The sequence below is a fragment of the Haemaphysalis longicornis genome, unplaced genomic scaffold (genome assembly GCF_048455015.1).
Source record: "Haemaphysalis longicornis isolate Haplotype H1 unplaced genomic scaffold, Haemaphysalis longicornis Haplotype H1 scaffold_3, whole genome shotgun sequence".
Lineage (NCBI taxonomy): Eukaryota > Metazoa > Arthropoda > Arachnida > Ixodida > Ixodidae > Haemaphysalis > Haemaphysalis longicornis.
The window spans coordinates 166,019,518-166,073,285 of NW_027526335.1; the positions used below are offsets into that span (position 1 = coordinate 166,019,518).

The window sequence follows — 53,768 nt, forward strand, 5'->3', positions numbered from 1 at the left end:
ACCTACGGGGCAGAAACTTGGAGGCTCACTAAGAGGGTTCAACTTAAATTGAGAACGACTCAGCGGGCAATGGAGCGGAAAATGATAGGTGTAACATTAAGGGACAAGAAGAGAGCTTAGTGGGTCAGGGAGCAAACTGGTGTTAAAGACATATTAGTAGAAATTAAGAAGAAGAAATGGACATGGGCAGGGCATGTAATGCGAAGGCAAGATAACCGTTGGTCATTAAGGGTAACAGAGTGGATCCCTAGAGAAGGCAAGCGTTGCAGAGGGCGGCAGAAAGTTAGATGGGCAGATGAGATCAAGATGTTTGCGGGGATAAATTGGTCACAGTTCGCACAGTACCGAGGTAATTGGAGAATAATGGGAGAGGCCTTTGCCCTGCAGTGGGCGTAGATAGGCTGGTGATGATGATGATGATGATGTTATCGGGACTAAGCAGTATTTCTAATAAACTGAACTTGTATTTTGTCTTCATGGCTCCTTTAAGACCAGTGTCCCCCTTAATATCCAATCGCAAGCATACACACAGGATTAAGGTCTCCTCAAGTTCCAATCATACGAGCTTCAGTGCCTCTGAACACCTTGCAGCAAGCATGCTGTTAGTGCTTGCCAAGAACTGCACTCCTCACCCAGCTTGAGAATTCAGACCCAAACAACAATATCCAGGACGTGATAATAAAAGAACGCCAGATACAATGTATTTTCAGGTTTTATTAACTTCAAAACCATCTAAAAGTTTCAGCATCTTTAAATTATCTGACCACAAGCCAGCTTTTTTCTCAGATTTGGACAATAACAAATACTGATTACGTGCATTCGCTAAGACAGTAGCAAAAAAACTCACCATACACGTTTCATTCTCGTTCGGTATAACAGTGCCCTTATAAACCCTTGTGACTAAAGTAAAATAAACTGTCATTTGCTTCGGCATAACAATATCACTACGACAACACAGCTGAAAGGTGTTTGGTGCGATCTCACTCACTTTCCTGACACAAAGTGCATGAACCTTTGGTTTGCTCAGTAAAACCGACGAGAACATGCGTACCACCAACCAAGCGCAACACTACTGCTAATCGGCAGCTTTAAAAATGCATTCGCTCTTTCCCACCACATTCCCGCGGTCTGATTCTTCTTCACAATGCCAACAACTCGATAGTGAGAGCTGCACATCGATGACTGCACACACACACACAGGCCTCTTCGCTTGCACGGACTGCAAAATAAAACCCGACACAAATCTGTCGATGCAACTGTCAAACATTCTTAAAACAAGCTAAAGAAAAACAGGGGAACACATAGACTCGGACAATAAGAGAGCATTTTCGAGTGGGATCAAAAAATAATGTCGCGACGGGGAGGGTTTCCAGATGTAGTACCGACCCGCCCGGAAGAATCACCAGTCTCGCTTGGAATGCATCAATTCAATCAGCTTCCTTGGGCCCCCTCGAAAGGGGGATAACCAAATATTTACGCGGTGGTACAGCAACGCAGTCACATCACTAAAACATGATGCACCGTAAAACACGCAGACAACAGGCGCCAAGCAGTACCCGCACAGTGCTTGGCGGCCCCCACAGGGGCAACAGAAGTGAGGAAAAGCAGCGGCAGCGTGGAAGAACTGCTCGGCAAATCGTCCTGAACAACAGGGCAGTTGGAGCTGCCGCTTTTTTTTCGCTTTGGGCTGTCTTGTAGGAGGGCAGGCGTTGTGTCAAACAGTGCCTTTGCCCAGTTCACGTCCCTGACAGTCGAAATTCCTTCGCTTGCTTATCACAGAATGTTAAAAGAACGACTCACAAAACACACACTGGTCTACACGCACGGGTACACGACACCCTCTTCTCTTTCGAAGGGCCGGCGTGTTCCCACAACTCCTGCCTTGTCTCGCAGCGAAGTTCGGAAAGCTGCTGGGCGCTGCAGAGTTGAAGTGACTTCTTGGGAAGAATTTGCACTGCGTACTTTGGAATGGCCCAGAATGCAGCTCTCATTGTTCTTTCTTACGTTGCACTCCTTGAATGTCGCCCGGCCAGCATCAAGTCGACTTTTCTGAACCAAGCTCACCGGCGGCCTATAAAATCAAAGCTTAGGGGACGCAAAGCACAAGCCACAATCAATAGCCACATTTCATTCGATGTCCACTGAAATGAAGCATGTAGCAAAAAGAGTGGACTACTGGCTATCTGAACTGACAATTTAGTTGCACCGAGTACGAATAATAAAAAGAGTGGTGCCGTTCCGAACGGGAACTGTGCAAAAGAAAACTAAAGCAACCAATTGGGCACTCGCCTCACGGTGGAAGATAAGCTACAGCTATCGAGACGGCTTGCGTCAACTGCGATTTTGCTGCTCTGTGTCAGAGAACTGGCTGAGCTTGCGTTGGGCCTGGAGTGCAGATTTCGCAGAGATGCACAGTAGTTATTCTAGAAGAAGTCGAGCAGGCTGATTCCAAAGCAGTGCACGCTCCGAAAGACGCAGGAGGAGGAGGAGGAGGAAGAATTGCGACAGGTAAAACAGGGAAGAAGAAAAGAAGTCCAAAACGACAGCCGTGCGCGACCTGCTTTGCTTCTGCACAGTCAGCAAGCAGGACACAGCGTGTGGCACAAAGGTCTGTCGATTTGCTTTTTGTCCGATGGGCAACGTCTGCTCCTCTTCAAGTTTGGGCGAGATTGGTTCCTCGGCGCGCGTCCTCGGACACCGTAGCAGATGCAACGCACTGCCGCTGACAGCATGGGTTGGCTTGGCTCGGCTCAGCTCCAAGCCGGTGCCAATCCAGGGCAGTTCCTTGGCTGTTAGATGGCCAGCGAAGCAGCCACAGCGCCAGCCAGCGGGCTGGCCTGTGCCCGAACTCCTGGGGTGTTCTGCTTCCCTTTGGGAACAGTTGGCAACTCATTTCCATCGTTCGAGGGCTTCGTTTAACTGCAGTCGGAACCATGTGGACAGTTCCTGCCACTGCTTGACTGCAGAACAGATGGCCAGGATCAGGAGAGCTGTGGTGATGATTCGTAACCTGCGTACCAGAAAGTGCAAGGAGGAAGAGAGAATGCAGATTAATCTGAGAACTGAAGCACTACCCAGGGTAATTTCAACCTACATAGTTCACAGAGGCTATAGGAGCAGGGAGGATTTACTCGTTGTATAATGTCACTCGTAAGCCAACTTATTTTCTTTTTTAAAAAAAGCCAGCCATTTTGCCCAGCCATGTTTGTCCCAGGAATGGCCGAAAACCAGCCGCTCGGTAGCCTGAAGGTTGCGAACTCGGCTCAGTGCTGTTCATTTTGCATGACCTTATACTCGGGCTGCAGGACGGGCATGGCAGAATTACGACAGAACTGAAGCATTACCCAATGTAAGTTCAATCTAAATCATTCAAACAGGCTATAGGCCCAGGGATCATTTATTCATTGCATAATGTCACTCATAACCTGACTTATTTTCTTTTTTTAAAATTACCGTCCCCGTCGAATCACGTTTGTCACAGGATTGGCCCAAAGTGAGCCATTCACTGTTACTGAAGGCTGTGAATGTGAACTAGCCCCACTGTTTTTCATTTCACTGTGTGACTCCCACTGGCTGCTGAAAGTGAGCCACTCGGTGTTCCTCAAGGCTGCGAACTAGCCCCACTGTTTTTCGTTTCACGGTGTGACTCATGCTGGCTGCTGAAAGTGGGCCACTTGGTGTTCCTCAAGGTCGCAAACTAGGCTTGCTGCTGTTCATTCCTCACCTGGACTGCAGGAAGGGCATGGCGATGTTGGCGATGGTGGAGACGAGCAGCAGGGCGAGCTGGAGCAGCATGAGGAGCACGTTGACGAGCTTGAGGCCCAGCGCCCTGGCCTGTGAGTTGTCGAGGGCATCGAGGGAGACGAGCTGCTGCAGCTGCTGGTGCTGCTGGTGTTCCATGCGGCTGATGCGTGTCTGGCAGCTCTCGAGCAGCTCCTGCACGTCGCGCAGCCGCTCCTCGCTCTGGTACTGCACCTTCTCCTCCATGTCGGCCATGCCCTGCTTCAAGTTCTCCATCTCGTTCTGGTGGAGCTCAATCAGGTCGTTCATCTGCTCCTCCAGCCTCTGGTTAGGGAACAAGGAGGGATAGGGTCAGGTGGCACAATCATGCCACTTCGTTCCTTTACATCCGATCAAATATTTGGAACAATCGAATGTTCTGCTCGAATATTCGGTTGTTCCAAATATTTGATCGGATAGTAGGCTTGTTCAGAATTCCCTTCAATTTGAATATGAATATTTAAAAATTTCAGAGTATATGGTAAACACATATAAAGTCGCTCAAGGTGAACTTATTTATTATTACATTTTTATGCCTGCAGGCCCCGAAGCTGCCCCACATAAAACATTATCATATTGTCAGAATGCACTACACACAGCAAATGCAGGACTTGCCAATGCTAGCATCCTACAGCAGCCATATCGAGGTGTCATCAATGTTGCCTAAAAACCATCAATCCAGCCAAGTGATACCAATTTCCACTGTGAAACAAGCACCACTGAGATAGAAAAGTGTAGTTGTAACTTTTCTCTCTTTGGCGCTGTAGCAGATAACGTGGCATCATCATCATCAGCCTCATCAGCACCGACGAAGCGGTGGCACGCGTTCGCGCTGCACACGCAACCAATTTTATTAACTTTTTCGTTACCACGGGAAATTGACCAATTTTTAGGCGTCTAAGAAAACATTTCTTTTGTGCTAAGCATACTGATTAGGCACATATTGCAGTGACATAAAATGCAGACGATTCAATGGCCTTTCCAGTTTTTAATAATGTTTTCATAAATAATGGCTGCAAAAAAATTTGTCAAATTTAGAATTTTCGTCCTGACGTCTAAGAAAACGAAAAACAAGAAGTTGGGTACAAGAAACTATCAGTAACAGAAAAATTTAAAACATACAATTTTGTAAGTAAACATTTCAAAAACCCGTCCTAGAAAAAAAAACTGAGTTGTGCGGAAAAATGTGTCATAAAAAAAAACACTTTAGCACGCATGCTGCCCGCACCTTTGGTGAAGCCCAACCTCTATTTCAAAATGCACAATTATGGATTTTTCAATGGAAAAAATCTGGTGGTTTGACATTATTAGAGGCACAAATTATTCCCCATATGATTTAAAAACACCTTGTCAATTACTATGGCCAGCACAAGGTTCAGGGCAAGCAAGCGATGCACAGAAATCTGCTTGGAGTTGAAAACCAAACTCGTCAGTGGATGCTTGTTGACATTCGGATTATCACTTATCTGTCAGAACTTCCACATGCGGTTTATTATCACCTTCTGACTCACTATGGTAGACCTTCTTGCAGGAATAAGGTGCGACGCACTAGAATTGTGCCCAGCAAGCTTTCACCAACCTGCTGTCGCTTGACGAAAAAAGTTCAGCACTATAAGCCCCCTACATCGCAGCATCACCACACATTTTCGAAAAGAAACAATATCACAGCATCTTGGAGACTTTGTAAGAATAGACAGTTCAACTAAGAAGCGACACTAGACCTCCGGAAATACTACCCTCGTATGATAACGAAACTGGCCGGTGAAAAGCTGGCAGTGTTCAAGGCTGATGGGAAGAACTTTCCTCATTTGAACTGATATCCGACGACTCGGTGTTTCTTTCGACTTTCAGCTGGAGCTGCTATCGCAGAAGTGTGGTTGAAGTGAAATCACGAGCGGTGTGCTTTTTTCGAGGAACCGTAGTGGGCGACAGAGGCGCCACAGAAAGTTGGCTTGAAGTTGGGTAACTGCATAGCAGCGCCAAATATGAATTTTGCAACACAAAAATGAAAACAGAACTGCTCGAAACTGGCTGAAAAGGCCAGGTCCACTTGTTAGACATGCAGGGGACCTTCAGAAATATTCAAGAGGAGCTGCCCGCAAAAGCCAATAAAACTAATTTGATTTCTTAAAAAACTAAACCTACACCTTCTCACATTTCCTGAGACGAATAAATGCTACTCATGCATGTTTCAACACCTCTGAATCTTCACCATCTATCAAGCCACAGACCAAACACTATGACACCCATGTTGCATCCTCTGGAAGGGGTAGGTTGCAGTCAAAAATGGAAACACACATCCAGCATTTCTTATTGGCACACAAGTACTAAAATTCGTGCTTATAGCTAACCAAATGCTCTTGAAGGCACCGAATGTCCACAGCATGAAGGAATAGAGGCACGGCACTGCTGACAGTGATGGGCGTAGTGTCTTTTTATCCTCCATTTGCCCCAGAAGTGCTCATCAGCAAGTGGCAACTGGGGCACTGCTGTACTCTCTTTCACTCCGATTAGACAACAGAGCTGCACGACAGCCATATCAGCACCTGGTTAGACCAAGAAGGGGATGTTACTGCACAGAGAAAGGCACTGGCGCGACTTGGGCCCAAGATCGACACGGTGCCGCTCTTGCATTCTCAGTTCTCTGAGCCTCAAGTGTCTTCACGCCTTTTTGACTGCCACCCAACTTTTAGGTGTCTTGTTTCTCCCCTTTTAGATTGATCGGAATCTTTTGGCCCAAAGCATCTTGCACAATAGAATCTTTTTTTTTTAATTTGCGAGAGAATCAAAAGGAACATTGACACACTGAAGGGACAACCGCCCCCCCAAAACAAACTGCTGCCTTCACATTTGCTCAGTTGCACCTTACTTTTATTATACGCTACTATACAGTGGAATCTCGATGATACGATTCTGGGTGATACGAATTTCTGAAAAGTCCCGGTGAAATTGCATTGTTAGCAATTGGAAAAATTTCGGGTGTTCCGAACGGACCTGCGTGGCCTGGCGGATGATACGAACGAGCCGGCGAAAGGCCCGACTGCCGAACGAGCAAGCGACGGCTCTCTCTCCCCTCTTTGTCGCTCTTTCTGTAGAAGCGGCCGGGCTGTTGTCTTCTGCTTGCTGACACCGCCGTGAAACCCCGCACGTTTCTCGCGGCGTGGCCGGCTGCGGCCGCGCAGTGGCGTGGCCGCTCGAGCGACCGCTCCTAACCGCTCTTTAAAATGCCGCTCAAGGCAGACGCTAAGTTGCTTGTGCGGTAAAGGAGCTCATTATGCATGCGAAAACGGTACTATAAAGCATCATCCACGGCGCTAGTGAAAGCGCCCATGAAATATCTGCCGGGGTGCTAAGCCTAACCATCTCCGGCGGAGCCAAGCCGGCTGTCTCGAGCGCTTCGCAAGTCGTCAGGCTCCTCCATCCTGCCGCGCGCGTCATGTGCCATTTTCTGGTTGAGGTAGGAGCTACCGCGGGTGCAAAATCGTCGATACAAGCGTGAAAATACAGTGCACGCAAAGCCGAGGTGCGCGAATCGCGTGCAAAAACGCACCATGCGGTTCACGCTTGACTTGCGGCGTGTAGCGAGCTTGGGCACCGCGAGTGAGGCGACGAGCGCGAAGCGTTACGCGCTCCAGAAAGGACTGCTTTGCGACGTGGGGGTAAAAAAACGCAGAAGAAAATCACGAATTTCTTCAGGCGAAAGTAAAAAAAAGAAATGCACGAAAACTTTTTTCAGCGCTACATTTTTTGGTCTGTATTGGTTCATACGAATTTCGGATGATACGAATATTTTTCGCGGTCCCGCGAGATTCGTATCATCGAGATTTTACTATAATAGCCTCGCACAACGTCAGTTAACTGCAGCAGATGCGGTTAAGCTCGCGTTGATCTAAGGTTAGCCTGCACTTCCTTTATTTCATTCATCCTCATTCTGAATGCCACTGCTTTATGCCTGTCTTTCATTGGAGCTAAACAAACTACAGCGCACTAAAACAAAACGGTTTCCTCCATTTTATGACTTCCCAGCCCACTAATCCTTCCCCCATTTGCAAGCGCGTGAACTGACTCGGTCAGACGTGCGAGCAGAAATTGCCTCCTCCCTTCCCCCTGCTGTTGGGACACCAAGGAGAAAGTGGGCGCAGAAAGTGAAACATAACGCACCAAACAGTGGTGTCTGGTGTTCTGGCCTTTAGACACGATTCCAGGACGGTCAAATTTGCATTTGCATGTGTTTCACCAACTATGCAGACCACTCTTCACCTCAAGAATTTATGAACGATTTTGAGTGAGGTGTTCCCAGCAGAACAAGCATACTTGCAAGAGCACTCTGAGCAAGGCAGTGCCATTTTCTTCAATGCTCATCATCATCATCATCATAATCAGCCTCAGCCTATATATGCCCACTGCAGGGCAAAGGCCTCTTCCATGGATTTTCAATTATTCCGGTCCTGTGCTAACTGTGACCAATGTACCCCGCAAACTTCTTGATCTCATTGGCCCATCTACCGTATTTACTCAAATCTAGGCCGATACTTTTTTTTAAAAAGTCGTTCACGAAAGTCGGGGTTTGGCTTAGATTCGAGGATGTGGCTTTCCTGACACCACTAGACACTCAACGCCATCTTGCAGCCACAGGCTTGTAGCTTGCGGTATGTGTGCAGTATTGTGTACTAGAAGCAGCTTCTTCTAGTGCACTCTTTGCTCCTTTGAACGTTGTGAACCCAGCTCTCGGCGTTCCGTGCTTGTTTGCTTACGTCGCCGCGTGACCTCAAGAAGCTCCCGTGTTTGCGCCACAATGGCACCCACCAAGCGGTGCCACCACACCGCGGCGTTTAAGGGGAAGGTAGTCTTCAAGGCCGAGAGAACTTCAAACCTCCAAGCACAGCACGACGACGGCATGGGTGAGGAGAACATGCGCTGATGGCAGAAGCAGCTGAACGAACTTTTCAACTTCACTCCCAAGCGAATGGCCTTCACAGGACCCAAGAAAGGTCGAGACCACGAGGTGGAGAAGGAGGTCGCTGACTCTCCGGCAGCAAAGAGAAGGTTGGATGCCATTGATGACGGAAACGATACATGCGAAGGCGAGGGAGATCACAAATGTGCGAGGCGTCGTGCGGACTGAGTTCAAGGCTAGCAGGGCTGGTTCAGTCGCTTTATGAAACGGCTCGGGTTCAGCCTGCGACGGTGGACGTCTATGTGCCAACAGCTGCCCACTGACTTCGAGGAGAAGCTAGTCACATTCCAGTACTTTGTTATCAAGGAGCAACCGGAACAGGAGTACAGACAAGGCCAGATCGCTAACACTGATGATACCCCAGTGTATTTTGACATGCCAGTGGCATACACCGTGAATGAGAAGGGCGCGACACTAGTGAAGGTCAAAACTGCAGGGCTACGAGAAGCCGCACACCACTGTGATGTGTTGCACGACCGACTGGCAAAAGCTGCCGCCGTACATTATTTTAAGAGGAACGCTCTTCCAGCCGCGGAAGTTTTCTCTAAGAACGTCATCGTACGTTGCCACAAGAATCGTTCGATGAGCGGTACCTTCAATGTCGACAATGACGAGTGAGCATTGAACATGCTGCGACAAGCGCCGCAAGCATAATAAAGTGCATGTTCTAGTCTCAGTCCAGTGCCTTTTTTTCATTCGGCTTACATTGGACGTAAACTTTTTTTTTATTTTCTGACCTTCCGAATTTCGGGGGTCAGCCTAGAATCGAGGGCAGCCCAGATTCGAGTACGTAAATACAATAACTTTCTGCTGCCCCCTGCCACGCTTGCCTCCTCTAGGGATCCACTCTGTTTTCTTCAATGTTATCTAACGCCTTCTTTTGTGCCATGTATTGCCATCTTTTGTGCACTTGGGAACTGAACTAACAGAAATTGGCGTTCATCAATGTTATCCAATGCCAATTTCTGTTAGTTCACAAGTGCACAAAAGATGCACTGCATCCCTCTACCAGTCTGCACGCATTTTGCATCATACAAGTTCCTTCACAGGCGGTTTTTATTTTTCTCAGGACAATGCCAACCTGCAACGACACCGTACCTCACGGCCATCCAATATTGCCTTTCTGTCCTTGCCTAAGATGTCGAATCAGGAGCGATCAAAGTGGAAATATGCACAACAACAACTACGCACAACAACAGATGTGCACAACAACAGTTCAGGCACACATTTTTATAGATCAGTGGCCAAGTTTTCGCCAAAGCATGGTGCCACAGGAAATGCGATTTTCATGCACCAATCAGGCACTCTGTTCATTGCCGGGAAATGAGTGACGTGCTCGTGTCAGTGGCTACTCACCTCATACCTGTAGCGCTCTTCTTGCAACGCTTGGCTGAAGTAGGAACACTCGTGGTGAAGCTGATTCTGCAAGGTGGAATAGCAGAGCAGGATTTCAGAACTTCGCACTTCCCTACCTCACAATCACTGACGATAGCTGAACTCGCTGAGGGTGTAATTAATGATGTATCCTGTCAACGTGATTTCCTTTTCTCACAGCGTAATTTTTTCGGGGGGGCCAAGTAAGTTCCAAGAACTTGTAGGTAGAAGTCCTCATGCCAGCCTCACCGCATGTCAACATCAATTTACCGTATTTACTCGCATAATCCTCGCACTTTTTTTTCGGAAAAGTCAATGCAAAGTTAGGGGTGCGAGAATTATGCGGGGAAAAAAAAAATCCGGTGCACAGTGTTGCCAATTTGCCTTATGCCAATCCCGCTAAATGTAGCAGTCATTTTTTGTATAAGTAAGCTCAGTGTTGCCAACAGCAGCTATTTCTTTTTATTTTATTATTTGCAGCGTAAACAGGCTCCCGTCGATCAGCGATCATGCAATTGCCGCCTTTGCTTTCTGGCGCGCGCACTATCTCGTCGGATGTGCGTGCCCTACTCCAGTAACGCACGTTGAAGTCGGTGACGCCGAAGTGCCTGCCTGCGGCACGGTTGCCGTGTTCGATCGCGTACTCTATCGCTTTCAAGTTGAAAGCGGCAGTGTAGCTGGCGTTCGTCCCCATGGCGAAGCGGCACCAAGCACAAAACAAAGAGATCAAAAAGTTCTCAAAATGGCAGCGAGCTACCCACCATTGACGCGAGTGACTCGCTAACTGCTGCCGCTCAACGGCGGGACCACGACGACGACACGACAGCGGGCTGCGCGAACACCGCCGCACCGCACGCGAACCCCGCACGCGAAACATGCGCGAAACCGGCTCAAGGACAGTGTGAGTAGCGTGTTAGGGCGCCTGTTAGGGAGTAGCCATGCAGGTTGTTAGGGCGCCTGGATGGCCTTGGATACACAGCGCTCTCCGCCGAACGGAGAGGCGGCGGGGGAGGGCGCGCGTTGGAGAGCGCGTGCACCATGCGGGTTTCGCGAGCAGGCAACTTTCGCCGCTGCAAAGTTGGGGGTGCGAGGATTATGCGAGGAACCAAAAAATTCAAGTTTTGGTGGCTCACATTAGGGGTGCGAGGATTACGCGAGTGCGAGGATTAGGCGAGTAAATACGGTAATAACAGGCAGTTACGATGAGCAACGCTTGCTGGAAACACGAGATGCAGCATCACTGTGTGAGTTGGGGTCATATTTGGCATGTAAGGGAATAAATTTTCAGACATCACACTTGTGGCCCAGCCTTTGACCTTTCATACAATTTTACAATTCCTTGACTGCAACCTGAACTATGAGGAAAAGCTTGTACAGTGAAACCTCGCGATAATGAAACCCCAGGACTACAAAATTCCCAAAGCGACAAATTATTTCCAGATCTCCAGCAAACATCTATAGAAGCCCGTCTATTTCCTATCTCTTGGCAACAAAATGTTTTTGGACAGCGATACCGAATTAATGAAATTTGCTGTAAGTCCAGTTGGTATTTTATCTACCCATTTGAGGCTAACAGAGTCCAGAAAGAGCTCAAGTGCGTTTTTGTGAACTGAAATTGCGTAAACTCCTGCCATAGCATGCTTACATGGCCAGTCCCATATCTGTTTACAAATAAGACAAACAGTGCAGCAGGTGGCCCGCGGAGGCAGCCCTAAAGGAGCCATGAAGACAAAATACAAGTTGGGTTTACTAGAAAGACTGCTTAGTCCAGATAACAATGATACCAATATCATCACAATCTTCGAACAAATAGCGGAGATATTAAAGAAAACGTGTGAAGCAGTCGCGACCCCCTAGCCAATTTCCCGCAACTTTTCTATGACGTCACGGAACCTTGTTTGTGCGATTGGCGGCCGCCTAACTGACCTGTCGTGATGACACATGACTGGACGTCTGTAATGGGGCCTCTAGTTCCATTTGACCTCATCACTTGAATGCTAACGTGCAGTTAACGCACTAAAAATTATGTTTTATTGTTGGCCCGTATGACGTCATTCTTGCTCATAATACGTCACTGTGGCGCAAAATTTGAAAGTATTTAAATACGTCTTGCTTTTTTTTTCGTTAAAAAAACACCTTTTGCGGCTGTAATGGAGCTGAGTGAGATACTGAATCCTAGTTCCTTCAAATTGAACGAAGTTGTATTTTCTCTTCATGGCTCCTTTAAAGTGACAAAATCAGGGCGCAACAATTTTGGTCGGACTGGTGACTCAAGGCACGGCTTGGGCCTGGGCTAGGCTAACTGGCTACTGCAGAACAGCATGCATGTGTGCGTTGTGCGTGCGGCAATCGACTCGTTTGGTCTCAGTGAGGTGCCTATGCGCCCAAAAGCGGAAGTTTTTATCCCTACAAGATAAGACAGCCATCATTGCCCAAGAGAGTGTCAAGTGGAGGAAAGAAGGATAGCGCCGACAAGTTTTGAACTGCGTGCGGCTCACATTCTACAACTTTAAAAATCAAGAAGCACGAGCGCAAACCAAAACAGTGACAGCTGCGGCCTTTTCTGACATCGGCAAAGCGGCGCGCACTTGGTTTTGTGAACAGCATTGAAATAACGAGGTGCCACTGTCCGGCAAAGTTTGTCAACAGAAGAAAATGGACTTCGCTTGCATTATCGGTGCCGAGGACCAAAAAGAAAAACGTGCAGAGAAGGCAAACCCACGTGCAGGATGTTTCGGGTGCGTTTGACACGATTCGGTCGTTTGTAGGCACACACAACGACTAGCAATGAACCACTCGTGCGACAGCCGAGCTGTGAGGTTGCTGCAAGGCAAGGCTCACAAAGAAATATAACCGACTTTCAGAAATAAATACTTGGTTTGAGGGGGATTTTCCAGTCAATATGTTTCGCTCTCGCAGCAACGAATTCTCACAAAAGCAAATTTTTTGGCTTTCCCTGGTGGTTTCATTATTGCGGGGTTCGACTGTACTCAATTTTGCCAGTCACCCATGATGCCATACCAAAGTAGGAAACTTAAACCTCTAGGGTACTCCCGTAATGCTCGGAAAGGCCACCTAGAAAAACCGTAACAAGTTCCATGGCAGCACTGCCTCAACCGTTCCCTCCCCTAATGCTACAACGCATGCCTCTGGTCGTTGCTTAAAAAAAAAAAGAAGAAGAAGAAGAAGAAGAAGAAGAACAGAACTTATAGGGGCGCTTCACAAGTATATCCCATAAAAAGGAAACATCATTTTCTTTGCAGGCTGACACACTTACTTAAAAAAAAGAACACAAAAGCACTGCAAAAATGATAATTCCAGACCACCATTATGGTATGTCATCTTACCATTCTAAATGATTACAAAAATAAAAATGTACAGTCTGGAAGTTCCACTGCTGTGGCATTGACACCACAATGCATGAGTCCTGCTTCAAACAGCAGCTCATTATTCAGGTTAGCATTGGTACACACGGCCTGACAATGGCAATGCTAATCTAAAATTTCCTCACCTTTTCCAGAAATTTTTAGAATAAAATAAAGGAACTAGAATTCTGCCAAAACATAGGAAGTACTGATATTACGCAGTACCAAAAGCATGCGAGGAAGGGCACCAAAAAAAGTGGAAAGAAAATCTCTGTGCAAGGATGGAATCTGAACGTCACAGTTTGCTTAGGGTGAGAACTATATATAACTCAGTAGACGGAAGTGGTTGGTAACATGCCAAAAAAAATCTTGGGCTCACCAGGTTCGTTTATAAACTGCTCTATCCCTGGGATACATGTGCTGATTCAGAAACAAGGCTTCAGTGCGAATAAATGTTACATGTGTTAGAAGTCAAGATTTCTATTTCGATTAAAATTCTGTGGCTAAATGAACAGGCAGAAACTAAAAGACAGGTCTCTAAGTGGAATAGCAAAGGTGGCCGCAGAAAATGCACGCCTTCGATCCACAACCGAGGAAATCAAAGAGGAGGGGAAGCGCCAAGACAACGAGCACACTACTGAAGAAAAGAAGGAGAAGAAGAAGAGATTGGCGTGGACAAGTACCGCAGTTTCCAGCTTGCAGGGAGAGCCGAAAATGAACACCTGCACAGCGGGAGGGGAGAGGCGGAAGAGAGAGAGAAAGGGGGGAAAGAGAGAGGGGAGAGAAGAGAAGGGAACTTTGGCACAGATGGCAGCAACAACAAGGCAAGAACACAGAGACTTGTAACACACCTGCACCAAGATGTGTTGAACCTTCACCTATTTTAAAGAACCATGCCAAGTAGGTAATTTTTTACGTGAAACTCCGAGCAAGACGCACAAAAGCTAAACTTAGGATACATCTGGCCCACCTTGGGTTTTTAAACGTACCCTACTCGCTGCGTACAGGATCGTTTTGCACATTACGTCAAAGAGAGAGATTCGCATTGTAAGTGGGAATCCAAGTTCAAGTCCGCCGTCTTAATTCTGAGCAGAGAGGTGCACGGCAGCAGTGGGCGCTAGATTTTTATTACACCACGTAGAGATTTTTACTGAAAACCACATGCGCAGGCGTTTCCTGTGAATTAAAAAAGGAAAATGGCCGCTGATGCCTCTTTTTGTGCCAATGACTACATTTCTTCCAAAGAATCTTTTTTTGTTTTTTGACATTCAGATGTACTCTGAACAATCCATGTCAACGACTTTCAGTGCTGCTAGTTAAAGCAATAAGTTTCTTGTCATGTTCTGGTCCAAACAGAGGCAATTTAGTTATTAAGTGCGATGCACTTCTTCAGCGACCCTGAACCTGCGTCCACCGGCGATGTCCGCATAGCATACCCACGTGGGGGATTGGCCAGGAATCTCCTCGTCATCCTTGGCAACGGGGGGAGATGGGCGCGCGCTGCCTGGCCGCTGACATGGCACATACCCACATGGGGGATTGGCCGGGAATCGGGCGTGAGAAGGGCTAATGCACCCGCTAAAAGGAGTACTGACACGAAATTTCAAAGCTGAGATCCGCTCTAGCAATCAAGTACAACGACAACACAAATAGGTGTCTGTGAATAAATGCGTCTTTCTTTCTTTGTAGTTGTGTGTGTGTGTGTGATCTCTCTTTCGCGAACATTACCGAACCGCGCAAATTCAACTCGTGCATTCGCACTTTCACATTCTTCCCCTTGGGGAAATGCGGGGAATTTTTTACGCGATGTTGAGAAAGAAGCCAGACAGTCCAACACGAACGTTGTGCTGTGTGCCACGCGTTCGAGCAGAAGTGCTGCACAAAGATATACAGGAGGAGTGGCCCAGCTCCCTCAGGAATGGCTGCACGCCAACGCTTGCCTCAGATGTGCTGAACCTCCAGTGTACAGTTAGAATGTAATAGTCGCTGTTCTTTCATGCCCTTACTGGGTACAGTGAAGCCCTGCCCACTGCCGCATACTTTTGAGTGAAAATAAAATATACTAGGACCGGGATGCCACCTTTCAGGATCAAATTTTCATTGTGAAATACGACCCTAGTCTTCTCATTTAATTTTCACGCAGTAGTTGAAAACATTTCCCACATCTGCTCTCCTTTTATTACCATATTTTCCAGTGTATAAGTCGCGTTTTTTTTCTGAAATTTCCGTTGGTGCATCTCATCCACCAAGTGTGACTTGTGAAAGAAATAAAACCGGTATGTGGCGGTCGCGCGTGGTCCGCGCTTGAAAAGGTGCCTGTGTGCTGCGTGATGTCAGCACACGTTAAGAGAGAAAGCTCTATGGTCTAAATGAATTAATTATATTTGTTAGCGAGTCGGAGGAAGAATGCTTCGATGGTTTTGCTTAAACGCCGTCTGTAAGTACATGCCATCTGTGTGTATCAATATACCATTTTTGAGAAGCTAGTACTGTCTAGACTTTGGACGGTAGATGCACGTGTCTAGCACTGCCTACCGGGGGATGCGTTCAGAGGCGGCAACCGCCGCAACCATGTACTTTCGCTGCACTTTCTAATGAATTGATCCTCTTGAGTTTACCCGACTAACAACTGCGTTTCGTGCATCAATGTGACTTATGTACGTTTTTTTTTTTTTCAGAAAAACTGTCTTTTTGAGGGTGGTGCCACTTATACAAAAGTGCGACTTATAGACTGGGAAATACGGTAGATGTTTGTGAGACTCACGCATTTACTAACACAACTGATACTTGACACAATGTGACAAACATGATGGGTTGGCAAGGCATCAAGAAATGATCCCCACACACATTCAATGTGAGAAAGGTCCAGGTGCTAGAAACAAGTGAAAAGTGCAAAGAAAGACAGAGCGGCTGCCTTAGCTTATGACTGATGCGGGACTGACACAGTCCTTCTCCTAACAACTGGCGCACGAAAAGATGGTTGAACACAGCGGCAAAGTTGCGACGCAGACATTGAACTCATTCTACGATGCCACCAGTAATGCTTTCTTTCCCCTTTTCAGAAGCAGGTATCTCCACTTGGGAAAGGTCAAATTACAAGTGGACTCAATCAATAGGAAGCAATACGATTGCAATATCAAATTTTAATCCTGCCCCTGCCTGATGCAAGATTGCTGGCAAGCCATAGGCAGGCAAGTGCCGTGCTTCATATTAAGTAATTGGTTGCTCCACAGTGCGTTGTAAAAGCAAAAAATGAAAAAAATCAAGTTTGCTGTTTTTATATGTTGGAGGTACTGTTACTGCCCCTTTCTTCATTTCCTCTTCTGTGCCTCCTTGCGACTAAAATAAGCACAACTATGCCCAAAATGTGCCACGCAGACTTTGAAAGCAGTGTGTGGGGATCCTTCAGATCCCCTTTTCCTCTTCCCGCGAGCGTGGCCTTCAAACGGGCGCGCTTTCCCGCGCACGTGACGTCTCCTCGCGGGCCGATGCGCCGGCGAGCACCAACCACCCTGCCGCCACCGCCATTCCTCCTCGCCCAGCAACCTGCCCCCTTTCCCCCTGCCCCTTATAAGCGGGGCTGGCGCACTTTGCTGGTCTCTGCTCTTGGATAGGGGAGACTGGGCTTGAAAAGATCGGAGCCGGATAACCAAGACGCGGCTCGTCCTAGCATTGGCTCCTCTCCTCTCCAAAAGGCCAGAGCAGTCCAAAAAGGCGAATAAGACAGGCCCCAGGGTCACTCCCTGGGACACCCCGCACCTTGAGGGCCTCAATCTCCTCGGCCAGGCGCTGGCACTCCTCCCGCCGCTCAGCCAATTCAGCAAGCAGGGGCTCGAGCTCCGCCTCGGGGACCAGGGCCCCGCCCACGGTGGCGGACAGAGGGGGCGGGGCCACTGAGGGGCTGGCCACGCCCATCATTAGTGATGATTGGTCGGCCCCTGAGGAAGGCGGGGCCAGGGCCGGGTGCCTGGGGCTGGCCGTGGCTCCGCCCCCTCCCATCACCGCCGCCCCCGGGTGGTGCGACAGGGAGGCAAGCTGGCTTGACTCGGAGGTCAGGCTCGAGCTGTCCTCGTCCGAGGCGTACTTGTTGCTGGACGCAGCGAGGAGAAGCGCACTGTGAAAGTGTTTGGGAGACACAGCAACAACACCGTGGGCGTCAAATGTGGAGGTCCTGCTCGATTCGGTAATGGTGTAATTGCTTAGCTTGCTTCAACTTGCTTGGCTGCTGGCATTACTTCGTCTATGTAACTCTTCGCTGATGATAGCGTTCTGTACAGGGCTGTTAGAAATCAAGATGACTGTGAATTCTTGCAACATGACCTAAATAAGTTTTCGGAATGGTGCACGAAGTGGGGTATGGGCATTAATTCGGACAAAACTGTTTGTGTGTGTTTTACAAATAAGAAAAATGCTCATACCTATAACTAGGGTATTAATGAAAAAGATATTACCTTTGTAAATGAGCATAAATATTTCGGTGTTTTCTTTACTTCTAACCTTTCATGGAGTCGTCAAATTAGTCATGTCTGCTCTAAAGCATCACGCGGTTTAGGTTTTTGCGATGCAATATTAAACATTCTCTGTTAGACACAAATGCACTGTTATACAAGATTTACATCCACCCTATACTCGAATGCACAAGCACAGTCTGGGACCCTTGGATGGTCACCGATATAGGGAGGATAGAAAGGATTCAAAATTGGTCAGTTCGTTTTGTTTGCCATGACTATACTAAGAATTTCAGTGTGTCCCATGCCAAAGTTTCTCTGGGGTAGCAATCTTTGCATGACTGCAGAAAAACGCTCTGACTAAAGCTTTTTCACAGTATATTTCACTCAAAAATGGGAATCAACCACGGTCATTACTTACAAAAGCCAGATTACACGAACGGGATCATTCACTAAAAGCAAAAAAAATTTTATGTCGAACAAATCTGTTTAAAATGCCCTTTTTTCTGAGGTCCATATCGGACTGGAATAATCTACCTAACTCAGCGGGGGGCAGGGGGTCTTTTACGACGAGCGAAACTTTTGCCGCATGCCTGCAGACGATGTGATTTCATTTTAATATTGTATGCTGTCATTGCTTGCCATTGTATAACAGTTCATGTTACTTTGGTTGTTACTGTTTGATTTTGTTTCGTACAAACCTGTACTCAGTGTTTTTTTGTTGTATGTTTCCCCCACACTGCACAGCAACTAAGCGCTGTGGGTATCGTGATAAATAAATGAATAAAAATAAATAACTGAACAGATCAGCTTGCTTACGGAGCTATTTCACCTGTCCATGGTTGAGAGCATAGAGTTTCACAAGAATATATACTAGAGGGAAATCCTTCACTTCAATCCCGTGCCGTCGTAGGTGCTGCCATAGCTGCTAAAAGTATTCCTCTTTTACTTGGCTTGGCTTGCCACATGGTTTCTTTTGCTCCTGAAGCCAAAATCAACAAAAGGGGGTAAAAGCTTTTCTTATTTGTCTTGCAAGAAGCTTCCAAATAATTCCTGACAAATAAATCTTTGGCACTGCACTTTTCTATAGGTAAAACAACTTTAAATAACCTTTTAGAATAATGTTTTTTGCAGCCGCAGGCAACTTTTGAGCATGTTCATGAGCCATGCCAAGTAATAATTGAATGTTTCTCTGCAGTACGTGACGGCTCGCCTAGACAGTGGCACCACGAGATGTCCCTCTAGTATATGTATATTTGAATGAAACATTGGTTGACGGGACACTGAATGCTAAAGGCTGAATGCCCTCTGTTCGCTTTTCCTTTTGACAACCAGCAACGCTTTGATTATTTAGAAACAAATCATTTTGGCTGGCATCTTGCCCCTCATCTCCCTCATTCTTGGCTTTCCTGCTGTTTTGCCAAAGCTCAGAGCAATGTTTTGCTATTCACATGCTTCTGAAACAACTTGGTGCAGCGAAATTCCCGAATGGCGCAGCCATGCCAAACCCCCAATAGTTTCAGTTATTATCCATTCTTGATACGGTACGAATGTTTCATAAGCAATTAGGAGCGTCTCAAGGTAATTTGGCAGGCATGTTTCACAGCAACGCTTGCTCCCTGCCTGTCTGAACTTGTGGTTTAACAAAAGATTTCTGGCCTACAGACAAAGAAAGATACCCAAGAAGTCAAATGCACATGAGTGGCATAGCTTACTCGGTTGAAGAGTGCGCCACCGACGCCAAGCCAGACAGGCCGCCCTTGATGTTCCCGACGACGCCACTAATAGGGAAAGAAAAGGACGCAGGCTTTAAAATACCCCACACTACAAGGCACGGTTGATACACACAGCGCATACCAGCCTCCGATGTCCCAACTTTCACATCTGTTATTTGCTAAAGTTATGCAAGGTCTTGGTGAAGAAGGCTGTACCAACTTCTTGTCTTTGCAGGCTGCCAGCCAAGAATGACCCAGCCTCCCATTTAAGGGAGGACATGGCTCTTAAAACAATTTCTTTTAATTTTCAAGTAAACTCTGTGAAACTTGACAGTCTTGCTGCTTTTTTCCCACTGATTTCAAATATACCGTTATTTTTTTGGTAAGTCAATTATCTCCCAAGTTAATTGGAGATAATCAGCCATTTTTGGAGGAACAATAGACAAAACGGTGCTGGTCAGTCATAAAACTGTAATCTTTATATTTTCCAATGCTACGAAGAATGGTGAGTGCAATAAGAGAATCAGTTTTTTGATGCCTTGCTTGGAACTAATTTTGGAGCTCACTGAACTTTGGTGTTTGAAAAGGGCATTCGAAATGGTTCCTTGCCACCAGTGCCACCAAAGTTTAATGGGCTGCAAAATTAGTTCCAAGCGGTGCATCAAAAAACCGATTCTCTAATAGCACTCACCATTCTTCATAGCATTGGAAAATATAACGATTACAGTTTTATGACTAGCACTGTTTTGTCTATTATTTGTCCAAAAATGACTGATTATCTGTAATTATCTTGGTAATTAATTGAGTGACCCAAAAAATAATGCCATATTTGAAATCAGTGGGAAAAAAGTAGCAAGACTGGCAAGTTTCACAGAGTTTACTTCAAAATTAAACGAAGCTGTTTTAAGAGCAGTGTTCCCCCTTAAACTGAAACCTTAGGAAATGCGTAGAAAACAATGACAGCAAGAAATACAATGGGAACTTCCCTTAGCTTCGGGGCGTTCACAAAAATTTTCAAACAGTCATGCGAGTTTAAAAAGAAGTTTCTGTCACATTGAATGTTTCTTATAATTTTGTTTTAAGACAAATTCAGCGTGATTGACTAACCCTGCCTTACAACCCTGTTTAAGGGGGGACGTGACAAGTAAAATGACTTTTCTATTTATGAACCAAATGTAATCAAATTAGGAGCGTTTATGTAACTAACCATCCCAACAACAAAACTGAAAACGGTTTCAGGATATTTTCTATACTTTTTCAGTTACAAGACTAATTACCTGAAAGCTTCATTAAGCATAATCAACTAATTAGGCAGGAACTCAACCAGATTTTTATGTCAGTGTAATCAGGAAGGTCTATTCTGTGCCGAGAAGCTATTAGATTATTGCATTAAAAAGTGAAACTTCTCTTTTTTTTTTTGGATACCTGAAGAAAACAAAGCACAAATCTAATAGCTTCTAAGCACAATATAGACCTTTCTGATCACGTTCACATAAAAATCTTGTTGAGTTCTTGCGTAATTAATTAATCTTGGGGCGACTTTGTGAAAGTAATCAGTCTTGTAACTCAAAATGTATAGAAGATATTTCTAGGCTGATTTCAGTTTTGTTATTAGGATAGTTAACTATATAAATGCTCCAGATATGATTACATTTGGTCCATTAATAACAAAAATAGTTTTACTTGCACTTTCCTCCCTTAATTTTTTTTTTATGTATGGCTTTGTCCACGATTACCTCCCTGAAGAGCATCACTGGGAGGTCAGAGATACAGTGATAAGGTTCACATGAAGGTCATAAGTCTGACTTTGCCCCTATTCAACCTTACAGCGGGCAGAGTAAAAGGGTTCACTGAGATTTCGAAATGCATTGTGATATGGCAGTACTTAACCTTATAATGGTAACAGTGCAATAAAATCAATCTAGACGAATTCGCATATAGAAAACCTCGACCCACAATAGAACGCAGTGACAAATTTTGACTTTAGGCTCTAACATAAAATAAAACTCTTCCTAAAAAGAGCTCCCTGATTTCAAAAGACATTTACAATGGGTGTAACTAGCCACTGGCGCACACATTTGTGGCTAAGTTTAGTTGCTACGGCACAAGTTCTGCAAGAATGGTCATAACAGAGCTCTGAAGTGCCAAAAAAAAAGTGCATGAAGACTTACTCATATAAGGAATGCACCTTCAAATTGGATGATTGTCTCATAAACAATGTAAAGTAAAACCTCATTTATTCGACCTCTGTTAATTGGCGTTCCTACTCCCTCCCTTCAAAAATGAACATTGTCTTGTGGCCGCAGACCTTTGTTATTTTGGCACAAATTTGAGTATTTGATTTTTATTTCTCGGCAAAGCCAAGGGGAGGCTGAGACTAAAAGCGGACGTGGCCTGACAGGGGCCTCAGCCACCCGATGTGTGCATTGCTCAATTCATATCAATGCCTCTTCAAAACGTGATAAGTAACGCGCCGTATCACTCGCTCTTTCATTCTCGTGTATCGCGGCCGGAAAGTCATACTGCATAAGAAGCTGTGGATGCCCTCCCTGTTCTGGAAGAATTCTGCTATGATGCTGCACACAGAACTCTTGACCTGCGCGGATGGTCGCACGTCCAAAGAACTTGTTTCTTCTGCCCAGCTATTCTCCAAAAGACAAACTAGCAACCCCGCCTTCTTCGAAAAGTAAAAGTACGCATAAATGAATTGTAAATGTGCTGTTTTTGTCGCTCGTTCGATAACACAATATTAGCACAAGTCGTACAAGTCGTACTCCCCAGAAATCTGAATTAACGAGCTTTTACCATACTTTCATTTCGCGCGTGACAAAGTAAAAAAAAAAAAAAAAAAAAGAAAATTAATGAAAGATATATCAGTGGATCCTTACGAAAGAAAACCATTTTATTCCTCTTCCTCGCGAAATTGAGGCTCGGCCTCATAAGCCTGCCTTGCTTAGTCTTTAGAAGCCTGCGACACAGTGTTTCTCCCACACCCCTCACATGCCGTGCCAACAGTGCTTTGCACCCTAACCGTCCCAGTGGTAGCGTTTTCTCAGATTCGCAGCGCCACCGGCTGCTTGTCGCTCCTTTCATTGTCCACCGGTACCTCCTTGTTGTCATCGACATTCCCACCCCACCCTTCTTAGCTGCCTACTTTGCCGTGCACTCTTTGTACACTCCATTTCACAATTCACATGAACAGCAACGGGGCAGATCGAGACCCTGTGCAACAGGTGCATCAGCAGCTGTTCCGACTATATGCCCTTCTAGCATAGGGGTTGACAGTGATGCGAATGGAGTGCCAGCGCAGCTAATGCTGCCGTCGTTGGGTCGGCCAACATCACCCATCTTTGTCTACCCCTTTCAGTCACCGTGTCTTCTAATGGAGACGCGACTTTCTTCGTCGTTTTCCTCGTGAAAACGAAAAGAGTTCATGCTGCAGAGCGGTGCGGCTGATGTTCGAAACCTACGGAAGTGAAAGGTAGCACCATGTGATGTGGAATGGCGGAACCGCACTCATAAACATCGTTTCAAAATGTACGCCACCAAGTTCTGTGGGAGCTCCGGTGTGTTGCCGTCCTAAGTTCTCTTTTACTGTGGCGTAAATCATTTATAAAGGCTAGAAACACCTCTTTCATGTGCAGAAATTATTATTTCACCTCCTTGTTTGTAAACTGCCTACGGATATTTATTATTTTTATAGGGAAAAGCAGGATTGACTAATGGTGTCTCCGTATGAGGACACGACGCCATTTGCGTAATAAGTATTCTAGAGAAACTGAACCTTTTTTTATTACCTCTAGACACTTGACATTTTCTGCAGTGAATATAATAATTCATGACTGAAAGGGCTACACTCCTTCATTCTCTGTTCTTCTGCAGCTCTGTGTCCGCTTGTCCACAAGATTTGTCAAAATACCGTATAATGCGGAATATAGGTCGAGGCGGAATATAGGTCGACCCCCTTACCTTGTAGCCGAAAAATGCAAAAAAAAATAATTAGGTACCAACCATTGTTTTATTGAGACTATAACTTGTTTCGTCTCAGATTACTCATTTAAAACTGTCTGAAGTATCGTCGGACAACTGCTTCTGGCTCGCTGCTGCCCACACAGCAGGTCGTTCTCGGTGCAGTCCAGGGAATTGCTTATGCAGCACTTAAACACTCGCAAGACGATGTCATCGTGAAGCGAGCGCAAAGCATGGGACACTCGTGTGCAGACCGGAGCGACCGCCAGTCTGTGCAGGTGGTCAGCAAACGTCTTGGGGTATCTATTCGTAGAGACATCGCACGACGCTAGCGGACAAAATTTGCCCATTTGTACAGCAGCACAGGTGCACAGAGCAGCGCCCATGAAACGAGGCCTTCCGAGCGGTGCATACTGAGAGCTGCCCCTTCAGCTAACGCCGCTAGCAACACTTCTTTTGGTGGTACCGAACTGGCGCAAGGCGGACACGTCATTGGCCTTGGAAAACCCCCAACTTTTCTTTTAAATGCTGCTGTAAACTGGCACCAAGTGCCTAAAGTCACTTTGAGCAAGAAGAAAATTGCACGCACACATTCGCCGACAGCGAGAGAAGCAACAAAACAAAGATGGCGTCGCGTCCGATTGATGGTGGTGGAGATGGTGCCTTTGGGGTTTGGGTGAGCTCGATGGGCTGCCCGGTCGCCAGATGACAACTGCCAGTGACTGCAATATAGGTCGAGGGGTGACTTTTCGGCAAATTTTTTTGTAAAAAATCTCGACCTATATTCCGCATTATACGGTAATTTATCTATTGCCCACGTAATAATAAAATCCCGGGCCATCTCCAATGACGTGAAACCTGGGGGAGGGGTGAAGCAGGCAGTTTACATGTCTATTCTTGGCGCCTTGGCGTTTTTGCCAATGGCAATAAAACTGTTGGGGGGTACAGGTATACAGCTTTGCTGTAGAAGTCTCTTGTCTTTGAAGCACGAGGCTCTCTAGCGTGAGGCATTAACGAGTGTCCCGGTGTTTTTTTAGTACGCGTTACGTTCTAGCGTGAGGCGTAAACGAGTTTCTCGGTGTTTTAGTACCGTAACTACATGAGACGACGATTACGACGGTGACAGGAGACGCCAACAGCCCCAGCCCCTAAGGGGCTCCACCCCTAAGAAGCCCCCAGCTACTGCCCCCCTCCTCCTTCCTTGCCCTCGCCTCACCTGATCCCCTGGCCGACATTCTGGAGCACGTCCCGGGGCTGCCACGATGAGGACGCAGTGGCGCCGTGCGTCTCCAGCTCCCGCTTGCGCCGGATGTAGCCCTCCAGCTTCCTCTGGAGCTGCGCGATAGACTGGGCGCACTTCTGGTTCTTCTTCTCAAACACGCTCTTGATTCGCTGCATTTGTTGCCGGTCCGCGTTGGCCGCCAGCTTCAGGTACTCATTCACGTTGTCTGCACAAGGGGGGGGGGGGGGTTGCAGAATTGGTACGCCTGCACCTGACGCACTAAAATCCCTTCGACAACGTGACAGATGCTGATTTGAAGGAAGCATGACAGTTTGAAACTGGGGGCCTTTTTTCAACGACACTGGGGTTGAAAGCCTGCCATAGCTAAAGTGACCAGACGTCCCGATTTAGGCGGGACACGTCCCGGTTTTGCGGCTGTGGTCCCGCTGTCCCGCGGCCTGCTTGTGGGACGGTGTTTTGTCTCGCTTTCGGCAGGAAATCTGGAAAACGGGTATCAAGCCCAGTGTCACTAATGAAGAGCTGGAGAAATGAAAGGGTCAAAGAACCCGTTTGAGGAACTTCAGCAAAGGAGCGCACATGACAGGACTAAGCAAAAAACTGTTGCGTGTTTCTTGCTTAGTCCCGATGTCTGAGCTGTTTTCTTGAAGTTACAGTGTACCAACAAACCGTTGAGTACACCCATCTGTATTTGATGAATGGTGCGTGGACGTGCTTCAGTACTTGTTTACTTCTTCAGCAAATAACGCAGCATTGCTCATCGAACAAAGGCCGAAAGAACTACGACACGAATAATCTTTCAGTTAAAACAAAATTGCATTAAGCCTTAAGGTCCCTTCAAGCTAGGTGCCACGTTCTTCCTTCAACCTCCCCCCCGGTTCCGCTTTGGGGTCCGAGGAAGATGGTCACTTTAGCCGTAGCCTTCACAATGACCACCGCCACTAGGCTACTGGTGGCCCCTGCAGGATGAAAGCCCCGTCCACTGGCTCCTAAACCCTTCCGTAAAGTTTCAAAAGAACGCCCACCCAAATTTCAGAGATATTAAGTGAAAAATATGGGGTGGGCGATGTTACGGGTAAGGTGCGAAAAACTACAAAAAAAGTGCCGGCACCGCCAAACAAAACTGCAGAGATATCAAGGAAAAAACGCGAGATTGGCGAACTTTTGGGTGAAGTGCGGAAAGGACAAATTAGTGACCACATCAACCCATGAATAGATGGTTCGCGTTTATTTTGTTCACTCCTCAACGCTAAAGCAGTAGATTTTAGAGGGTGGGTGATCTTTGGGTTGTCTTAGAAAATTGAATATTTCACTCCTAAAAGGGGATGGGTGATGTTTTGGGGGAGGGTTTGCACTGCTTGCACCCAAGTTTCCTTATGTTACTCTTATGCCAGGCTTTCTGTCTGCCCCTGCTTGTGATCACATCCCTCGGTATTCAGACTGTTCTCCAACATTTCAACCTCCATTTTCTACCACAACATACGATGCATGCTTCCACAACCTGTGCCTGTTTTCTAGGTTTTTTCAAAATTCCTTAAAAATGAATGGTTGGCTCCCAACTTTTTGCTTCTCTCAATTTGAGAAAACAAAGCATTGTCATGGCTCACTCCGAAGAAATGCTACAGTAAAAATTAACCATCCAATCAAAGTTAAGAGCGACCAAAGCATTCCTCGAAATCTTTTCTTAACACACGTTCAGATGCTTTCTTTCTTTCTTTCTTTCTTCTTCTTTTTTTTTTTTTTTTTGAGATAAGCCATTTTTCCACTTCCACTTTTGTTTTATAACGGGAGTTCCACTTCCGTTTAAACAATTTCCTAAGCCTAGTTTATGATGAAATCAGCAACACATCGAAGCCAAATTGCCTGAAAGGGCTAATGAAGCTGCCGGTAGTAAGGGGCACGATGAAGCAGCAGTTGGAGTGAGACTAAAAAGACACTGACAGCAAGAAAAAAGAAAGGGGAAACAAACTGGCATTCACATCCACGCAAGAGCTCAACGACTTAAAAAATTTAGGAGGTGATATGACAAAGTCACGTCAACAGCGCTTTGTCACGTTTTGTATAATACTAGCCCATCAAACGTCAGCACTTTTCCGGGCAAAGGTCGAAGCACAGAAAATAAACTAGCAGTACTGGAATTTGTTGCTCCAGCGTTGTCACAGCAGCCACGGCATTTTTGCCAGCTTCGAATTGTATTTGTTCGTATGTATAAACATGTGAACGCTATACTTTGTACAGATAAAAACCGAAACTGGAGCGTGTCAGGACTAATTTCATTTTTGTTTCGCAGTAGTGGAACAAAAAAAAAACTGAACCAGCAGGAAAATCGGTGCTCAGTACATTATCATGCTTGCTTTACTACTTTACTCTTGATGGTCTAAGGCAACCATGTTTCTTTCCCATTTTAAATGTAATATGGTAGCCACAAGCAAATCCTGAATGGCACTAGAGAGAGCAATGAGACTCTGCCTGGAAAAAGCAGTGAACAACACAATGTCACCAAGTTCACTCAAGTGTCTAATGAGGGAGGCCAAACTTGGAATGGTTGCAGAGTCACCTGAGTTGGTGGGCATGTTACAACATGCTTTAATAATTGCCTATTTGGGCTTGAGTTACCGCAACTTCTTGGGACCACATCCCCCACTTAGAAGACTATGAATTTGACAGTGGTAACTGATTGAGGAATACCAAATATTTTGGCAGCCTCACCATGAAACATGGATTTTATAACCATGTTTCTGATGCCTCCCTTGCTGACCTTGCCCCCCCCCCCCCTCACCCCCACCTTTCTGCAATACCCCGAAATGGGTGCTTAATGAAAGAATAAATGATGATGATGACAATGATGATGCACCACTACTCATGGGAAAGACATGTAACTCAGTCCAGTTACAATTTTTTTTTTTACAGAAGTCCATTAGAACACAAGTTAAGGACAGTTTTGAGGCCCAGACTCCCATTCACTTAGATGTAACCCAAATTAATTTTAGAACTGCAATTTATAACTACCTATGGCAAAAATTAGGTTGATTGTAGAAGCAGTTATAAATATTTTATGCACAATAAATGCAGCATAATTTGTTTTAACGTGTGAACATTACGGCATAAGCCAGGGATCATGTACTACTACTAGAGTGTGAAGACGGGCTAGCTGGTTCACACATTTCGCCTCCACAGCTTACAGTGAAAGCCGTTCTGAGTGAGAGCCGTTCTGAGAGCCCTTTGTCGTGCAACATAATAAATGTGCAACGGTGACAATGACCACATCATCAAAATAACAGCGCGCACACAACAACAACGGCCACCACCCACCGTCGCGCGTGGTCTGCTCGGCCTTGATGAGCTCGCGTGTGCGGGCAATCTTGTGGCTGACATGCTCCAGGGCCGCCCTGGTGCGGTGCAGGTCGGGCGTGTGGGCCAGCAGGGTGTCCGTCTCGTCTGCGCCGGGCGCCACTCCCCCTGCCCCTGCACCCCCCGGCCCCTCCCCCATGGCTCCCCCGCCATTGGCCAGCAGCGAGGAGCTGCCCACCAGCGCTGCAGGACCCGGACCCGCACCCTCCTGGAACAAAGAGGAGGAGGAGGAGGAGAGAGAAGAGCACGGGCACTTTTAAGCAAGGCCTACATCCCTTTCAGCCCTGAATTTTTCCCTTCTATCGAAGATTTTTTCTGTGCATTTTCTTTAATATTCGAACCCTATAAACTTAGAAACGAACAATTGAGTTTGTGATGCAACTAATTAGTGATTTACAAGCACGACATATAATTAGGTCGTAAGGCAATTAAAATTTAAAATTACAGGATAAAAATGGTTAAAAAATTACAGCATAAAATAGGTTTTAATTAATTTTGCAAAGCACTGAGCCCACGTACAAAAAATAAAGCTGGTAGTGGAAGTATTTTCAGATTTACAGCCATATAAGACTTCCGTCCTTGGGGTCACCCTTACATCAGTTTGGTGTTCACAGCAATGCCTTCCTCTTTCTAGAATTCAGTTTTAGCAAAAAACAAACAATGGTGGCATTCATCGAAAGAGCCATCCTTGGACAACTATTTCCCCGAAAATTAGCCATTTTGGTTTTGTTCGCAAATTGCCAGAAAACTTTCGGTTCATGTCCTAAATACACGACACCAGGGCCGAAAGCGATATGGATAGGGCTGCATGTATTTTGTATGTCTCCAAACAAAAAGTCACGCATCTTTGAAGCGCAAGGCACTCTATAATGCCACGTTGGTCGCTGTGTGGTTAGGCATACAAATGCCTACACGGGATGCAGGAAAGGTGTTGTGTACAACGTCCCTCTGTCCTGTGACAAGTCGTACGTAGGGCAGACGGGGCGTTGTATTAATGACCGCCTGCGCGAGCATGCAAACTCACTGAAGAAGTTTCAGGGGAGCAATCTGGCAATCCATTGAGGGAAGCATAAATGCTCACCGAAGCTCGACCACACCTCGATAGTGAGCAGATACCCGGACCAGCGCTCACGTGAAATTTCGGAGGCGTTTACTATCTACAAAATGGGGGACTTTTGCGTCAGCATGCCATCAATCGCTCTGCATGCTAAAGAGATTAACTATTTAGGTGGTGTGACTGCCGTGGGTGATACCACGGAACAGCAATCTTAGTTTTTCATGATGTTGTCATTCTTGTTTTCCACATGCATTGTATTTCCCTTTATATGTCTCTGTTTTAGATGCGACTGCATCTCATTCCCTCGCCTTGTCCCTCCATACGGCGTTGTTGTTGTCCATCCACACCCCTCCCCCATTCTCCTCGCCGCGCGAGCTGCGCTCTCCGCCGCTCACCCCCTCTCCTCTCCGATAGCAAACACTCTCTCACGAGGGGCATTGGATTGGATTGGATTCGATTGGGTTGGCTTGGATTGGATTTGGATTGGATTAAAGTGGATTGTGTTGGATTGTGTTGCGTCATAGCCGCGGTCATTCCAGCATCAGCGTTCCGATTTCCATCGATGCGTTGAATGGAGCCTAACAATTCTGCTATCGCATTACGCCGCATGTTAAATAAAGAATACATCATACGCGTTCCTCATGCGTTTTACGCAATTAGAGAATCAACCCAACGGAAACACCAAGCGAACCCCCAAGATGCGTCGCATCTCCACAGGCAAGGTTCGTACGGACTTCAAAAGCAGAAATTCAAGGGTTTTCAAGGACTTTTAAGGACCAGAAAGCACATTTTCAAGGTCCCCATCTAACGTTTTATCTGGGGTTATTTATAACTTTTTCAACACAATGCAAAATTTTATTGCCCAATGCCTAAGCATATTAGTGCACATTTAGATAGGTGCTAACGGGTTCGTGAATGCTCCCCCAGCTTTATTTTTCATTTCATAGTCGGTACTTAGAGGTTTATCTTTTTTCTTAGTGTTTTGCTGAGGCTGTTTCATTTAAAAACTTTGTTAATGTTGCCTGCATCTCCTGCTTTGTCAGAAAGAGTATCAGCTGAAATTAAATAAGTGTTGCTGCAAGGCAGGATGAACTCTGTACACGTCCACCATTTGCACGTAAAAGCAAACACAGATGGAGCGTATAAGGCACAGCAAACATGCAATGAGCGGCCGTCCACAGACTAGATGGAACATGCAAGATAGAGAACAGAAGCCGGCTTTCATTGGAATGTATGTGACATGGATTCTATTGAGTGCTGCTCCCAATGTTGCCTCATAATAATGAGAATCCACCAAAGTCGTAATTTCACACAATACACTGAAACTTGATTGTTAGAATGTTTTTTTTTTACATTTTAACACCTAAAATCTACGACAAACACTTCAAATTTTTGTGAAAAGACAGGACCATTGGTTCTCTCCAGAAAATTCAAGGGTTTTCAAGGACCATTTTAAAATTCCAGGACTTTCCAGGCCTTGAAATTGACACTTCTAAATTCAAGGGTTTTCAAGAATTTCAAGGACCTGTGCGAACCCTGACAGGGTTCCCCTCGCGGGAAGGTGGGGTAATTTCTTTCATTAAACTTCAGTCGTCAGTCAGCGCCCGTCCCTGTCTGTTTTCACTCATGTCCCGTCCTTTGTGCTGTTTTTATTAATGGATTCCTACCGACTCGCCCAGCTTTGCACTCTCGTTCAGTGTGCTGAGAAACAGCGACATCGTGTGAGTGCTATTAGCGCATGGTCACCACCAAAGTCGCATGCCGTTCAAAACAATGATTTTCACCTCAACCCTATATGTTTCACCGTTTGGATATGCATCTCGAGTGGATCAGTTAATAATGGACACCATTTTCAAATCAGTTATCAGTAGGCTCAATTTTCGACGTCAGTGGGGTCTCAGGTGAAATAAAGGTTCCTCAGAGCTTTGCCACTTTGCAACCTGCGACAGCCATGTCTTAGTTCACACCACCCTCTCTTTGTTGGCGCTCAAAGTGTCCGCTTGTCTAGTTTCCGCCAGCTCCCCAAGGTAGCCGTCCTGTTGTCAAGACAAGTCGCCGTCCTCCATTTTCAATTTCCCTTTTCTTCGGTACTCGTAATGGGGACGCTGTGTATAGTTCAGACTCAAGCTTCGCTGCTCGCCCATCTTCACAGGGTGGCATGGCTGGTAAATTTTTTGTTGTATCATGCAGTGGAAAAACAAAAAACAAAACAAATAAAATAAAATAAAAACAAAGAGGACGCCTCACCACTCCTCATGATGCATTCATTCCAAAAGTACAAGTGTCCAAACGCCAACATACCCTCTCATTACCATCAACCTTTACCTTTTTGCGTCTCTTTCTTCTTAACTCAGTTACTACGACCTGCCTCACACCCACGCCCACATCGCCAAGCAAGGACAACATTTAGCACACGTATACCTTCACGCTCCCTTAACAGCAACAGTTGTAATTGGTATGCTCAAATTACTCATGTAGGCCCCAGTACATGTCTCTAACACACGTTTTTAATACCTGCGCTACACAGCCGTTTAAAAGGCCTTCCGAAGGCTCTTGAACCAATTGTCTGTCAAGTGCCCCATTACAAATGCACACAGTTCACTTCCAGGTGAGAGTTCAGTTGTCAATTGAAAGTTGCTGTGTAGCACAGGCATAAGTCAAACGCCCAACGTATTCCCTGAGTCTTCCTTTAGACAGCTGACTCTCATCAAGCTGTGGTGGTCTTGGGGACGCGCACTTGTCTTGCATTCTGAAGGTCCCTGGCTCAAACTTCCCCCCCGACCGAGTTTACTTTATTTTATTTTCAACACGATTACCCAGTTTTTCATTCCTCGAACCGGATTGAACATAAGGGGCGAGGAGTAGGAAGAATACACAATACCAGGTGCAACTTGGACGCTGACTCACAGGCAGACGCACAACAAAAAATTCTGACAAGTGGCCCGTAATGCTTCGAGCATCAAAATGTAATGGTGAAGTGGCATTCAATATTTTGTAATACTAAATCAAATCACTTCCAACTTACCATTTGCTTTGTATCAGATACTGACATCAGGAAATGCTGTCAAGCAGTAAAATCAAGCTAACAACCCGGTTGACCTGCTTATGATGAAATTAGGACACTGTCCACTAACGAACTTTGAGGAATAAAATGCCCGCATTTGATCAAAACGCGATGAAAAAAAAAATCCCGGAACTTCACTCCTCACACGTACAACCTTTGCCAAAATTTTCTAGGCCAAGCCAGAGATTTCGGGCCACAAAGAAGTCAAAGCACAAGCTTAACGTTTAACTGTGACCAAATTATTTGATGACAGTAAGAAAGGAATGTCCTTTTTGGCATAAAATGTTTCGGCCCCACTCGAAGAGAAACCTTGTGCTTCGATGCTTTTGTGGCCTACGCACTTTCGGCATGGCCCAGAAAATTTTGACAAAGACTGTACCAGACATTCTACACAAATGACGATAGTAGCACCGAAAGAATGCAACCCAAGCCCTAATATCTTCCCCACAAGACCTGCCAGACTGGATGATATGTAAAGAAGGAATGTTTGGTCACAGCCGCCTGTGAACCTTGCAATGGCAGCCAAGCAAAGCGCTTTTTTCAGTTGGGAGTATGAAGATTATCACATGGTGGGCACTTCCTTCTTCTCGAAAGAAATTTTCGCCGTCAATGCTTCCCGTAAATAGTTTGTAAACTACGCCAAACTACACTGACAGTCAAACGAATCCAGTCACTACTCTGCATTTATATGAGGACTAATCATTTCAAAATCATTTCAGGCAAATTATTACGTGCATAAAAAGTATTGCGAAAGAAAGAATGAATAACCATTCCTGTACCCACAGCAAAGAGAACTGAGTATTTGACTCACTGAGCCAATATCTGTTATTCCCGTGCTGTGACTGCAACGGAAAGCATTATTGTCGGCCAAGGAGCTGTTGCAGATAGCTAAAGGGATTCTTAAAGACTTTGCAGTCAAAGAAAAATCCACCGCATGGGCATAATATGAAAGCATGCGCAACAATACCCAAGGCACTACGTGCAACACTGCCGTCCACTTGGAAAGCCCAGAAAATGTCTGGTACCCCAAAAAGAGATGTCTCCCGTCGTATTTTCGCACGTAAAACCCGCACCAAAAATGCAAAAATTTCAGTGGCAAAGTAGCGGTGCGGATAATACGCAGGGTTTTAGCTTCACGGCAATGCGCGTTGTGCTGTGAAGATGACCTTGTGTACAACAGTGAGGACTCCTGCTCAAGTGATAGCTCTAGCGAGAGCAAAGACACTGAGTGGGTTGTGACTTTTGCCATGCAATCAGTGTATTCTACTTGCTAAATATACGCTTTTTCTGTCTGCATAGTATGTGATGTTTTGCTTGAGCAGTAGCTTTGGTGCAGCCTTTCCTGTATCAAATGTGCGGGCAATTCGCGAGGATTTTTTTTTTTCTTTTCCGGCGGATGAAAGTAGAGGTGCGGCTTACATGCAGGGGTGGGTTATGCATGCGAAAAAACAGTATTTCAACTCTTCAGCTATTTTTTTTCTGCGTTATGCCCTTCGTCAGATGGTACTTCAGTAATTAACTGGCTGCCTGCATGTTCCACCTATTGTGAGTGCTTTTGCATATCGCTGACGAACACTCTTTTGTGTGAGAGCACAACACGAGGGGGTCAACCAGCAGGGGAAAAAAAAAACACCGACAGATGGAACACGTGTGTCAATATGAGCGCCAGCTAACAACTGCTTGTTTTGGTGAAGTGGCACGCTGTACAGGGGGAAGCCACATGAGTGCACACGCACCCGAAGACACTGTGCGCGTCAAACAAACCCCCCTTCCTCTCTCGACGGAGCTTATCAGTCAGGACTGACTCAAACAGCGATAACCTGACGACCAGCGAAACAGCAGCAGACTAAGCTACGCACAAACCCCTGTGTTCGTTGATCCGTTGATAATAGTAAAAAAAAACAAGCTTCCGCAAACTCTTTGCAATTGAGGACGCTTGCACCTGAATGTTGTCAATGCCCACGGAGTGTCGGCACCATTAGCAGAGCAACCGTCTGCTTGAAAGCAAACGTTATTTTCATGAAGTTTTGTGCTGCCTTAAAGGCACTGTGAAGATGACATATGCCGTTGTCTCATTTTAAGGGGCTATCCTTTGATAACTTATTCAACTCCACACCAGTACTGATGCACTCATGCACACTGTTCCCGCCAAAAAAACATCACTAATATTAACAAACTTTCAAATTTCCCACCATTCACCATCATTGGTGAGGTGGCCAAGCCCAGAGTGGTCAGTGCGCTACCAGCGTGATCAAATGGAAACCAAAGGCACAAATACAACTGCACAGTCTTGCTTCTTGGCCGGACTGTGCAGTTTTTCACTGGCCGCTAATCGCATAAACTAGCCTTCGTGACATCACAGCGGGAGTGCAGTAAAGTGGCTCGTGAGTCATGACCTTTTTCATTCGTTTTCTTCATTTGCTGGCTTCATTGTTTAAAGTTTGCGTTAAAATTGGCAGAGCTGTTTTCCTTACTTGGCTACCTTCCCAAAGTCTAAAAAATGTATTCTGTCTTCATGGTCCTTTAATTAATGAATCGGAAAGATCCCCCTCCCCCCCCATACAGGCATTTTGGCCACACACAGGCACAATATGAAACACCGCCTTTTCACCACCCCCTAGCCTCTTTATTACCCTTAGTAACGGTGCACAAAATCAGTTCAAAATGGATTGTTGTACTATTGATTGCTTCAGAGGACATGGGAACTTTATTCTCATCCATGGTGTGAGGAAATAGATTTATTAATATTATAAAGTGCCCCTCATATAAGGCACCACCTTTTCGTAACGTACGCTACACTGATATTAGTACAGGTGTGTGCTGCTGACTTGGCAGTGTCGTTGCGTGCCATCGTCACTGCCAGGACTAGTAACCTATTGCAGCACCTCTCTTCATTAAGACATGTGCATAGCTCAGTTTTTGCGTCATTACTCATAACACCGTCCCAAGGGAGCGGTCTATTTGGTGCGCGTGTTGTTCTCAAATGTAAGTGCAATAGTAGCTGACAAGTTGGTTGAACTTTCTGGCGCTCTTACAAAACGTAAAAATCTAAGTGTACGGCTGTTTCAAGCAATTTTCCAAACCCCGATTGGCGACGCCATCACAAGCTGGAGAAAGCAAACCGGCGAAACACTTAAAACAAAACAAAGCAAAAAAAGCGGCATGTTTTTTGTTGATGTTGTTATAAGCAAAGGTTAGAATTTCCCGAAAGCACACGAAAAGTGTTTTACCCAAATTGAATCCCTGCGGAACCTGCTGCAATCAGTTTTCTTCAGACACTCTACGACCCTCATCTAGAAATCTTTGGCTATATTCTTTTCTTAAACGATAAATATCAAAGCATACTCATTACAGTGAAATAACTCATTTGACGCAGTAAAATAATCGTTTATGATTTCGTTGCTGGAAAATTCAACATTCCTGGTTTTAGTGGCTGGCTCAAGTTAGGTATACCGCTGATTGGTGTTGTCCATGCCAAAGTGCACAGTAAATTTGGGTTATCAGGTGCATCGTAATGGAGGGCTGCAAATTGATTTAGATCCCTTCTGGTTCTTTAGCATGCCCAAAGTTCTCATGTAACAGCCTTTTTTTTTTCATCTCCACCTCAAACATAGCAGCTGCGACAAGGAATAGAACACACTACTAAAAGAAAAAAAAAAAAAAGAAAATAAGAGGCTCTACATCTGGGACCTTTTTGGTGAGTGAGTAGCAACATCATTTGCATTTGCCGCTAGAATGCCGGTTAGCTTTCGATTTGTCATGTCTCTGCAGAGGATTTTTGTAGCTAAATGAGAGTAATACCCTGTTTTCCTTATTAATCTCTTTACGGGGGTTCCCTTTGTTGCTAAACCAACGCTGAATAGGCTATAGAACCTCTAAACATTTTGCAGGAACATGAACTCAAAAAACATATTTTATCTCTAGAGCGCTAAAATAACAAGCAATCATTCGATGCGTTTTTTTTTATCGTTTCGCTGGTATTATTGATGCTACGAAACCAGTACATTTTTACGGATACCGCTATTTTTACATCTGAGACCTGATGAAACAATACTGCTGCAGTCTAATTAGAAGACTGCAGTTTAACAGTACTAGTAAGACAAAAGAAGAGGGGGAGGAGAGTTGTAGAAGATCTTATGGCTATTTACAATAAAGTGTATTGTTTACCACTGACCTAAAATGATATACAGACTAAGAGTAAAGATCAAAGTCATCACAGCATGCTTTCATTCACTACTTTTTAGCTAATTACAACAGCCTTGCTCTAATGTCCACTTCTGCCACATCAAATGACCCAAAATATGTACCACAATTGCAACAATGATTTATGACAGCCATAAATTCCTGCCGTTGCTAACACCGTAAATGTAAATTAGCATGGTGTTCAACACTCTGTCAACAGTAAGAGGAGTACTTGAGAAATAAAGCTCCGAACCAGCTCAACTTTGCAGAATCCTGTTGAGTTCTGTGGGAGTTATGCTTACAAATATACAAGCTCAGCTGTCAGAAACACAACGGTGATGTTATGCTTGAAGTTGCAAGTTAGATTCCAGACCGTGGAATGCTCTAGATTTTTATTCTTGATGGAGGTGAAATACAGGAATGCCTACATGTACAACATACCATCCTGCATTGTGGAAAAACCTCTAGGCAATCAATCTTACGCAAAGGAAACATTACTTAACCCGTAACAGTGTTGTTGGAAATGCACTGCTTTAGATTTTTTTTTACGTTAACACCAAGCCAGAGCTCTAGAGCGTGAAGCCCACAACTAGTAAGGGCTCTTCAACAGAACCTCCAACACAATTGGAAAACATTCTCCTTACCAGAAAGGAATTTGCCCTCACGAAGCCCAGAAATGCTGGTTTGAAGGACGCAAAAGCTGAAACAGCCGCGTGAGGTGTGCGCAACAGTCAGAGTTGGCCCTTAGTCCAAGGCCCAATATCCTGTTTTCCGGCTAACAGCAGTTCACCGAATGTGCGTTCGCAGCTGTTCTGACAATCATCCGCCCGCAAATCCAGTCGTACGACCCTGCGACACGGTACGAGCTTTTGGCCGGGTGAAATAAAAATTGTCGCATTTGCGACAGGAGAGCTGAACACTGTATTAGTCCGACGACCTCTCTGCTTAGCGGAGTTGTCGAGAAGAAACATACGATGGCACGGCACCGATCCCATACAAGCACGGGCTTTTAGGTTTTTCTCTCTGATAAGTTGGACGTATTTTACTATTGCTTACTCCGAACAAAGATGGTCTTGATGAACCTCATAATTACTTCTGAATCTTTTATCTAAATTCATTACAAAAAAGTGAAGGGGATAGTTTTTTGACATCAGTTAAACAGAGTAGTTAAGTAAGTACTTGTTACTGGCAGGAGTTCACACAAAAAAGCAAATAGTAGGAACTGCGATGACAAAAAAAAAAAAAAAACACTGTAACGCAAAGGAACAGTGCAGCTGTTAAAATTTATCAAAACACATTGCAACAAAAGATTTACACAAATTATGATTCTTGTTAAGAAAACAATTGCTGATCCCCCATTTTCAAGTTAAAACAGAGAATGAGTGATGGCAAAAAGATTGATTTATCAATTCCTTCCTTGGTGTTGGTGTCGTGTCACACTGTGCATTCAAAAAGTACTCACAGGTGGTTCAAACAATATTCAACACTTTCAATACCCTCCTTGAATACGCATCATCCGATTTGATTAAGAAGGTTCCTGAATTGCTGTCTGAAAATTTTGAATACTCACAAACGCTTATTAAAGGGGCCGTGACGACAAAATACAAATTTGTTAAATTTGAAAGAGTTAGCTGTTGCTAACACCCTCAGCTCACATTCCAGCCAATAAAGGCATTTTCTAACCACCAACTGAAAAATAATGAAAGAAATATCGAAAAAATTAAAGGTGTTCCAGTCATTGTGAAAGCTGTTGGAAGTGCAGAGCGGTGATTCGCCGTAATGGGCTGTAGTGCCGTTACCCGCTTACTCCTACCGCCGAATGCAATTCAAATTTTCCGTCTTCGCAGTGGTCACGCGCCCCCTGCTTGAAACTGTGCCTGCAAAAGTTGTTCTTTTTGTGCTTGCTTCTCCTCCCGCACGGGCTGGCGTTGCACTGCCCCTTTTTTTTCCGCTTACTATCATAAAAAACGCACCCAACGAGTGTTCCTAACTAAATGAACGCGGGCGCTGCCGGTTAATTACGCATATTTTGCCTCAAATGTACCTACAGTTTTCTTTGCCCTAAACAACAGGGAGATGTATGACAAGTGGCAGCGGTTCACGAGTTTCGAACGCTAATGACTATATAAACAGCTTGGCTTTCGAAGCCTCTGGGGTACGCCGCGATGACAGCCGCTACGACGGAACGCCGTGTGGCTCTACTAGGGTCCAGCGAGTGAGCTACGACGACAAGGCGAGCGCCTAAAGTGCTCTGCACTTAAAATTTTAAAATTTCCCGTCACAGTGACAGAATACGGGCAGGAGTGAAAATGGGCCAGCACTAAAGGAAGGCCAGACGGAAAACAAGCGCTAAATAAAAACACAGGACGAGGAGTGGACGGGATGGGAGCACTTGTCCCGTCCACTCCTCATCCTGTGTTTTTATTTAGCGCTTGTTTTCCGTCCGACGATGAACCAACACGCCCAAACCTATGCCCTATGCCCTACTGGCCTATGCCCTACTAAAGGAAGGCATAGTTATCAGGGTGTAACTGCACGTTAGCATGCAAGTGATACGATCAAACGAAACTAGAAGCCCCACTACAATTGGCCAGTGATGTTTCCTGGCAGTGGCTTAAGTGGGAGGCCACCAATCACGCAAACAACACTCTGCGACATCGCACAGAAATGACCACAAAGTGCCTAGGCCGTCGCCACTGCTTCATACGCTTTCTCTAATGTCTGGATTATTTCTTTGAAGTTTGCGACAAAATCACTATCATTGCTACCGGGACAAAGCAGTCTTTTTAATGAACTAACCTCGTATTTTGTCTTCAAAGCCCCTTTAATACTGAACGTATGCAAGCGAGATTCTATTCTAGAGGGGTAGCTGCGTTATCGTACTAAACCCCGAGGACACCTAAGCACTCCCGGTGGGTTGTGACTACGAAAACAGTATTATCCCATGGAATGTCTGAGATGCTTTGCTCCTGCCCTGCATTATCACAAGGCTTTGTCTCCTGTTGCTGCTTCAGATGACTTGCTTCATGACCCCCTTCCACCTCCTCCTCATCATCATCAGCCTGTCTACGCCCACTGCAGGGCAAAGGCCTCTCCCATAGATCTCCAATTATCCCGGTCCTATGGCTAGCTTCCCTTCCCCTAAATGTGCCCCTTCCACCTGAATGATTTCAAACGGCTTCTACCTGTCTCCTACACAGTGCGTCACTGCCCGTTCCTGCCGCCATAATAAAATGGCAGAGTTGACGACAATGGTGGATTTCGCTGTCTGTCCGTCTGCCCACCTGTTCGCTCGCCCGGCTGCATTCAACCACTCCCATCTTTCGTCTGTGGGGTACCGGTGCAGACAGCCACCTCCTGCCACTGCCAAGTTACAGGGCCTGCTGCTACGGAATGCCTCGCGCTGTGGAATGCTTCAAACAAGTGCCTCGTAGGAGCTGTTTTGCTGTTACAGACACCAAAGCTGGCTTTTTTTGCTCATGTTTTCGCATTAACAAAAGTAGTACGTATTTTTCGCCGTGACCGTGGTGAATGAACGAACTGCCCATTGAAAGGGGGTGTGAAGCAAAAGGCCCCCTCGAACGCAACAAGTGGCGTGGCGAAGGGAAGGAGACTGACCAGCAGGGGTGGGGCGTTGTCGTCGTCGTCGAGGGATCCCGCCGAAGAGCCCCGCGTGCGCATGGCCGGGGGGCCCTGCTGTGGGGAGAGGGGGCCGGGGCTGTCGGCCGCCAGCACACGGTGGCCCGGCTGGGGGGACTTCTTGCGCTTCATGCCGCCGCCGCCGCCGCCGCCGCCACCGGCCGCCGCCTCAGGGGGCTGCACGCAGCACTGAAATTAGCCCACTCCGTCTCTCAATTCCAGGCAACAAAGCACCGCCCGAGGATGATTGATCGATCATTGATCAATCGATTGATTGATCGATCGATTGATCGAATGCGCCGAAGCTACGCCTGGCCTATGAGGAGGCGCGCCGTAGTGGAAGGCTCCGGATTAATTTCAACCACTCGGGGATGTTTAACGTGTGCCAGAATCTCGACACACGAGGGTTTCCACTTTCCGCCTCCACCTGAAAAGCGGTCCGACGGCAGAGATCAGCCAGGCATCCTCGTGGTCAACAGCAGCACTGAGCCTCCAAAATAGCTTTGCCAAACATAGACCCCCTTCTTTTCATAGTCACGCAAATCATAGCAGTTGGAGGTCTGTGAGAGAAGTTCTTATCTTCTTGAGATGTTCCCTAGAAGGTACGTTTGTTAGAACGGAGAGTTGGGCAACTTTGTATTGGGATAACTCAGCTCCTGAGCGTCCCATTACAGTTTTCAACTATGGGACTCTCGTCTGTATATTTTTTTATTTCTGTATACATTTTTGGAAGTGTTAATAAACTGAAACTGAAAAAGGACGCAAAGACAGGAGAAGATTGCAGACCCATCGGTCCGCATTCTAGTGTCTGTACCATCTGCATTCTTCTGCTGTGGTCGTGGCTGTTTTGCGCTAGAAAACATGCCTCAGTTGACCCTGGAAGGCTGGTAGCTGGTATTGATGATGACGACAATGACGACGAAACTTTACTGATGTCATTACATCCCTCCAGGCACTTTAAACTTTGATTCATTCCGTGTTCAAAGAGCTAAGACAAGCGCTTGCCGACACGCATGCCTGGGGTATTTTCCCAAATGACAACCCCAATCGAAATGTGTTTGTTTATCATGCCAATGAATTAAACAGGCCCTTAACTTCGAGGTTTTAGAAATTATTTAGATGGGAAGGGGGTGTCAATAAAGGCTGAACTCGTGCAGAGAGTGACGCATTTCCACACGCATTTTTCCTGGTGGAAACCAGCGCGGCAGCTATTGGGAACACGCAATGTTACTAGAACAGTCTAGTAACGTTCGTTACACGCATGAAGGCTACAGGAATGGTTTTGGAGAGAAGGAAAAAACACGTGCCGAAATGCGTCGCTCTCTGCACATGTGTTCGGCCCTTGACACCTTCACAATACACTTTTCCCTGTTTCAGGCAGGTTATAAAACCAACAATGTCAAAGTGTTTATCAAAAAACCCAGCTGCCAATTGCAGTGCTTCCTTTATGCATGCGGTAATGCGGCTGCTCAAAAGACTAGTGCGCTTAGTGCAGTGCACAATTTGTAATTTAGTTTCTTATTATATGACTACGCTAGATCAAGTGGTCAGGAAACCCTGGCACGTTTGCGATATATGATGCCATAGGGTGAGAACTTGTTTTCACAACCTTTATTTTCAGAGGATAATTATTTGGATCACTGCAACATCAATTCTACCCAGGCACTCTCATGAGTCTTTCAGGGAGTGCCCCCAAAGCGTTAGCACCAAGAAGAACGCCACATTAGCAGTAATGTGTGCAACAGCCAATGGTCAGTTGGGTAGGAGATGTACCCAAGATGTACCGAGCAGATGTATCCAAGATGTAAACAGGAGATGCACTCAGCCATCAGTTCTCCTATGCCTTCACCCAGTACTTACAAAACAAACTGAAATTACACCTCAGCTATTTTGCAAGCGCTCCAAAAGTAGAACAGCTGATGTCTAAGGTAAGTGATATTTCTGTACAATGGCTGCACATGTAGAGTAGAATTCTAACCTTCTACTATTGTCACTCAAGATGAATTGGTTACTTCTTAAAGCGCAGAGCAGTATATAGCTGAATGTTTGACAACAGAATATTGTAGAGTGCATAAAACAATATTTCGTGCAGGACTTAGCAACACAATCTTTCTGGGGCGCAGCAAAAAAGTTCATTCCAATCATGTAGAAAAAAAGTTAATTTAGAAGATAGGCTCTATGGCTTGCTGATTGTGAATCGCCCACTAAAAAAACTCTGCTGCTCAGAACGCATGCAGCTGACAATAATTATCAGCATGCTGTGTTCTTTGGTGATTCGTGCAATTTCTTTTGTTCCGGCATCCCCCACTAATCCCTTGCATGTAGAAAAAAAGTTAATTTAGAAGATAGGCTCAATGGCTTGCTGATTGTGAATCGCCCACTAAAAAAACTCTGCTGCTCAGAACGCATGCAGCTGACAATAATTATCAGCATGCTGTGTTCTTTGGTGATTCGTGCAATTTCATTTGTTCCGGCATCCACTACTAATCCCTTGTCCCCTCAAAAAAAAAAGAAAAAACCTTAAGGAAATTACAACAAATACAGCACTACTTGGCCTTCTTTCAGGTGGGCCCTAAGAAACATCCCAGCTGAGAAGATTCAATTGCACCAGTTCGTCAATAAGACTTAAAATGCAAGCAACTCCCAGAAGAAAAACAAAAAATATTCCCTACTTGGAAACCATTAAACACAGCTCTGTCTTTTGTGCTTGGTATCATGGCAGTTCAGTTATTCTCTGTCGTCACGCAGCTCGAATGATCCTAGATAAAACGTCCCACCCAATCTACTAGTGTGCTCCTATCAAAGAATCCTAAGTAGAACAACCAAATTTCACTGCTTCAAAAACTAAGAGCGTCATTTTTGCTAATTGTGTAATAAAAGGCAAAGCAAAACAAACGACAAAAATGGAGAGCGAAAGAGAGAGAAACCAATTATGCACATACATGCACGCACCCGTGTGCCCTCAAAGGGCAAAATCCTCGCGCACAAAAGGCCCCGATAATACCGCTCCCAGATAAAACGTCGAGCGGCAGTTCTCACTCTTACATCAGAGCCGCAGGATATGCCAGCGCAATCAGCGCTTCCGACAAACTGTCAACCCTCTCCATTCTGCCCTTGAGTGTGAGGGACACTTTTAGTGCTCAAGGACGTTAACAGACATAATGAGAGCGCGTAGGACGTGTGAGCGTGGCGGTGCGTGTGTGCAGATCAGTTTGCTGTCGAGTGCCGGCGCAAAAACGAAACTGCCTCACTACTGTAAAACCTCGGTATATTAGAGGCTCAAAACAAACTCATTGCAAGGCATTCTTCGTATCTTTGAATACAGACTACGCAGAGTGATTCAAAGGACTGAAGTGATTTATGGAATGAAACGAAACGCATCCCATGAAAGGGTTGTTATTTCATTTTAAACGCTGCGGGTGATAGACGACACGCTGCTCGCCTAAAAAGAGGAAGAGGACTGAGGAGGATCTCCAACCTTTTCCTTTTCCCACGACCTCATACAGGGCACACGATAAAGTCTTTCTCTCTCTCCCTCTCTCTCTGAATGAGCAGATGAGCAGGAAAACACCAGACACTGACAAGAGGGTTCCAAGTAGAAGACAATGAAAGCATCGAGTGAGGTTGCGCATCAGGTTGCGGCTGAAACACGACATTACTGCACGATTCTAAACTTCATCTCACAAATGCCAGCCGCAACTTGGTTTTTCTGGTGCGCCCAAGAATGTGCGCAACTAGGGAAATGAAAATTTTAAACACGGAAGCTGCTCAAATAAAGCTGAACTCCCTGAGTGAGCGCCCCGTAAATATAAAAGAATAAATGGAGGCAACGAAAGAAAGGAAACTCAGTAAAAGTGCGAGACCTTTCTGACATTCTTACAAATTTTAAATGCTCCCGCATTATATTTTACCAACTTTGTAAATTTGCGCAAAATTCTGTGGGGGCTCATATACTGGAATGAGCTTTGATGTATTTCGATGTGCTTTCTTATAAAAACAGGCAAATATACCCACATGGCTATGCAATGCTGAAAATATGCGTGGGGCTTCGGGGCCATAGTGATGTTTTTTTGCATAAGAACTGCCGTTTTATCCCTGACGCAATAATGATGTCGACACCGATAAACAATCTTTCATTAGTGGTCCAGTAATGGCTTCCCACACTAAGCTTCCTGTGTGGTAAAGCCCCGCTTCCCAGAACAATGTCAACGTGCGTATGACCTTACCCTCTTGCCAAATGAAAAGAATATCTCAGAGCTATCATGCACCACGACTTTGGTCTCTTGAGACCCCGTAGCTTACAACTCCCATTTCAGGTTGCAGCTGAAACAGGGTGCAACTACACAATCCTTGACTTGTTTTCCTGAACGATGCCACCCACAACCCAGCCTCACTCATTCTCTCAAATATGCACGGTGGAGATACCACGATTTCAAATATGTCATTTTAAAACATGCAGATTCTTTGTGTAACGTGTGTGGTCTGCTCTCTGTTTCAGACAACTCAAACAACCGCTTGACTCTAACATTTCTTGTATTCTGATAGATAACCAAGTTCAATTTCTATTACATGCGAATCGATACTTTGTGCGTCATGCTGTGCTTTTTCAACATGACAAAAATTTCAAGCAAACTGTCATGAAGCAGCATGGCTGCCCTTATGGTAGCCAAAGAGGCTGCTAAATGTTGATAAGGTTAAATAGACGTACAAATAGCAACAAAATAGTCACGGTGGCCGGAAAAAAATAAATTGCGGAGTCATGCAGTGTGCGGTGTCAACAGTGTCGAAGTGAGGTGAGTGGCATTGCCTGATAACGTTAAACTACATGTTTTACATTTTTTAAGAATTGGTTGCCTTGATAATGCTGCGTCAACTTCCAACAGTTCTGCAAATGTTTCCTTCGTTGACTTTTTTTTCACTCACCAAGTTGTTCACATTTTCGCATCCGCCAAAGCAGACCTTAACCTATCTCCCTTGAGACACCACTTGGAGGTGATGAGATACGATCGCTAATTATGAAATTTCGTTTCACAGTGTGCACCCAATGATCCTGACAAAGCTTCACTGCAGAAACTTTCAAACTGAAAGAAATCTTGGATATACACGCCACAAATCAAGTTTATTTGCTGTAGGCATTTTTTGCCGTATAAATAATAGCAAGTTTTCCATAACCCTAACACATACGTAAATGAGGGCAGGGCCGAAAGTTTGTTACACAACAAGCTATGCAGAAGTTAGAAGGGTCCAAAAATCAGTCAAGCAATTTCCCTAAGCGGTCAGTCCCTTTTTGAAGCTTTCGATGAATAAAAACTTAATGTTCAGTCTGCCACATTAAAAATAATAATAATAATAAATGCAAAAGTAACTGCAAACACTGACTAAAAAACCTATAAACTGGCTCACCACATCAAAAGATATGCATTGATACAATTTTTTACAGACAGTTATGTGGAATGTGTCATTGAGCCAAGGGGTACAACATCAGTAACACAAAGATTAGGGTATTGTGCACTGTGTGATCGAAAAAAGAAAATATACATAATTCCCAGGACATAGTAAAAAAACTCAGCTTCATTTCCTCTGAAAGTACAATGAGTACAGTACTGGTCAATATAAGCTGGGCAAAGCCAAAGAATAAACATAAAGCCAATAAATAGCGCATGTGTGTGTGTTTGTGTATATATATGTATGTATGTATAAAAACAAAACAGATGTGAGGACAAAACTATTCAAAGCCAGGTTCAAGTTGAAAGAAAACAAAGCCTGCCCAAACAACAAAGCCCTGTAGTCTTTTGCAACTCTGTGGTCACGGGATCTTCCGACAGTATCTTCAAAGAATGACAAAAAAAAAAAAAAACCTGCAAGTGGCATGCCCATCTACAGTCGTCTTCAGGTAGACATACTCCTGCTTTCAGAGAACAATTCTACTTGCACTCAGAACGGTAATCTGACAGGCAGTTGTTTCCGAGAAGCCTTTGGACATCCATCAAACAAGCTTGCTTTTAAAGCAGCACTGCGTCAGCGCCGTAACTGTGAGAATTCAAAACAAATATAGGTGTCGCCATTGAAAACAAACGAAAAAAAAAAAAAAAAGGTAGACCGGCAAGTAGCTTCGAAACCTTCCTGAAACCAAGGCTATGCAATATGAACAGCACCACAGACAACCCTATAGCTGTCCATTAGCTCACATAACCTGAAATTCATCTTTTATAAAGATCAGTAGGAAATGAAAGAGAAAATCCCATATGACGAGAGTAACCATGGCCAACTACAATGCAGAAGAAGAGAGAGAGGACAAAAAGGTAAGATGAAACGCATATAAGCAGTGGAACAAAATAACCCTTGCTACTGTCAGCTTCCCTATCGATCTCGAAAACCTGCGTTAATAGTCTCCCCGTAGCTTAAACGTATCTTCACCCATTGTGCTACGGTATGGAGTCACTAAGGTTCAATCTCTCAAACTGGTTATTTTTTTTTTTAACTATACAACCCATTCATAGTTCCCTTCTTTTTTTTTTTCCCTTGTGCACTCACAATACACTCAACAATTTGCTTCGAGGTTAGATTCCTATCTCGTGAATCGATACTCCCAAGATCCTCTTCCTGGTCGTTTTTTTATACTTTATTGCCTTGTTTTTGGTGTTGCTGCAACATTGTGTAAGTAGACTAGGCAAATATCGAAAGTTTGAAATACTGAAAGCGGAAATACTGAAAGTTTGAAATATGAATTGAACAGGTTATGGTTGTTGATTCGATATCTTGATATTTTTTAAATAGTTTAGGCAAATTTTTGGACATATTACAAACACTGCAGTTTGCGTCGACTGCTACGTATCCTCTAGCTTCAAAGCTGGGTACCGTCACTGACTGAATGAATGTGCAAATGTGGGAATGAAAATGTGCCTTCCAGATTTTGTTTTCGATCTACACTTAGTGAATGAAGCCTGAGAGTAGCACTTGTAAACTGTTTCACATTTTTGCAAAAATATAATAACATAATCATGAAAAAAAAAATATTTGGGATTTGAGTCAATGTTCAAAGGAATTTTAGTTCTATACGTTCCGAATATTTTATGGAATTCGATTTGGAAATTTCACTATTCAAACAACCTTAATAACTATTACATTTTTTTATAATATTCCTTATATTGTCTTGCATATGTGCTTTTGTTTTCAGCCTTAAGCCAAACTGCAAAAAAACGCCTATGCTTTCGAGCCAACAAAACGAGGAAAAGAATAGGAACAAGTTAGTTCACACTACAAGAATTCAAACGCAGCTCACCTATCACCTGATCTTCTGTGCGAAGAAAGAAAATAGGAATAAAAAGATGAAGCAGATGTTGCCTGGGCCGTACTAAAGGGCACAAATCCACACTTTTTAGTAGGTATTGTGACTGCCCCAGTCAAAATGACTCTGTAGCCATTATTTTTAGAGCACGACTCAAGTATCTGTCCATCACTACAGTGTTTGTGAAGTGCTTGGTTTGGTATTAGCAACCAGCTAACTGTAGAACGCATGAGAACACATCCCACTGTCCGCTGAGTGAACTCAAAAGCAATCGAACCAACTGCAGAAAATTTTTCCCGTGTAAAATGGCAAAAAAAATCAGTTTTTAGCTTCTACTCTCCACCCCTCTTTTCTGTTTCTTGGAATGGCTCTGACATCAAGGATTCATGATAACCTTTCCATTGTTGTTCCCGATTGAGACCCCACTTATGGAGTCTCTTGATTTCTCCACAGTTCATTGTTTGTAATCGTCTTATCACAAGAATACACTTATTCTGAATCCGCGAGAACAAAAAGTGGAAGTGCCACAGCGTTTAAACATTTTTATCAAGTTCAAAACAAAAACAAAAGTTATAAAGGAGCGATAAGGCTACGAACCAAACAGCACAGCAGATCACCTACAGCACTGCAGGATGAAATGGATTGCATGGACTATCATTACATTGCAGTTACAAAGCTAGAATATTTATTCACACGCTGGTTGCTTTCCTTGTATCGAAGGAGGAGCTAAACAAAAATTTGCTTCACTCTCACCAAATACGGGTAAACTTCAATCATCCAAATGAATGAGTGAGGGCATAAATACGATGGACGGTCTATGCTGTTGTTGTTTCACACCCTTTGAAGGCAATTTTTATGCATTTACGAAGCAGCAGCGGTGCCACATAACCAGTGCCACGCATAAAACGTCGACTGTTGCCCTCAAAACATGCGCTCAGAAAAATAACGAGTGCACGTATTATAACAGCAACAACAACTTCTCGTAAAAACATTTGCAGTGCTCTATTGCAACCCCCAGCCTTTCAAATATACTCCACATGCTTTAATACCACCCTGCATAAACTACACGACGTGTGTGCACAAAGCTGAACGCCAAAACAAACGCGGGGAGAAAGTACTCACACAGAAATGCGCGAGTTGCGTTTTCAGCTTGCGTCTGAGCACAACCATCGGAGCAGCTGTCGTTCCTGGCATCGCGACAGACGACGGCCGTGTGGTGACTCAAGCGTAGCCTGAATTTGTACAACTCGGGCCACAGATAAGGCTTCCCTCGAATCCCTGATAAGGCGGGGGAGACAGCGTTCCGGTTACCAGCTGACGTAACAGTGCCTGTCGACAACTTTGCGTCGGGAAAAAAGCTTTGTTTCCTGCTTTGCTTTTTTTTTTCCCCCTCTATCTACTTCCCTCCTGTGGCTGAGGCGGTGGCCTCGGGCTGTACCGCTTCCTGCCCTGCCTCGTCGGCTCCGGTACAAACCCGCATCACTTGCACTGGCTTCGACGCCCCGTCGGACATTCATTCGTGCATGCCCATGGTCATGCCTGGCTTAAGCATACACTTTTCTTTGTTAACTTGGCTTCGTGTGTTGTGTTGCACTACATTAATACACGGGTAACTGTCCTTCCCCTTTTGAGGGTTAACAATGCACTTGCGTGTAGTTAAGAGGGACTTGCACTTACATCTCGCTGAGCTGAGAAAAAAAATTTCAATAAAAATTTTGGGGTTTATGCGCCCAAGCTACACTTTGGCTATGAAGTGCACCGCAGTGGAGGGCTCCAGATAAATTTTTCCCACCTGGGGATCTTTAAGGTACGCCTAAATCCCTACATATGGGTGCTTTCGCTTTTTGTCTCTATCAGAAAAGCAGCCACTGGGGCTGGGATCAAACTAGCGTCTTTGGGCTTGGCAGCACAATGCCTTCGCCACTAGGCTACTGCGTCAGCTTGAAAAAAACTAGCGTCTTTGGGCTTGGCAGCACAATGCCTTCGCCACTAGGCTACTGCGTCAGCTTGAAAAAATTTGTTTTACGACTCTCTGAAAGCAATAGTCAACTAAGTATTACAGCAGGATGCTTTAAAGGTGAAGAATAAGGTGTTTTTCTTGCTGTTTCTTTTTTTAGGGAAAAACATGCTGAGCTTAAATACACAAAACATAGTGCCTACATAGATGTCGATTTAAGTCAGAACACATAAGTGGCAACTTATGCTTTGTTTCGAACCTTTGATAAATTTGCAAAAAAATTGGCTGCCCACCAAAAGTTGTTCGACAACAAAGAAAAACGTTTGCAATGCAAGCACATAACGAGCACGTCATCGAACTGAACATGTAAAGGAAAATAAAACAAGGACAAGACACCGAAACACCACAGTGCTGCAGTGTTTTCCCCTCTCAACCTTATCTTTAGCGCTGTTTTATTTTCCCATCGCGCTCACCCACCCAGAGCAAGATTCCATGTTAGTGAACGTGTGAACAATGCTGAACAAACCGATCAGTTTCGAACACAAACCAACCCTGGCTTGACTAAACATTTAGTAGTATCTGGACATCAATGGACAACTGCAGCCACATGTTTGTGTCGTCCTGGGCATTATTATATTTTATGGTGGACTGTGGCCAGGCTTTACGGACCCTCCATCATCCCTTATCTTCACGAGATTAGAGAAGAGATTGCAAGGAACGACAAAAAAAAAACCCTTCAAAACTTCACCACAATAAACAGTACTCTTTCATGATGGCATGAGCACTAGCATGAGATTGGCTGACCTGCGCGTTACTAACTTTATATTGCAATCAAAGACCCTCTATCACCACTTATCACCAAGAGCTTAGAGAGGAGATTTCAAAAGACAACCAGGAAAATCCTCTAAAACTTCCCCACAATAAACAGTACTCTTTCATGATGGCACGAGTGTTATCTAGGTTTGCTGACCTACGCATTCTGCTCACAATAGGCAAGAATTACTCCCTATTAACTTTACGTTGCAATCAATCACTGCGCTGAATTTTAAAATCTCCACAAAAGGCCCATTGTTTTCAATCCACACACCAACCAAGAGCTAGCCTCTTTCCGTGAATAATTGCCAAACCATGACACACAAAGCCCAATCTGGGTCAATGTGCAAGGCGGCAGGACAGCTTCAAAGCAAGATGCAATCGATGAATACAAGCGTTGTGAGTGAATGGCCCTTACGTCATTACATTTTAAGGAGCTATCGGCACGAGGAGAAAACTACTAGAAGAGGCAGAACACGGATCATTATATTTGCTGACTTGACAACTGTCGCTAGCAGCGTTTTTTATGCCCCAGCGCACACCAATGACACAGGAAACGCCACCCAGGCAGCAAAGGCGATGAGGAAAGATAACCAAATGTATGCGCAACACCCGGTGATCGCAGCCGGCGCGAAAAGCAGCATCAATGATCGACGGCGCCGGCTATAGGCATGAATGGCTATTGTTACCGTTTGAGTGACACTAACGTTTAATTTGCCTTTATCGACGTTACGACGCCCTCCGAGAATTGATTAGGCGTGGGGTATTTCGGGACGAATATGCGAAGCATGAGCCGTTAAGCGACGCCTGCAATCTCCCATCCCAGTGCACCGCGATTGATGTACCGGGATGTACGGGCGCTGCGGCTGCGGGCGGCTCAAGTTGTGACGACGCGATCGTTTCCTGTCGGAAAGGCATCGATGTGACGGCCCGTAAAAAAAAAAAAAATGGAAAAGAAAAGCTTCGAACAACACAATTGCAGCCTTCGCGAGACGGGCGAAGTAAAGACGGAGCGTGTTCCGAGAAGATCGGAACGGCGCTGGAACGCCTTCGCTGGCGGGATTCCGAAACGAGCATCCGGGCGCATCTAAAGTTGCGCGATCGCGAACGGCAGCGATCGAAAGAGCACGACCACCGAGTTGAAAAGGAGGAGCCCCGCGTCTCGGCTCGCTCGGCCGAGTGACTCACGCGAGCGCAATCGGGGCTCGAAATAAACAAAACAAATGGTGCGCGAGGCACTTGAAAGAACGGGGAGCTGCGCCAAAAGCTCGCGCAGGACCCTTCACATCGACACGCCTCGGAATAAGCTTTCGAGGACGCGGCGGCGACGACGAGGCCCGGCTGTGCAAAGGGCGTAGCAAGTACGCAGGCGGGGGAACGGAAAAAAGCGCGAGAATCGCGAACCCGCAGGCGCGCCCGCATTTTTGGGTTGAATAATTCGCTCGAAGCGACGTCCTCACTCGCTCGCGAACGAGCCGAAAAAAGAGTTACGCGCGGTGCGAGTGAATGAAAGGTCAGAGCGGGACCGTAGTTTTCCTCCCTGCTTGGACTGCAGCGAGCTAGGTCAGGGGATCACGGACTAAACTACAGACAAGACCGGATGATGACGAACCTTTTCTCTGTTTTGCTATTCATTTCTCGCAGAAGAAAGAGACACTACTGACGAAGACGGGCTCTCAGGCACCGACCGACCGACCCACCCGGCAACGTACTTTGATCGGCAGGTGTGTGTGAAGCAAAAAAAAATATAGGGACGGGCTCGACAGAAAACATAGAGTGAGGCATTGGTAAACTCGGTTCTTACCTCGTAACGAGAGGTGATAGAACATGGGTAGGCTACGCGGGTGCACCTCCGGCGCAAGAGTTTTTGTTGACACACTCGTACGACAACGACGCGGCCGATGCTAGCCGGCCATGATGACGCGACTGCGGCATCGCCTGGCGGCCGCCTCGGGAGCTACGGATTGAGGAAAATTGCTTCCACACGTTGATCGCGCTTTCGTGGGGAAAAATTAGGTGTGATTCCGCTTCCCCAAGTGCACTCGTAAGATTAATAGCTGCGGTGTAATGAGTTTAGATTGATCTCGGGCTGCTTTCATCGCAGATGCTCAGCCCCGGCCACTCCTGGAGCTGCTTGAACTGCCATACTTGAGCTGCGGCGCATCGTATCTTGCATGGACAGTTCTTTTGCAGGATCCCAAAATTGTAAGTTTTCTCACACAGGTCTGTCCCCATCGTACACAAAGTACGAACGATCAGATTTTACGGACGGAGCCGTCAACCACCCTCCCGGCGATGCTGACCCCTCCGTCGTTGATATTGCACTGACAATGCAATTCAGGCCTTTTTTTCTTTGACGTACCATCAACTTCGCACCCGCTCGCGCACTTTCCCCTCCAGACAGTTGAACACGATCACGCTCTATGCAACAACAGGGGAAATGAATGAGCACCGATGTAGCCATGGAGGAAAGAAAAGCTTAGGAGAGGCCCTGACGTCACACCCAGCGCAGCCGGAAACGCCATTTCTGTAAGTCGAATGGCGGACCATTGGCCCTCCATGCCATTGGCGGACTCTTTTTGCCTCTCTCTCTCAGTGCACCTTCTCCGCCTCCTCCGTCCTGTATCGCCTCTCTTGTCGTCTGCATCTGCCAGCGCCGAGCCGGCGGAAATCAGCTGATAGGCAGGTAGAAGCAGCCGTTTCGCAGCGCGTGACCGTGAACCTAAACGCGCGGTTACACTGTTACACGTCTTCAGTGTGGCCGCAGCAGGTTTGCGAAGCGGCTCGCTCTAACAATGCCGCAATGCTCGGTGCCAGGCTGCAAGTCGCGATTGGTACCCAAGGAATTGGGCGTCACTTTCCACCGGTTAGTGCATCATTCCGCTGACAAGTATTGCTGTACATTGGTGTGCATTCATCCTTTGTTTGCAATCGCCGCCGTTTATAGGTTCCCAAGCGATAGAGAACGCCGCAAACAGTGGGCGAACGCCGTGCGGCTACCGGACTGGAAAGTGCCCAAGTTTGCGTTGCAGTTTCACTAGCAATCCCAGAGATGACTAGTCAATTAAACGGCCGTTCTATATATATAGGTAAGCAGTACTTCATGCAGATTTCACGCTAAAAAATTGTGGAATGTTTTTACCGTTGTTCGCGTGCCTTCGATAGAATTTTTTGCGAAGGAGGAGGAGGAGGAGGCAAAACGTTTTATTGAGTGAAAAAAAATGAGAGGGTGGGTAGCGTCAATAAACTTTTTTTCGCCAAGTTTCAACTTGTCTCAGTGTCAATAAATTGAAGGTGATATCAGTTGAAAACGTTCATACACTAACCTCGCAGTATCCCATGAAACGCAAAAAGGGCTATTGTAAATCTAAAAGACATCTACACAAGACGATTCGAACTGCTTAGAGACATCTTGGCAAAGAAGTTATTTATAAAAGCCGTCCTGAAGAAGTCTTGTAGCTGTGCTAACGCGACGCTTATAGCCGTCTATCTGGGTGCTTGCAGGACATCTACAGGACTTCTTGTAGGATGTCTCAGCACCTTCTTGATGACGTCTATACAACTTCTTT

The 53,768-nt window shown here is 45.5% G+C and overlaps 1 protein-coding gene across 4 annotated transcripts; it reads right to left on the bottom strand.

The window, feature by feature from the left end:
- Nucleotides 1–694: 694 nt before the first annotated feature.
- On the bottom strand, nucleotides 695–52,150 carry LOC144175499 (transmembrane and coiled-coil domains protein 2-like). 4 transcript variants are annotated; one of them, XM_077704576.1, is made up of 11 exons: nucleotides 52,004–52,143; nucleotides 48,552–48,707; nucleotides 40,121–40,318; nucleotides 28,161–28,407; nucleotides 24,825–25,056; nucleotides 19,640–19,705; nucleotides 17,236–17,590; nucleotides 14,160–14,198; nucleotides 10,094–10,159; nucleotides 3,725–4,065; nucleotides 695–3,010 (listed from the first exon to the last, which is right to left on the bottom strand). In XM_077704576.1, the coding sequence occupies exons 2-11, from the start codon at nucleotides 48,621–48,623 to the stop codon at nucleotides 2,890–2,892; spliced, it is 1,737 nt and encodes a 578-aa protein (XP_077560702.1). In that variant the 5' UTR covers nucleotides 48,624–48,707; nucleotides 52,004–52,143; the 3' UTR covers nucleotides 695–2,889. The 4 variants fall into 4 exon arrangements, with proteins under 4 accessions (XP_077560702.1, XP_077560703.1, XP_077560706.1 ...); XM_077704577.1 differs by having other exon boundaries at nucleotides 17,236–17,566; nucleotides 52,004–52,142; XM_077704580.1 differs by lacking the exon at nucleotides 48,552–48,707 and having other exon boundaries at nucleotides 52,004–52,150.
- Nucleotides 52,151–53,768: the final 1,618 nt, after the last annotated feature.

Coding starts and splice junctions, on each gene's coding strand:
- LOC144175499 (XM_077704576.1), bottom strand. CDS start 48,623: ATGCCAGGAACGACAGCTGCTCCGATGGTTGTGCTCAGACGCAAGCTG. Junction 17,591..19,639: donor GTGGCGCACTCTTCAACCGA/GTAAGCTATGCC, acceptor ACACTTTCACAG/TGCGCTTCTCCTCGCTGCGT. Junction 14,199..17,235: donor AGGAGATTGAGGCCCTCAAG/GTGCGGGGTGTC, acceptor CCCGCTGTGCAG/GTGTTCATTTTCGGCTCTCC.